Below are 52,594 nucleotides of genomic sequence, written 5' to 3' on the forward strand. Positions count from 1 at the left end.
CGCCATTCACCACAAAGCAACTGAAAAGCAGCGATACAACTGCAGCAACAAAACAACGCCATTCACCACAAAGCAACTGAAAAGCAGCGATACAACTGCAGCAACAAAACAACGCCATTCACCACAAAGCAACTGAAAAGCAGCGATACAACTGCAGCAACAAAACAACGCCATTCACCACAACGCAACTGAAGAGCAGTGGTACAACTGCAGCAACAAAACAACGCCATTCACCACAACGCAACTGAAAAGCAGCGATACAACTGCAGCAACAAGACAACGCCATTCACCACAAAGCAACTGAAAAGCAGCGATACAACTGCAGCAACAAAACGACGCCATTCACAACAAACAACGGCAATACAGCATGGTGAAGGCAGCACACCCTACAAGCGACTTGATGAGCGACTTTTATTGTGCCGCACAATAGCAGGTCAGCTGCAGCAGGCACGCACTTGTTTCTTAAGAACTTGGGGGCTGTAGATGTATCCATAGACTTCGTCCAGAGCAAGCAGCGCTGCTGGAGGTTTGACTCTGACAGGTTCTGGCTGTCTGGATGGCTGCTGCTTCTGGCACTGCTGGAATCGCTGCAGCACATTGCGCGCAGTTGCTGCATCAAGAGAATGCTCTTCGATTTGCAGAGCATCTCGCAGCTGCTGCAGAGACACCAGAGCTGCGATGCCGTGTTCCCCCAGCAGTCGTTCTTCCCCCCCCCCCTCCTGTTGTTGATGTTGCTGCTGAGCACGCAGCTTTTCCTCCTGCTTCTCCCCCTGCTGCTGCTGTTTCTCCTGCTTCTCCTTCATCTCTTGTTCTCCCTGCCTCTGTCGGGAGAGCAGTATCTGGCCTTGCTCCTCTGCAATGCAGCCGAGCAGATCCTTGTAGCGCTGCTGCAGCTGCTGCTGCAGGCGGGGTTGCACCGAGCCGTATGCCCTCAGCGCTGACATGTTGTGCAGTACAAAATCTCTTGCTGCTGCCAAGAGCAGCAGCTGCTGCTCCGGCTGCAGTTTGCCATGCTGCTGCCTCAGGGAAGTAAAGTACCCCGCAATCGAAGGGGGCAGCTGCTGCAGCAAAAACTCAAATCCAAAGGGCGCCCTTGGCGCTTCCAAGGCTTGAGGAACAGGGTGTACAGGCAGCTGCATCACGGAATACCTCCTGCTGCTGCATGTGCCGCTGCTGCATGTGCTGCTGCTTCTCTTGCCGCCGATGCTGGGAAGCCAAGATGAGGAACTGATGAAGGCTCCCCTGCTGAGCATGCGAGGAGCGACTCTGCCGCTGCTGCATGCGCTGCCCGTCGCTGCAGCCTCTACGGCTGCAGCGACAGCCGCCAGAGTGCCGCAGCAGCAGAAGCAGGCATTCCCACCCCCCTCCAGCAGCAGCAGCAACAGCAGCAGCAGCAGCAAGTGCCTACTCCAACGTCGTGTGTCTTCTCGACCCATGGAGGCACATTAAAAGGAGGCCTTTCTGCTGCTGAGCTGCTGCCTTGCTTACTTCATCGCCATTCAACAATGCGCTGGTTCTACTCCCATCATATACACATGTATACATACATATGTGTATTGCCTCGCACCGCGCAGCGTATATGCACGGCCTTGATGAGCTGCAGGCTTGCTGCTGCTTGCACGCACCAAAGGAGCTGCGCTGCTGAGCAGCTGCTCCTGCTGCAGCGGGGGAGGCGGAGCAGCAGAAACACTGGGGCAAAGAGGGAGGGACTGGGAAGGGGAGGGGGGAGAAAGGCGGTGCTGCTCAGGAAGCCACTGCTAGCAGAGCGACTGCTCTAGCGGCAGCACTCATACACACAGAGGCGCCCAGCCTGTGGCTCCCGACGTTTTCTGATTCAAGAGTTGCTGCGGCAGCAGCAGCTCTTGCGGTGCCGTGCCCGTGCAGCGAAGGGAGCGGGGGGAGTGTGCTGCTGCGTTTTTTCTTTGTATTCGCCTTCGTTTTGATGAAGAAGGACGGTCTTTTGTCTCTGCGCACTGTAAATGTCACACTTAGGGGGCAGAGGCAGCCGCCGTCCCCGCGTCGGCTGCAGTCTTGCAGCCGCAGCAGCGGCCAAGACTGCAGCCGCTCGAAGCGCCTGAAGTGTTGCAGTTGCTGTTTTTCTGAATCTGCGTGCACATTCTGCTTCTGAGACTTCTACGTCCAAGGATTTCGTCAAAGGTCTAACTGCCCTTCTGCCGCGTCGCCGCTGCCGCCTGCATGCAGCTGCGGGAGGCCTACACAAACACAGCAGCTGGAAGCAGCTCTTCTTTCCACGCGCTTAAAATCTGGCTGCCCCATCCATCCCCCACCCAGTGAATTCTCCGCGCTTTCCCAAGCATCTCGCCCGTGCATCATGTGCAGGCAGCAGCAGAGGCTGCAGCAGTGACCTGAGGTGTCTGTTGAAGCAGCCGCACGGACGCGCCAAGAGCACCGCCAGCGTAGCAGCGAAGGCTCTTGCTCTCCTTCTAACATGCATAGCTCAGCTAAGTCGCTGCCAGCAGATCTGGGAACATCCGGAGGGAGAAGAGCAGCAGCAGCAACAACATCTGCAGCAGCAGCAGTATCAGCATTAGCAGCAGCAGTAGCAGTATCATCATCAGCAGCAGCAGCAGCAGTATCAGCATTAGCAGCGTCATTAGCAGCAGTATCATCATCATTATCAGCAACTGCAACAACAACAGCATCGGGAGGGGCCGCTTCACCTGAGCGTCGGCTTTAAGCTCCACTGGACGGAGGCAGACGTCTGCAGTTCAGTATACGCAGACTCCCGAGGACGGCGCTTGCCTGCGCGCTGTGGCTGTTCTCCAGTGGCATATTAAAAAGCCACTGCTAGCCTTTGCCTGCCATTTTTAAAAAGCAGCAGCACCAGCCCAGCCGCATGCAGCGTCAGGATGTCTCTACTGCAAGCGTCTTTCGCCTCAGACACGGAATCTGACGACGAAGACTTTGAGTGCTCGGGGATTGCCAACAGCAGCAGCGACTCAGAAGACGAGGGCGAAGATGATATCCAGAGTAGCAGCAATCACGGCTCTAACGCAGCAGAAGCAGCAGAAGTAGCAGAAGCAGCACGCTGCGGCAGGAAGAAGTTCAAGCTCGTCGTCAAGTAGGCCGTGTGGGGGAGCGTTGGGGTGGGGGATTGCGCTGTTGCCACTGCTGTGCAGACGCGTGGTGTTGGCGAGCTTCCTGTTGGTGTCTGTCTCGCGTGGCTTTCGAGCCTTTGAGGCTTCTTTCTGCTTGCTGCACTCGTCGCTGTCACAGGCAGAATAAGCGCACGGAGAAACTCCGACAGCAGCTGCAGCAGCGCGCCGCTGCAGACGCGGTGTACGAGGAGCTGAGGAAGCAGCACCAGCTGGCCGTCAAAGGCTATCCTGCTTCCGTAAGCCAAGCTGCAGCTCTTGTGTTTATTATATCCCTTCGCTTCCTTTCTTTCTTGCTCTCTCTCTCTCCCCGCTGCATCCTCGCCCACCCCTCCGACTGTGCCGCTGCTCGCTTGCTTGCTGCTGCCCTTGCTTGCTGCTGCACTTGCTGCTGCGCTTGCTTGCTGCTGCACTTGCTTGCTGCTGCATTTGCTTGCTGCTGCCCTCAGGTTGCGGCTGACAATTTGCTGCTCCGCTTTCACAAACGGATGCCATCAGTGCGATCTCCCGCCACGAGTGCCTCCGTGTTGGGAGCTCTTGCGCTGCACTGCTCAAAGGTGCAACCGTCAAGTGCTGCTGCCGCTGCTGCTGCTGGAGTCGATGCCGCCAGAGACCCCCCAGGCGCAGCACAAGCAGCAGCAACAGCGTCAGCAAAGGAGGCAGTACAAGCAGCAACAGCATCAGCAGGGGAGGCAGCACAAGCAGCAGCAACAGCAGCAGTAACGCTGCCTCAGCCAGTAGAGAAGTTGGATATTGCTGCCCTCAAAAAGGTGCACAGTTTTGCCGCAAAAAGCGCTGCTAATAATCCCGTGCAGCCGCTGCGTGAGAGGGGGAGTGGAGGGGAATGGAGGGGGTGGTGCGATCAAGGGATGGGGAGGGGGGAAGGGGGGACTGTTGTGGGAGTGCTGCTCTGTTGTTGTTTTATTTTTTTTCCTCCCTCTGCAGCGCTGCCGAGGAGCGTCTTCCGAAGGACTACGTGAACTTATTAGAGGAGCTCTTCAGGAAGGTATGACAAACTGCCCTTGCTACTGTTGTCGCTTTTGTTGCTAGTGGTGATGCTGCTCCTATTCCTGTTGCTGTTGCTGTTATCCCTCCTATTTATGTTGCTGCTGCTGCCTTTATGTTTTCTTGTGCGGCTGCCCATCGACCGCGTGTGGGCAGCCGCTTTAGAGTGTTGGCGCGCGTAGGTAGGGAAAGGGTGCGATTTGTGTGCTGCTGGTGCGGGAGCGCTTCGTGATGCAGGCGCAGCCTTAAGTGAAAAGACTATTACAAAGACAGTCCGTTTTGCCGGTCGAGAATTTCAGTGAGAGGAGCACCACCTCGCAGCGTCCCGTGGCGTTGAGGCCTTTTTCTCGCCGTTGCTTCCGCCCTCTCCCGCCCCCCCTCCTTCCGTCACGTGTTGTGCAGCGGAGGAGCAGAGTGCAGAGAGGCTGGCAAGAGATCTGTCGCTTTCTGCTGTCTGCGTGCTCTTACCAGCCGCCGCGCGTCGTGGTGGACGGGCTTGCATGTGCATATGGCCCTGTGTTCTTAGGATCGAGGAGAAAGTCTCGGCAGAGCGATTTGCAGCCTTCGAGAAGAGGCAGCAGAAGCAACACGTGCAAGTCAAGGGCAAACTGCAAGCTCTGGATGCTCTTGACAAAGGTCTTGTGCCGTGTCTTCCGCTGCTGCTCTTGCCGCTGCTCTCGCTGGTGTCAGATGCCGCATGGCCTCGCTGCCGCGTGTGTGCTGCAAGAAGCCTGCAGGACGGGACTGTTGCATTCTGTATTTTTGGCGGCTGCTGTCGATGTGTGCTGCAGCCCTTGGGAGCGCCGCGACAGTCAATTCCGTGCAGAAATCACGGGCGGATTGGTGAGCCTCAAAGCGACTTCTCAAGACTCCAGTCTTAGGTCTTACAGCGCAGCTTCCACGCCTGCAGGCCTCGGTGGTGGGGGCTTGGTGTGAGGGGCGGAAAATTCTGCGCTTGTGGACGTGCCGCTGCAGGAGTCAATTCAAGGAGAAAGCGGGGATCGAGGACGAGCTCAGAAGAGGCAGAGGGCAAGCTGAAATGCTGCTGTCGTTGTTGCTTCGCCATTCAAAAATGAGTTTCTGCAGGCGCTGGGGTCGAGGGGGGCGGCCTCCCCTAGCTCCTAGCAGCTACACGCTCGGAGCGATTGCCGGCCTTCAAGAGTTGCTGCATCTACGTATGATGTATATATTATATTTCATGATTCATTTTATGAATCGTTCAATGTGGTCTTGAAATATTTTGGTTAGAGCATTATCAATATCATTTTTTTTCGTCCTTTTCATGAGAAACTCATAGAGATAATCTCCAGCTGTACATTCAGGTATATATATCTGGTCTTTTTTGACCTACGGAATAGTTGTTTGATACATTTTATGTATGTAGCTAGGAAAATGTATCCGTTTGCATGCACGTTAAGAGATCTTATCCACACATACGCACCCACACAAGGGTCTCTTTGTCTAGCTCCGTTGCCATGAACACAGGGGCCTCAAAGAGGGAGCGCGTGTTGGAGAGCCGCGATTTGCGCGTGCATAAGTGGCAGTCGCGTAGTGTGTCATGCGAATTTGTGCTTACTGCTCCTTGCGAACTCTTCTTGCTGCCGTTGCCGCAGGTACCTCGAGCGCCAGGCCTTCTTGGCCGACACCACATGGAGCATACACCAGCAAAATGTTGAGTTGCGCAGGCAGCAGGAGCAGCAGGAGCAGCAGAAGCAGCAGAAGCAGATGCAACAACCCAAAGCCACGGGCTTGTGAAGCGCAACCTTCTCGCCTCTTCGAGAAGCAGCAGCAGCGGCTTTAAGGGGCCAGCGCTGCTTCGCATCTGAGGCAGACTGCATTCCCTGCTGCTCCTGCCGTGCAGCACCCATGCGCTGGTCATCAGCGATGGAAGCTCCTAAAAAGTGCTCTAGGGGGCTGCTCTCGCTGCAGTGCCAGCGCTGCCCTTTGAGTGCAACGCAGTGCGCCGGCAGTACGTGCTGCTGCAAGGATAAGTAGTAGCGGGGCAAGAAAGTCGTGCAGCGCGATCCAGCGGGAGAGGCAGAGGTACAAATTCGGCGTCTTTTTCAAACATGCCACGTGCAGATCCTTTGCCAAGAAAAAGAAATAACAGGCCTCAACCGCGCCGCTATGTATGCACGAAGGAACGCGGAAATAGATATATATATATATATCTGGGAAACAGAAGCGCCAGAAAAGTAAATTAGCTGGTAGATAGCCCCGCGTTAATCACTTTCCTGCGAAAAGCGCCTGTTTTCCCTGTTACTTGGCACACGCATGAAGAGGGGGGTTGCCGTGTCGGTGCTGGCACCCTTGTAATTGCGAGGCCAATATTGGGAGCGTGGGCAGCCTCACCCCTGCCGCTGTTGCAGTTACCACGAGTTGCTAGCGTGCATCTAGCAACTGCATCACGCTGCAGGGCAGGCGGCAGGGGCCTCGAGGTAGACATTCGAATGATTCTAAGGCACTGCTGCCCCTGCGCATAAAAGTGCTTGGCTGCCTTCCACCTGTTTTCTTCGCCTTTCTCTCGCAGTACCCATTTCTGTGCGAACCTTTGCATCTATATATCGATACGCCTAAAGTCGCATGTCTATATAGTTGCCTCCCTCTGCCCCTCTAGGGCGTATCTGTGTAGCTGTCTGTTTCTCCCTCTTTCTGGTTCTCGCGCACGCAAGCGAAAGAAGGGAAAGCGAAGATCCTCTGCTTCCTAAAAACAAGGGAGGTGGGGTGTGTGATGTGGCAGGAGGGAATGGCAGCAGACACCCCCTGCTTGACGCATGGGCGCATGTCCACGCAGCAGCACCTCTCCTCCCCCTTCCCCATGCGCCCCTCCCCTCTCCGCCTCCTTCAAGGACTGCCCGGAGTCGCACGGATATAGGGGGAGATCTCGCGGCAAGCGGTGCGGCAACGGAAAGCTTCCTTGGAAAGAACCATCATCGCGAGGGGGCGGGGGACCTACCGGCCCGAAGCCAGCACAGCCTCTTTTGCTGAATTTTCAGCGCCTCAAATCCAGTGACGTGGCGACTTTTTCCGCTTGACCTTATTCGAACTCGGTGTCAGAAGGGGCCAAGCTGCAAATACGGACGGCTCCACTTTCCTCCTGCAGCTCAGCCCTCAGCAGCTCCTGCGAAAACGAACAGATGCGCGCTCCTCGTGGCGTCTCGCGCCGTTTTTCTTTCGCCCTTGCGGGTCGTTCAGCACTTTTGGAGAGTGTGCATGTGGACCAGGCCGGCTCTGCTTGCGTTAGAGCGTGGAAGGGGACGGAGGGAACACAGCCGCACAAGACGGCACAGCCAGCATGCGGCCCCCGCGCGAGGGGTGTGTGGAGTGCCACGGGAGCACGACCTCCTCCCGTGCAGAGGCGCCAAGAGACGCGCAATGGAGGCGCTTAATTTTTACTCAAAGGCACCAGCGATGAGCACCGCAGTCACGCGCGAACGTGGCATCCCTTTTTTCCCCTGCGCATCCGTCAACTGGCTACCCCTCTCTACTTTGCGCAAAGACCTGTTTCTCTGTCAAACGCTCCCTACAAAAAAAAAGGCTCTACAGGTCTCTGGCTTCCTACAGACTAAGGTGCCTCACGCGCTCCAAGATGTACTTCCCCTCTTTGTACTTTTGCGACTCCTGGACGGCAAAGCGGTACCGCCAGCCCACGTTCGTGCCGCAGTCGTTGCAGTAAATATCAACTATCGTGTGCTTGCCTAACCGCAGCGCACATCTAGCAAGCTCTCGAATGGAGAGACGGAGAGGCGGACGAGAGGAGAGCTACACTTGTGGGAGAGGAGGAGCGCAGCAGCAGCAGCCCACGAAAGCAGACTCGCTCTCGAGAAGCCAGCCTCATCACAAAGCCCTCCTTGCACAGCCCTACACTACTGCCGGCAGGCTCACCAGTCGTCATGACGCGGTCTTCACACTGGCCTTCCGAAACATTTGTTGCCCTGCACCGGCGAGCCACACAAACAGTGGCCGTGTAAAGTCTGAACTTGCAAGATATATCTGCGTGTTTGCAAACCCTGTGAGTTGCCATGAACACGCCCTTGACTGAGAGTCTAGAAACCCCTAGAAGCCTGGCAGATCTCCAAAGGCTTAGACCGCAAACCCTTCGCATACTTGTCAAAGAGCCATGCCGGTCCAGTGCGGCCTCTGAATTGTTTCGAGGCGAGATCGCTGCGGGCTGCGAGGTGCGAGTGGCACAGGCGGCAGCTGAAGGAGAGAAACGCAGCAGGTTACTGGCTTGCGCGTATGAGCCCATGCGGAGTGGGCTGAAGTTGCGAGCGCGCCATAGAGGAAGGGAAAGAGACCGCCGCGCGCGGCAAGTTGCCTGTGCAAGCACTAGGCTTCACGCAGGAAAGCGGTGGGAGAAGCACACACCCAACCACAAGCACAAGAGGGGAGAGGCCCGAACACGAACCCCCAAACTCACACATATACCTTGGTGTCGACCAGCCACTCCTTGAAAAGGCGCCCCATAGAAAGAGAGAGCAAATAACACAGAAGGGAGCGCAGGTGTCAATTATTAACGCTATTGGAGCAGACAGGAGGGAAAACGGCTGCAAATGGCTGGTGCAACCATCAACGCCCTGCCGCTCCTCGGGCAATCGGCACTGCGGGTTGTAACACCAATGAAGCACACATGCGAAAGGGGGGTTTCTCAGCCGCGTACAAGGATGGCAATTAAGCTTGGCGCAGTGATTTATGCGAAGATACAAATGAACGCAGATGAACGCACTCGCCCCTTAGCCACCAGGTGGTATTGGGGGATGTTCTGGCTGCCGAAGCCACCACGTGCTAGTCGACCAGCACTCTCAAAAAGTCCTCAAAAACCCAGGGATTGAGCCAGACCTAACATTAAAAAGCACAAACGAGCGCAAAACCGTACGCAAGGGTATCTATGTCTTGAATGTGGGCTTTTGTGGTTCGTTTCTTCCAGTAGACCACTGGTACATTCGAGTGACGGTGGCACTACCCGGTGCAAATTTATGCAAGATTGTTAACTGCATTGCAGTTCTTAGGAATTTCACGTTTTTGTTTTTCTGTTCGTCGCACCTTGCGTATTCCCCTTTTTATTCCAGATTGTAGGCTGGTGAACATGGGACGCAGAAGACATAACGGTGGAGGGTAGAATCAGTGCAATGGATACTTTCTTTTGCTTCCCCCTTTCTTCTTTCGTTTATCGTATTTGCATGCTCACCTGAAAAGGCGGATGATGGATACTGTAACAGAAGATGCATCAACTACTCATAAAAGGAATCCGCTGACTCCACGGTAGAGTGCGTGTACCCTGGAGGTCTAATGGGCTTTCGTCTGAAACCAATGCTACCTTTCTAGCGCCTTCTAGCTCACATTGTAGCTCCTGTTTTATTTTTCTTTTCCTCTTATTACGCTGTGGCGGCTCTGTCTGATGATTTAGTAGTGGTCTGCTTCTACGCGAATTCCACTCGCCATCAAAGAACACTCGTTTCATCTATTTGATTGGGTAGATAATTACTAGACTATTTGCTGCACTTGATTCAAAATCGAGATATACATAATTATTCGCGTCTCGTTGGCTGTCTAATAGAACCACTCGATTGAAACTCATGTCGCCCTACTTTCTGCGGGAGGGCTTCACACTGTGAAACCAATGGTACATGGATTCGTTCCTCAGTAGAGTTACACCACCGTATATAACCAAGCAGACAAGAATCGACGAAGTGGAAGCGAGCGTAAACGAGCAATAGCTAGACGGAGGATTACAATATGACGGAGAAAAGAATCCAGCACTGGTAGCATTCAGCGCAGTCTGTTTGTTGTAGCGTTACCTCACTTCCGAAACAAGCCACGAATAACGATATCAAGAACATTATACGCCCTGGTAGAAGCAAATCCTTCTTCAGCTCTGGTGGGATCACTTCCTTCCTTTCATAAGGAAAATTTCAATCAGCTTCCAAATGCTTCGGTATGCCCTTCCCTTGCCTACAGGATGACAAATTGCCTTCAAATCCTGATGAACAGAGAGCTGAGGTCAGTCATAGCAGCGTATGTGCTGCTACGAAATGTAAAACTTGTTTTAGTTAGCCTGCAGAGGCTTTCCCTTCTCATCGCCTCCTCTCCGCCGGTTGCTTACTACACAAAGCGCCTGGTGGGTGCAAAACGCCAGAGGAAGGAAGGAAAGGGCAATGCCAGTGAAGAAGACAGAATAGCAACGATAGTATAGAAAGTAGACAAAAAGTGATACCTAAAAGCACACAACCACAAACAAACAACAAATAATGGGAACCGCAAGAATGCAGAAGCTAGTGGGTTGGTTCCTTATCTATCTCATCCACCCATGAATGCAATTTGTTGCATTCCTTTATGCGCATACTTCAGCTTTGGTACAATCTCACTATAAAAAGGAGCGCCCCTAAAAACGAGATATCCGTAACCTCTTTTCGCAGCAGCCCGATGTTGGCTCTCAGCGCACGGAACCAAACAAACAAAAGACCTGCACAGGAGCACTCCGCAGCTCTACCCACATCATCAATCTTCTCTGGCGCAGAGAGAGACCAGACGTCACCCCTCTACTTCATCCTCTTTCTCTCATCTGTGTGCCTAAATGCAACTATCCACTTTTCCCTCGCCGTCACGACCACCTAGCAATAAACCCTGCCACTGCTCTCCTTCCTCAGCATCTGTCTCTCGGTATGCTCAACAGGCTGCCGCCAAAACATCTTACCCAATAGAGGGATTCCGCCACCCACTACCGTAAACGAAACTGCGAGCCAAGTGGGAGCCTGGGTTCGATAGCACAAAAAATAAATGCTTGCTGTGCGCTCTGTACAAAGCTGGACTTCTTGGTGCTAGCCGTCAGAAAAGAGCCACTGGAAATTGGGTATTTTGCTGGAATCAACGGTCGAGTGGCTTTGTGATACAGAGCGAACCAAGGGGTTCTTTGCTCTACTGCGAACCGACTTGACTCGCTACTGAGTAGATGCGCAGCCGCTTCTATTTCTTCTCTTACCCTCTTGGGTGGGGCTTCAAATGTGTGCTCTAACGGGGGTAGCGCGTGGAGGGGCATCTCTGCCGGGAGAATCGGATAGCTCCTAGTAGCGCTGCCGCTGCTGCCAGAGGGCACGGTAATTTCCAGTTGTCTCAAAGGTACCGGGAAGGCTAACTCGGCGGCAAAGAGCAGCCTGAAGCACCCGCACGAAAGCGATGCACCGACAGGCTCCATGGGTTCTGGACTGCTCGTCTTCTCGCTTAACACGATTGCGCAAGGCTGCAACAACGACCCCATTAGACGCCTTGTAAAGAGGGTATGCCTCCCCAGACAGCCTCTATAGCGGCCGTGCTGGGGGCCTGCGATAGGCCTCGAAAAGCAGAAAGAAGCCTTACTGCCTATGTGTTAGTATGGGGTCGCTTTGAGCGAGCAGCAGCTCAAAGTTGTAGATGCCAGACACGGGCAGAATCATCGCCTGCCACCACGCAGACAGACAGAGAAAGGCAATCCTACACGGACATGGGCAAACGGGGGATCGAGAGGTGCCTGTTACACACGCACCTTTATGGACATCTACACATCTATTCAGAGGCATTAAAAATACCTGCACGCAGATTATTATGTACGAATAAACACCAAATCACAGCGTTCTCAAGAATAAGACATACGGGACGGGGTCACAGGTCCCCCCCCCACACACAGGGGTTGCATTGATATGTAGGGAGCAACGGGCAGAAGTGCAGTGAGTGTAACAGAAATAAACCACCTTCTCGCGTGCCGCTCACAGCCGCACTTCAAAGAGAACGACACTAAAAAAGCTCTGGCTCGGCGTGCCCTATTTCCCACCCCCGAACCCGCTGCGGGCAGCTGGCTACTCCGCTGCTTGGCAGCTAGCTCCTGGGCAGTTTCAGCTAGCCGCTGACGAGCAGTGTGGCTTACCGAGTCTCCAATCTTAAGGTCCAGCACAAGAGTATTCCTGGTGCCCTTGGTGAGGAGCCACTGAGTGAAGTCAGGCACGGCCGCAGCCAAGGTGCCTGTCGGCTTCCTGAGGGTGGCAAGGACTGCAGCCTGCGAAGACAGCAATATGCAGAGAAAGGATGCACGGACAGAATATAAAAGATAAAGGCTGAACACACGCGGGAAGACTGCGCAAAGCGCGGCAAGAAGACTGTGCGAGCAGCAGGAAGGCAAGTAGGGAAAGGGGGGAAGACGAAGAAGCATAAAAGAGGCGGTGCGTGTCCGACGAGGTAGACGGAAGCAGCGAGCCACAGCACCAGAAGGCAAATAGCAGGCAGCGCCGGGAGCCAGCCGATCTACAGGCGATCGCTAGAAATACATGCAGCCCGCACAGGAGGCACAAGGTGTTCGAAGACTCAAGAGGTATATACGGCAAGACGCTCGGGATGGCAACAGGGGCAGCCACGAAAGAATTGCGAAAGCCGGCCGAGCTAAAGAGCGGCAGAAGTGGCGTGGTCGTACCTGCGAAAGCCGTCCAGCTAGCTCTGGCTTGGTTAGCTGAATTCACACGAACAAGGGAATGGAAGCTGTAGGCGGTAGGCTGTGAAACTGGAAAGGAGAGAGAGGCAGGAGCAGCGAGGCAAGCAGGGGCCTCTAGGGGGCCAGAGCAGGCAAACGTATAGACGCACACACTACGAATGACAGAGGACAAGGAATAAGAGGAGAGACAGGAGAATACAAGAAGAAAGATCTGCCGACGGAGAGCAGCGAGGGGCCACACAAAGGCGACAGATCGGCATTAACCGCAGAGGGGAGCAGAGAAGCCGCAAACACGAAGTGCAAGGAGAGGCACGGAGGATACCAAGCAGAGAGGGGGCCACATAGTTAGCCTAGAGGGAAGATAGGCGACAGCCAGCAGATAGATAGCGTAGAAGGTGTGTGTGGATGTATGTATATATATATATATATATATATATATATACACCACATATATATACACAGACACACATATATACACATACACACACACACACACATACACACACACATACACACAGCTGCTTGCCTTGACTTTTATACGAAGAACCGCCGGTGCCTCGATGGGCCAGCTGTAGAACTGCCCCACAGGAATCTTTTGTTTTTGCTTGTTTCTGGTGCTTAAAGTTTGCAGGGAGATATCGGCGGAAAGAACTGGAGAGGCACCCCAGTACCTTGTGGACGCCGCCGCTGCTGTTTCTGAGGCGTCCCCCTGCAGCAGGGGCAGCAACACGCGCAAACGATTTTTTATCGTTTCCTGGATGCAAGAGATGCACGCAGTGCCAAGACCGTGGAATCGTGTATACACTATGTAGTCACATCCACTTCGCCCTCCCCGCCTTCAAACAAAACCACCAGAAATGCATCAACACCCCCAAGGGTGCAGATATGTATGCGGTTTCACAAGGACAGATCCATGATTAGCTTCGAACCTAGGAGTGCGTCTACTATGACTTTTGAGACTCATGCATATGGTCGCCTGACTCGCCACACAAACGCGCTGTATGGACACACGAGAAGCTACAAGGCGACTGAGCGCGCCGCACGCTGCCCCCCCTGTAGCCGTGTCGATTGGACCCTACCCACGCAGGCATGTGTCTAATGAGAGGTCGCGGGAAAAGAGCCATGGATTCGATACAGACGCGCGCTTCACAGAGCAGACAGGCTGCTGGACTGTGCAGTGGTGGTTGTGAGTGCTTCATGCGTGACCAACCAGGACAGAAGGAAGAGAGACCCCAACAGTATTCGCTTTGAATAAGGGGCGGCCCTCTCCCTGTCCTCTGTTTGGGGAAATTCGACTCCCAAGGTAGATTCAAACGCCTAGACACAAGCGGCTAAATGTAGGCGCAGACTCTGTATCCCTGACGATTTACTGTGGCTTGGTAGGAGACATCTAAACCAGAGCAACGCTGCCCTGGCCAGTAGCGTGAAGGCGTTGCCTCACCGCTTTCGTGGGTTTAAAAAGCAGCAATTGCTGGTCACCGTGGCGCAGTGCAAACTGCACGGATCTGGAGCTTTTAAGCGCTGTTTCTTCTGGTACGAAGAGACAGGGGTTGTCCTTCGAACGGCTGAAACCCACCTGCGGGAGAAAGAGAGAGAGAGAGAGAGAAATCTTTGGCCAGTTCAGCTTAGAAGAGGGAGGCTCTACGGTCTTGCAGTCGGAAGGAGAGAGAACCCCACGGGAAACCAGGTGGCTCGCTGCAAAGCTGCACCAACCGTGCGGGGGGGGAGCACTGCTGCTTTCGCGATAGACTCGCAGGGAAGTCTATGTGCAGGAGGCTGAAACTTGGAGGTGAAAGGCCGCTCCGGACGGCCCCCAAGAGACTCAGCGGGGGAAGCGGGGGAAGCGGGGAGAGAGACAGAGAGAAAGAGAGAGAGAAAGAGAAACAAAGAGAGAAAGAGAGAAAGAGAGAGACACAGAGACAGAGAGAGAGAGAAGAAAAAAACAAGTCTATGACAACAGGCTCTCTGTGCTGCCGAGATCTAGAAAACGCAGATATTCAGTCGGCTTGAGGAGGGGCAAAAAGGGGAGGTGGGGCAGCGGAAGGAGTCTGCTATGAGGCGTTTACGGACCGTTTGATCCTCGCCTTGGTTCGCTTTGACCAGCAGCAGCAGCTGTGCGTCCTCCGGCAAGCTCCACCCCAGCAGGCCGCAAAGCTTCACCGCCTTTTCTCCGGATGTGATTTCAGCGGCAAAGGCTCCAGCCTCCGCAGCTGCTAGAACGGCTTCCAAGTGCGCATGCACACCCGAGGGAAGGGGGCCTGAGAAGGCGGAGAAGCTGTTGAGCTCTGCTGCCAAGACTCCTACTCCAGCGGCTAGAAGCGCGTTTTCTGCTCCCGCCGAGGAGAGAGTCACGGGAGAGACTGATGCGGCCCTGCGCGCAGCAGCGCCAACACATTCAAAAACGTGGACGGTGGAGGCACCAAGAAGGAGCAGTTCCCACCCTCAACAAAGAAACCCAGCAGACGGACAGGCAGGCAGGCAGGCAGACGGACAGGCGGTCTGCCTGCCTGCTGAGTTTCTCTGTTGAATTGCCTGAAGACATACGCAAAGAAGGCTCTTAGCAACAGCGACACCGCTCGCGAGCGTGCAGGGAGTGCCCTTGACGATAAGGCAGCGCGGAGCTGCCTGTACACCTCCTCTAGCGCTGCAAGGGGATCCTCCAGCAGGGGCAGACCCCCGTAAAGCAATAGGGCAGCCGCTTCTGAACCTGCGGCACAAAAGCGATCACAGAGTGCGAGTCCACGCGAGGCGTTGAAAGGGGAAGCGCTCTGCTCGCTGCTCTCCCCCCTCCCTCCTCAGCCTGCCAGCGACTGGCAGCTTTACGGCCAAACGTCGCGTTCAAGACGCGCGGGAGCAACAGCAGCAGCAGCGGCAGACACAACAGGACGGCCTCAGCACCCATGAAAGTCTCTGCAGCGACAACGGCGGCTGCCGCCCTCTCCTGCCCCTCTGCCTCCCCTCGTTCCCCCTTCCTCTTCCCCCTTCCCTCCCCCTGCCTCCCCGCTCACCTGGAGGGAGCTGCCTCGAATTTTCCACGAGCTGCTTGCCCTTCCGCTGCGCCATTTGGCCGTTGACTCCAAACTGCACTTGCGCTGCAGCCACCAGCGTTGCATTCGCTGACTCCCCTGCAGTCACAGCCGCTGCAGTAGCAGCCGCAGCTGCCCACAGCGCCGCCGCCGCTGCCTCCGTCTTCTGGAGGGGACGGCTAACAGCTTCCACGAAGAGAGGTCTTAAGCCCTGCAGTGTAACACGCGGCAGCAGCAGAAGCAAAACGTTCCCAACTGTCCACGCATCTCCTCTCCCCCCACTGCATCCCACCGCCTTCCAACGCTACGTCTGGTGCTGCCTTCGGCGCTCCCTGCACAGTGTGCACCCAATGCATCTAAGCTCCCACGTCCCTTTCCTTATCTTTCCCTTTTCTTTTCTTTCCCTTTTCTTTTCTTTCCCTTTTCTTTTCTTTCCCTTTTCTTTGCCTTCCCTCCCTGTGAAAACTCAGAAAACCGCCAAATTATGGCAGCCAGCCACCTCTGTATCTCCATTCTCGGCACACAGCCCCTTACTGCTGTTACTGCCCAGCTCCCTTTCTCCCTCCCGCCTTCCCTGCTCCCTGCTGCTGATTTTTGCATTGTGCAGCTTGCGCGTCTTTTTCGGTGGTACGGTAGTGGCGGCTAGGAGACTAAGGGGCGTCACAGGAGCAACATCGTCCAGGCAAGAGACAGCGAAAGAGAAGCGGATAAAAGGAACGAAGCGAATATGTCCTAACAGCAGCCACCTGGGGGCTGTTGCAGGGACCCGCGCATGCCCGACGCGCCTCGTGACACGCTAGCGGCCACTTTAGTAGAGCAGCTTTAAACTAGCAGCATCAGCAGCAGCAACAGCAGCATCAGCAGCAGTAGCAGCATCATCAGCAGCAGCATCATCAGCAGCAGTAGCAGCATCATCAGCAGCAGCATCATCAGCAGCAGTAGCTGCAGTGTCGACAGCAGCCCTCTAGACCCTTTTCCGGCATCCTAGAGGCGGATCTCGGAAGGGCAGATAGACGAAGAAGAAGGAGCGTGGCAGGCTGGCGGCACTCTTTGGCAGATTACACGAACCGTTTGAAGCTGCAGATGTAGCGTGCCAGAGCAGCCCGCTGCGGCTGCTGTTTGAAGTAAGTCCCATAAGACGCGTATTTCTTCTAGCGGTAGCTCTTGCGCCTCCTGCTGCCGCTGGTGAGGCGCTTGCTGCAGGAGACTGGAGAGGTGCTGCTGCTCCCACTGCTGCAGCTGCTTTTCCACCGCTGTGCAGATGCGCTCGCGGTAGTCCACAGCCTGTTGCAAGGGGGGCCCTTCTGCAGCCTTCAAGTGGAGGAGAGCAAAGGCGTGCATCTCCGGAGCCGTCTGAGGCGGCTGCACGTGAAGGGGCAGACAGCGCAAGACGCGCAACAGCAGTCCTTGAAAAGTGGCATCGCCACAAAAGGCGCAAGTGCATCGCAATCGCCCCTTTCCCCCATTCCCCCCCACACACATGCATGTGCAGCGCCTTAGCCCAGGGCCCCTGGGGTAGACAGACTCGTTTCTCGCAGCGGCAGCAGCGGCAACAACCTGGCTAGACAGCGTTAGCATCGCCAGCGTGTTACGCTGGGAAGCGTTCTGCCCGCAAACTAAGCATTTGAGGCCTCGCGGTGATGCCTCCTCTGCCACCATGAATAGCGCCACACATCTGGAGCCTGGGAAAGCGACGGCGGCAGGCGCTCAAGGGCTTTCTTTCTGAGCATGCAGCAGCGTTTGCAGAAGATCCTGTGGCTGTAGCGGGGAGAGCGTGCGAGGCCTGTCGGAGGCAGCAGGCTGACGTACCCCCCAGAGAGCCATGCGCGCCTTCAGAGAGGCCACGTCCACGGAGACACGCGTCTGGAAGGGGCTGCGCAGACTCCTGGGAGCTGTGGTGTCTGCTGCTGCTGCGCACTGCAGCAGCAGCGGCGCCAAGAACCACTTCATTTCAGACGCAAGGCACTGCCGCGCTGTAGGGGATCGTTGGCTTGGTCGGCGAAGAGACAAGAAGCCCTAGGCGCCAACGCCGCAAACCATCGGGGGCAGCCTGTGGACAGGCAACAAGAGCCTCGGCTGTACGGACAGGAGACCCCCAGCAGCTCCTCGCCCTTCAGTGTCGCTTGTCTTCCCTTTCAAAACTAAACACGACGATGAAAACAACAGCTGAGACCAAATAAATTCTTCCCAGAAGGAGGGAGAGCTGTGCAACGCGCCTCTCGAGGGGGGACTGGCCCCTTCCTGGGGGCCTCGTTGCGAGGGGCCCCCGCGCGGGAGGGTGGGCCCCCCGCGGGCTGGTGTGGCACTGGCCAGACGATCATGATATTGGCATTCGTCTGACAGCTTTTGGAGCCTTTTTTATTCGACGGAAGGCGACCAGCGGGGCATGCGTCTGCTCGTCGCCAGCGAAGACTTGTGGGCCCAACACAGTTGCAAAGAGATGTGTTTCCGGCATGTCTGTACAGCTGAAGGTCACGAGTTTTCTGCACACACACCTGAGGTCCAGGAACGCGTGGCGGGGCTTTAGGCTAGAGTACTGATAAGTTGCAACGCGCGTAGTTTGATGAGGGCTGCACTGTTGTACGAGCACCCCCTGTAGCGTACACTGCATGCAGCAGCACAGAGACTATGTTATACTTCAAGACTCGCATTCCGGCCACACCTCTCGAGGCGATGCTCCATACCCCTGGAAGTCCATGGAGGCACCCGCGCCTTGAGGCCTTGTTCGGGATGCAGCCCGACGGCTCTGCCTTGAAGGGCAACAAGCTCACGCCCACCATCTGACGTCGCGTACTCGCAATAAATCCATAGGTTGGCTAAGTATCATCAGCGAGCCGGCACAACAAATTAGAACAGCCCTACAAGCGGCACCCTCGACCCCTACTAGCCTTTAGCTTCGTGAATAGGGAATATCTTCCAGCGAGTGCGAGCTCGCAGAACGCCAGTGTCACGCGCTGTCAACCTTCACATATCCTATCTCTCTAGTCTTCGGATGTCTTGACTCACAATATCCACGTAAACGTCTTCACGCAGTAGACTCACGCAGGCTCAAATGAGCACCGCGCGCGCACCCACTCTGGAGGTGCAGCTGGTTGCATCCCTTCTCCCCTTACTGTGCAGCCTAAGACCCTTAAACTTCAGGACGATGGCTGAGACACTGGTTTCATCATAAAGCTAGAGGACTGCTCTACCTTCGGAAACATGTCCCTGCTTTCTTGTAGCCAGTCACCGTGGAGGACCTCCGGGTGAAGCTGCATGTTGAGCATGGTCGGGCGTAGGGCTGCTGCGGTTTTTATAGTTGAAATACTCGGGCCGTGAAAGGGCATCGGACTCAGCATGCTGTTGCGAAAAAGCGCCAAACGGTCACTGTTCAGCACAAGGAATCAAGGATAGAGCCACCAAGCTCTTTTCCCAACGACGAAAGCGTCTATTTCTAGAAGCACGTCAACCCTCTGTTTAGTCCCATCAAAGGTCTCCGTTTGTAGAGGATTAAGTCTTGCTTTAGTACAAACTTAATAGGGTGTTATCGAATACCCTCAAAAGAAAGTTCGCTCGTTCCCCTGCCAGCGCCATCCAAAGCTCCCCACATGAGAGGAGAAGTACAGGTAGGTCACGCGTCCTACATGCACCCTCTTGACACTCCAAACATTCACAGCTAGCTGCACATAGCCTCTAGTGCACATGCACAAAGTATCGCGTCTTCTTTTTCGAGGTAGCAGTACTGCAATAAATAAGGTCAACGCGCACAGAAACCATTCTGTGAAATCTCTACTGAACCTCTGTTGAGGTTCAATCCTGTGGCAGCAAGTCTTGAGTGCAGCTAAGCCTGCTACAGGAACGGGCACAGACCCAGCATGTGGAGAAAGGAGAATGCACAAAGTGCAATTGACTCCTTCTTTTAGGACACCGTAGATCTGAGGAGTACAGAACCAGCCGGGAGAACGCGAACGCCGCTGCCTTCAGCTCTCCTGCCACAAACTGGCAGCCATGATACCGACAGAAACACGTAAGAGACTTCTCATAGGACTCTATAAATGCAGTCTCTGCAGACCCTTCTCACTGTGTACGAAAGAGGAAAAGCACCGCAGGAATGCAGGAAATTGCAGACTAATGTCAGGCACACAGCCATATGCACAGCTAGCTCAGCGCAAAATAAAACGCCAGATTAGTTTGGCTGTATATAGCCAGGCTATATTTTCGCACATTCCACCGCTGTAGTTATGTGCAATCAAGAGCTAGTAGAGCGCTGGCCACTACTTGATAAACTTTCGTATATGCATTTCATTGAAAAGTAGATTTAACGCAGTGCAACAAGGGTCAGCATTGTGTGTATGTATGTTCGCCATAGGCTGCTGCTATATGCACCAGTATGAGCAGGCATGCCGGGGGTGTGCTTGTGGAGGAGGTAGCAAAACGGCTGATCCCCTAGCACTGCCTCTCGCTCCCCTCATGCGGCGACCAGGGTAGGTGAGGGCACGGGGAGAAGAAAGCTCTATTGAAGCGACTAATTGACAGCTTTATTAAGCTCTGTAATGGGTGCTGGCTATAGAAAGCCTTTCTATGGAGGCCCCAGTACCCGCAGAGCGTTGCAAACGCAGAGTGCTCTTCGCGCCACGCAAAGGATGCACCACTGCAATGAAGTTCGCAGCACGCCTTCAGCTCTAGCAGACCGTCACAAACACCAAAAAGTGCACGGGAAGGCATACTCGTGGCTTAGCAACAGCTCAACCCAAAATATATAGAGTCAAGAGAAACGGGGAAGCGGCAGAGCTTGGCTCAGCTCATTAGCACCGGGCTGCACACTTCTGTCGCTAAAGCGAAAGAAAGAACCTCGGCGGTGCGCGCTTTGGTTTGGGGAGCTGAGTCTGCCCTCTTTACCAGGAGCTAAACTCCGTCGGAAAAGTTGCAGCAACAAATAAAGCCCTAGGGCGCCCTTCTCTCCCAGCCTTTAGGCAGTCCACATGTGCTCAATTCCAGCGAAGAGGAAACGCACTTGCGTCTCCCCTGCAACCAGTCAACCTAAAAAACCCTAAACCCCATCTTTCACACATGAACCTGTGCATGTTGAAACGCCCAAGAAGACTGACTTTTAGCGTTCGGGCCATCTGCCTGATTCGAATTTATGTACTCATTACGCATTCTGATCATGTCCTCACGCTGCAACCACGCTCTGCGCTTCGCTCTCTGCACGCAGGCGAGAGGCGCAACTATTTTTTGCATGCAGCAGCCAGCCCCTCTCTCTGGCGAGCAGTGCCGAGCACTGACCCCTGGTCCTGGGCCCCTAGGTCCGGAGTTCAAATCTAAGAAACAGACATTCTTGAGCTAGAAAGGAAACCGTACCCCTTTATCCTGCCGAAGAGGCACCCCTTCCTCTGCAATGGCCCTGGTGAGCTCTGTGTGCTGCCGCTACGAGACACTGGATTTGCTCGGCTCGCGTTCTAGCTGTACGAAAGTGATTCTCATCCCTCGTATATGATTCAAAGAATCAAAAGGACCCACATGACGCTCAAGCAGGGCCCGCATGGGGATAAAGCGCGGCAGCAGCAGTCAGGTTCTTGCAAGCTCTGGACGGAAGCTCCTCTCAGGGAAAACTTTTGGCGCATAAGCGGCAATTGAAAGAGTCTTTGCAAATGGCAGTGCAGAGAGCAGGGGCCGGGAGCTGAGGCACGGAGGGTGTACAGGCGAAGAGGCAAATTTTAGGGCTCTCGTTGCGTGCGCCTTCGCTCGAGTGTTTCCACGTGTTTGCATGCGTCTGCATTTGGTGTCTGTGCCCTTGTTTTGGCGTACTTGCTGTCCCTTCGCGTTGCGTGGCCTTACCTTTAAAATTCTGTGGCTGAACAGCTTTTCCTCATCGGCTGTGTGTGCGCGCTGTCTATCATGCAGCGACTTGCCAGGCCGCTTCTTGCGGCAACAGAGCTTCCCACCCCGGTAAGCCTGCCTTTCCTGCCCTTCCCACTCTATCACCGCAAAAGGTTATGAAAATCAAGCGCATTTTGTTGTGTGGTGGGGGCCTACTGAGCCACTGCCTTTTTAACAGCCTGCGCACCAGGGGAGCGGTTAGCGCATGAGCTGTACAGTCCCCATAGCTGGTTTTTCAGACGCTGGTTGTGAGTACGTCTTTTGTACTTCGTAATGAGTACACGGCTCTCCATTCGTTTTATGCGCAACGCGAGCTGTACGTTGGCGCCGTCATTGCACTGTGCCTGCGCTGTGTTTTAGCCAATGGGCACGGGGGTTGTCTTTGAACACGTTCTGCCAGTGAAGTTCGCCCTCAGCGGGCCGAAGTGGTGCGCAGTGGTTGCTTCCGGCTTAGCGGGTGCCTTCTCCGGCAATTTCTTCTTCAAGAATCTCATCATGTGCAGAAACCCCCCCAACGTACGCACCATCACGTATACACGAAAATATACACGTCGAGCGCTAATTGTTGCGGTCCCCCAGTTTACGTGGGCTGGTAGCTGGGCCCCTAAGGACGCATTGATATATCAGAGGCCTCTTCGTCTGTCCTTTTCCCCCCCCTCCCTCATCTATCTCGGTGGCGTTCTATCCCTTTTCCTCTCCCTCCCACGTCCCTGCTCCCTTACCCTTGGATGGGATTCTGTTGCATTTTTGAGAGGACACACTGCCCTGGCTGCGCCAGCTCATGCCTTCTAGTCGTTAAACGCCCTTTCTGTATGTTTCTTTTGCGGTACAGCCACCCAGAGACCCCAATGAAACTGCACCCGAGCGCCACCCCCATGCGCCTGAGGACGAATGAGGATTTCCTGCAACACTGCCACATCAAGCCGCGCTTTATCCGCGTCGATTGTTGGTTGTTTCGATGTTGCTGCTCTCTTCGCTCTATCCTCTAGAAGGAACTGGCGTGCGCGTACGTTGCATGCAGCCACGCGGCCGTGCGCCTCCATGTAAAGACCGCTCGTAGAACGCGCGCGCTGAGCGTCAGTGCACTAGCTGTCCTCCCAATTCACCTGAGGCCACTGCGTTCGCGGCTTCACGGCGATCACTAGCCTTTTGCGTGATTTCGTCTTCCTGCGCCGGGAAGTTGCAACAGTGGTAGCGGCTATACTCAGCCCGCCCCAGAACCGTCGTGCGTAACCCCGAAAACTTGCAAAATCCGTTCGGGGCGAGCAGTTTTAAAAGATATATACATATATACACGCCAAAGAACGAAGCGGCTGCCGCAAAGTGCCGCGTGCGAATAGACCCCCTTGACGTGGGATCAATGCGGCATGACTGGAGGAAGCTCGAAATCTAGGGCACGTACCGGTTGAGGGAGGGTTCGAACCCCGCAGCTGATGGGCATTTTTCTGTAGATTGGTGCCTTTCAGGCCTTGCACGTGAATGCCAATGGCGTGCTTTCTCATAGGCATTCATTGCACTCCCTCAGGCTGCAAAGCTACACTCCCTACTCCTGGGCTATGCCACTCGTTTCGGTGTCGGCTGCGTCACAAGTGTATTCTGCAAGCCTAACTGTATCTTAGGCAGCAAAAGCGACATCGAGGCTGCTCTCCCTGTGTCCTGGCTTTCCTTATTGCTTTCCGCCAATAAAAAGTATAGCAGAGTCCTACATCACTCTAGGTCCCCTTTGAATTTTTGACATATGGAGAAGGAAGAGGGCTCTCGCTTGCTGCCTCTATCCATTCTGTTCACCTTTCTCCTTCATTTTCGCCGACGGCAGGGGATTCTTTATTTCCCAAAGCTGCGCCAAGTCTCCGGGGCGGCAGGACTCGAACACGATTGTGCGCTGCACGCAAACGCACAGAGAGAGAAGTTGATCAACGCGTATGAGTCGTTGTGTTCTGCCTCTTGCTTGCAAGCGCTTCATCGAAAAACTGAAACCGCGGGCACAGCACTTGCACGCTCAGAGCCCAGCTAGTGCGTAGCAGCGCGCAAGGTGTTGCGGTTCCTCTTGACTGCCTCCGTCGTTGCATCCGTTCCCCTTCAAAAGTTCGAGCTGCATGCACGGGAATCCCGTTTTCGCGAGAATGCAAGAGGCTGACCACTTCAGACTGCCCCTTCTAGCGTCCAAATCTCTCAGCCCAACCCGCACGGCTACCGAGAAAAACACGAACCCCGTCAGAGGAAACGTGTGCAAGCACAGCAAACATGGCGTCCTACTGCTTAGTGGACACCCCAGACAGATTCATCGTTGCACGTTTTCGTATGTGTCTGTCCTTCAGCCAACAGGAGGGCTGCGGTTCACTCGCGCGCGCTTCACTCATGGGAGACAAGCAGCCTTCATTCCCATCCCTAAACCCGAAGGGCGAGCCTGATGCCTCAAAACAGACACCCCTCCTGCTCGCTTCGCCAGTGCACGCATGCTGGACTGCGCTGCGTAACAGCGGCCTCCTACCTTCGAAATCGGCGTGGTGGGGTCTTTAAGGACCGTAAGACAAAGTGTTTCTGCCGCGTCGCTTCCGTTTGCTTGCCTCCACAGGATTCGTCCGTCGGAACTGAAGGAAACTCCCTTCGCGCGTGCAGTGTCAGAGCAAGAATAAAGATTCTTTGGCGGTCCCACGCAGAGCAGGGGTGTCCCGTACGTCCCCCTTGCATGAGCCAGCAGCAAACTTCTTTCCCTGAGGCACAAAGGCAGCGCCGCAGCCGCGTAAGCCAAGCCCTCTTGGAACACGCATGCACACACGCATGCCTGCCCGCCGCGGGTTGGGGAGAAAAAGAGGGCTCTCTCTGCAAGACAAGGGCAACCGTGTCTCGGGAGGCGCAGTTCAGTTTCCTTTGTGCCTGAGTTGCATCGTCTTTAGCCGGGGGGAGGGGGGGAGAGGTTAAGCTGTTTAACTCGGGGGGCGGAAGGGGGGCGAAGGCGTGGGGCTTACGCTATGAAGGTGAAGCCTTGCGTGCCGAGTTCTCCGTGGCACCAGAAGACCGAAAGGGGAGATCCCGCGTACCGCTGCTGGAGTGCATCCAGACAGTAGTTCGTGTCTTTTTTGCTGCGTATTTCCACTGCCTGCTCTCTCCAGGCCTCAAGGGCCTTGTAGGCCTCGTAGCCTTCTGTCAGCTGCTTAGGGAAATACAGGGGAGAAGGAAAGGGCGGCCACGCCCACTGCTGACGCGCGTCTCCCGCTGTGCAGCGGCTCCACGTTAACACCCACTTTCCCTGAGAGCCACCAGGCACACACGTACACACATATCTATATATATACATATCTATATATGTACATATATATATACATACATATATATATATATACATACATATATATATCTACATATACATATACATACACACATACAGACACATACATACACACATACAGACACATACAGACACACATACATACAGACACATACAGACACATACAGACACATACAGACACATACATACAGACACATACATACACACATACAGACACATACATACAGACACATACATACATACATACATACACACAGACACGCGCTGCAGGGAAGCAAGGAATGCAAGGAATGCAAGGAGGGCAGGCATTCGCGCAGTCAGAAATACCGAGACAGGCCAGGTGACGGCATTGGGTGCCATGCACAAAAACGTACCAACGCTTCATCTTCAGCAAGCCCCAAGCAGTGGTCTTCGTAAGGCCCCTGTCCCGTCCATCGAATGCTCCCTTCCGCCGCATCGAAAGCCATGTGCCCTACCAACTGCTGCTTCGTGCACTTTTCGAATACCCCCGGCGGCTTCATGCAGAGACGGCTCCGACTGACCTTGCCTGTACCGATGAACCGCAGCTGCTTGGACTCGCTGCGAGACAACGACGCAACAGCGTGATCCAAGCAGGCCACACACACAGCAAGCGGGTAGGGAGGTGCATGCGACAGCTTCAAATGCCACGCAGAGGGGGTGCCGCGGTGGAACCCCTGGGAAAGTCAGGGATGCGGGCAGCATCGATCTCCTCACTCAGTCCGTGAATGCTGACTGGCGTACTGCGGGATTCTCAGCATTCGCAGCTTCAAGCGAGTTGCGGGGGCATAAGCCCTTCTTCTGTGTCTGTTTTCTATGGGTGCTTTCTAAGAACATGCCCCCTTCGAGCCGTGTCCAAATCTACAGAATGCCACAGGCTACGGACGACTGCCCTGTTTGCGGCTGCGCCCCTCAGCAGAATCCTTACTAGGAGCACTCTCCCGCAGCAGGAATCGTGGTGGCTTACTTGATGAGCATAAATCCTTGGTTGCCTAGTTGTCCGTGGCACTGATAGAGACCCACAGTGTTCCCTACGTCGGTCTCCCCTAAAGCATCCAAACAGATATTTGGACGGTACACACTTCTTACGTCTCCTATCCCGGAAAGAGCTGTGTTTAGGTCCCTGAACTCGTGGTTAGGATCCACCTCCTTGAGAAACCAATGTATGTCTTTGCACTGGAGCTTCTCCTTCAGCTTCAGCATCTGAGGGCCGCCTCGCGGAAAAGCAAACAGAACCGTGCAAGAGAGGTAGAGGCGAACAGAGGTAGAGACACCTGAGGCAAGGCCGGCGATAGGTGGTGACAGGCAGGGCTAGGCTTTCAAATCTAGGCGACCCCGCAAGGGAACGTCAAGAAAGTAAGCAATTCGAAGGCGAAAGCGCATCCCAAGCTTCTACATTCATGGGGTCAGCAGCAGGGTAGCAGGAATTTCGATTCACGGATATCACCTCCGTCCTAATAGCCAGCTGCGGTACAGTGCACTGCAATCACTAGGAATGAAGCGCTATACAAATTGCAGCCCCTCATAAATGGACCTTTGAACAAATACGAAAACTAGAAACGGAAAGGCTCTCCCTCTGCACCTTGGAAGTGTCTGCCAGTAGCGGTTCAGAGTGCGACAAATGAAAAGAATTGAATGCTGCGGCCAAAGGAAGGTAGTCGCCCATCCAAAGCTGAGCCGTTCGCATTCTGTTCCTCCAAACACTCCCAGCTGGCACGTGGTAGCCGGTACCTCCCTGAAAGAGCAAGGCAGAAGCGACAAATGAGGCATTCAAAATGCAAAGCTCCCACCATGTATCGTGACCCCCTACCCTCGCTGGCCCTCAATTTTGAAAGTTAGCACACCCATCGCGAACATGGAGAGTCAAAATCATGAAATAACGTGGAAGCAGAAAAGAGAGAAGTGCGCGGGGCCCCTTGCATCAGGAGAGCAGAATATCTTTTCTAAAAGGTAGGGACTAGCGGAACCAGCGTAGCCACTTTAGTACTATAGTGGGTGCTGATGAAGCATGCAAGCACTTTAGCAATGTGTCCGTTTTCTAAGTGATCCGCTTCTTCCGCTTTGGCTGCTAGATGAAGAAGGATCTATGCTTGCTGTAATGAAGGATGCGTCTCACAGATCTAAATATGTGATATACGTTGGCACAAGGCGCGCATTCAAGTTTTGCGCCGCACATCCAGATTCTAAAACTGAACTCCACGTTTTCGGCCCCCCACATGCTGAAGCCCTCGTCGTACCTGAATCAGTTCAAATAGTTGACACTATAGCCCAATCCTCAACGGCGAACCACCGCTCATCCCTATCCCCAATGAGGTAACGCCCTCAGCTTGACACATATGCAATCCCCGGCACATCATAGCTGCAACAGGCAATCTACAATCTTGACCTCAGAGCAACTCTCCCCCACTAACTAAGACCACATCAGATCGTTTCTCAACTATCGCAACCCCTGACACCCGAATCCTGTATGTGGAGGCCTTCGCGTGTTGCGTGCTTCATAAAGTCACCAAACAGGTCGGTTACGCGGGCGAACTGTATTTCAGTACCTAGTTGTTTCAGAGTCTAGAAATCTAGGAGTCACCATCAGGCGGTGCTTTGCCTAAACTAATAAAAGATTTCATCTATTTTGCTGGTTCACGTTTACTTCTCATTGGCTATAAGTCCGTTCAAGGGCCTAGGAAGAATGCTTAAACTTGTCTGCCTCACCCTCCGATTTCAAAGAACGTGTCTTTTCTGAAAGCCAAAAGGCCTCCTCCGTGCATGGGAGACGGCATTGCACTTGTACTTCCCCAAAACCCTGCAACTTGAGACTTTTCCTGGACGTTCCAATCAAAGGACACGAAGCACCTACAAACCAACAAGGCAGACACCAGGATACAATACGACGGAAAGTGCTACCATGAAGGTTCTTTCTCTAGTTGGGACTTTGCACAATAAACGGCAAAAGCCACAAGAATGAGTGATTCACTTGGACAGGAATCATATGAATGAACAACAAAAGGGTCTATAGGCTATACTAATAAACAGCCCACAAGTCCGGAAGCGCATCTCCACCGTTCGGCTACCTCCAGCCTTGCATGTATTTCGCACTGTCGCCTCACGCAAGTCGTCAACGAAGGAAGCATCAGTGTATCTGCTCTGGCTGGAGCTAGTTTTAGCGAATTTGCAGAGCCAGTATTTCAATCATCTCCCTCAAGTGCTCTCCCCTCCCCCGTAGCAATAAATGCCGACAGCTATCAGAGAACAAGCATCCCACATGCCCTCTCAGGTTCACGTTGAATCCCCCCACCCTGCTCATTTCCCCGCTTCAATTGCTCCTATTTCTTGACCTCTACCTCTCACCCAATGCCCGAGTCTTTGGTATAATCAAAGCTGGTTGCGACGATCGACAGCGTTTGAGGAAATACAAACGACTTTGGCGATTCCTGTATTCTAAGTAGCTGCGGCTCCAGCCATCCTTCATTGACTTCGATATGGCTGTCCAAGATTACAACGACAGGCGCTTTAGCAGATCTTATCCCCCGCATTCTTGCAGGCACTATGCCGCTCCTCTGTTCCATTCGAATCTGCGGCACTCAGACAGCACCGCGAGACCGGCAGCCCAGAAAAGCAGATGTCTGCCTGGAAGCAGAAAACTAGCTTGAGGGGGATACTTTGAGAGTGCATCAAGGCCCGTGCAGGCAGCTGAAAAAAAATCTGCGTCGCAAGCGCAGACTCCTGTCATGGTTGCTTCAGAGAGCAGAAAGAATACGCTGTTTGTTTTCCATGGCCAGACCGGCATATGCCAGCGGCTGGGTTGTACTTAATTGCGCACGTGAGGCCGCGATGCGGCAAGAGGACCTGCAGCGCAGCTCGCTTCTTTACTCCTTACCAGCCTGACTTTCGGAAGATAAGGAAGATATTGTTCCACTTCGTTGCCTGGAAGCAGTGCTGTGGTGTTAGAAAAGTCATCCACCAAGATGATTTCTCGCACGAGAGGAGGAGGTGTGAAGTTAAGGATCGAATGCACAGATCGTAGGAGAGTGGACATGGGCTCGTTGTGGTACGTAATGACAATCGCCACGTCCAAGTTGTCGCTGAGTTCCTGCAAATTGTAATCCACGTTTTTGCACGCAGGAGCTCTGAAACAATTGCAGAGAGCAAAAACACACACACAGCACAGCACAGCACAGTGGTGTGCTTAATGGATCCTGGAGAGCATACAAAGAGGCGAATCCAAGGAAAGCTATTGAGGCTCCAAAAGGCCTTTTTTGTTTTGAGGGGTCGCTGCAGAACCCATTGTGAGAGTCATTAAAAGGTAGGAATGCGCAGCAAACGAGGACACCAAGCAAGAAGGCTGCGGCTGTGTTTTACCGGTTGTCTGGTGGATGCCGATCTAGTGGCAGGGCGTCTGAAAGCTTCAAGTAAAAGCCTCCCCCACTTTTTAGTTCCTCCGTCTTGTTTACCTGATCATAAAGCAAAACTTCCTTCTAGACACCTTCAGAACATATTTCCCCAAAGTGCGTGCGAAAATTGAAATGTGAGAAGCACAATGAAAGGAAGAGAACAGAATAAAAGGTACAAACGCAAAACGAAAGACGGCAAGAGTTCGAAGAGAAGATCCGTACTGAAGGGGCGTCTATGGGGCCGGGCATATCCGCTGGCGTCCAAAGAAACTTTCCTTCGGCTGTTACTCCCAGCTGCCCGTGCAGCGCTTCACTGCTGCATCCAGGAAAGACCGCCAGAGAATTAAACCAGCCACGGCTCTTGGGGCGGAGTCCTTTTAAGAAAGTGCTTGATCCGACATAGGGGGGCTTCTTATCCGTTCCTGCATACTCTTCTGCTAATACTCGGAGGTCGGCTGTTGTAAGGCTTTTTTCTGGTGAAGTAAATACAAGTAGGGAAACAGCGCTACCGTGGACGTGGAGTCACAAAAAGTAAACAAAGAAGGGTAAAAGGGTGAACAGGTACGATGTACAAGATCCCACAGTACGGCTTTACAGGTATTAAATGAACAAGAGGGGCATAGCTGGATAGTATGGATCATCCACTTACCACCTATTTCCTGCCCGAGGGGCCCTGGACCCTTAAGTACCGGCCTGGATACTAGGTACGCGTGTGCATTGCGTGTGACTTGGAAAAAGATGAATATTTGCGTCAAAATGCATATCATTAGGAGGAGGAATAGGGCGCAAGAGCGCCACGAAGATTGCCAATTCGTAATTCTGCTCGGAATCTGGCAGAATCGCCAACGCCATCGTCTGGAAGCTTCTCTTGAATGATGAGAATGGCGCGAAACAACCATAAATTCACTAGACGAACTGGTGGTCGTAGAGCCGCAGCTGCCCAGGCCTGGCGGGCTCAGTCGAGTCCTTCTAACTGAAAAAGATCCGCTATTGCTACCTTCCGTATGAAGCCGCGGGAGGAATCCCGTGTGAGGGGACCCATGCAAAATCATCTGGAATGGAAGGCTTAGTCCGTCAGATGCCCAAGGGGACAGTCAAGGAGGTACGTGGCTATATGTCATGCTTAAATTTAGCTCTTCGGCAGAGCGGCAAATTCCTCATTCCTTAGCATGACGCGGCTGGTTATGCGGTTGATTTGTTCCAGGTTTCTGGTAGAGTTAATTGGTGTCAGGGGGGCAGCAATGATCACACTGGCTGGCAAGTGCGGTAGCAGATGAAAGGGCACTCTGCAGTGTCTCTCGTAATAAAAATATCCCAAAGTATGTAACTTCAGAATGCCAATGCTGATTCGACGAAGAATCGCGAGAATGAGGGATTTTAACACCGCGTTTCAATGCCAGAAACGATTTCCGCAGAACTGGCGCTTAGCGCCCAGCGACCGAGTCCCCCAGACTTGGGCTTTATCCCCCGTAAACATCACCCATCCAGTAAAGTTCAGAGCGTTAGTATCTGATTTAGTAGCTTAAGACAGAGTTATTACCGATTTCATCCGCGCAGCCTCTGGAACTTGGACCTCTACAGAGTGTGTGCCGGTGGACTGCAGAACTGCAGCACCAACTTTTCCTTGAACTCGACTGTTTGCGCGCCTTTCCCCATCTTCCGCTCCGTACATGTATTGTTAGTTGGCTATGTAAGTGTTTGATCGCTCAATGTCTCGCCCGTTCACTAATGTTCCACTGCTATGCATGCTGTCCTTCAGCGCCAGAGGCACGCGCATAACAGTCCTTTTTCCTGCGTGAAGCAGTGCATACAGACTGCATACTGCCCGTAAAGTGAAAGATTTTTAAAACCTGCTGGCGTGGAGCCACTTTCTCCTACTGACTCAGCTCTCAGTAGTAGCCATCCTCACGAAACTCAGATTCATCAATGACCTTCGCATGTTCAAAGTTCAGGCCCTCGTACTCCATCCCATGGACAGTAAGACCCAGTGCTGCCACATCGTAGTCTAAATATTCTATGATGCACACGTCCCTCTGCTCTGGGTGTACCGTGAAGCCACACATGCTAACACATGCCACACGGTTGGTAGGGCAGCCTCAGGTAGCTGGAGCTACTCCTGTCTCTATTCGAACCACAAGCACATGCCGCTACCCACCATATGTGCACTTTAGCAATCTGGCGTTTGAGGTCATCAACAGAAGGAAGTTGCAGATCACACAGTTATGGCATCGAGTGAATAGTACCAATTCCTGGAGCTAACGTAACGGTGCGGGCCAAGCAAGTTGCATTCTTCAAACGCATCTAGCGGCTTCTGCATAAAGCGGAGGCTTTTTGTTACTGAGTAGGTGCAAGTTTTCTCCCAACATCTCACTTGTCCATCCCTATAAGTGAACCACTAAGCTTCAATCCGAAAAGTGCTTGTTTAGAACTAGTTGCATTGTTTGGGTGGCGATGCACGCTAGTAGCACTGTTCTGGAGAGCATGTTGGCATGGACAGGGCTACTTGTACACTTCTGTTCCGATGTGGTATGACGTAGCTTTACAGTGAGGCTCTGGTGGTGACTGCAGTCACACCTGTGGGGCTTTCACAGCCAAATAAGCCCAATCTAGGTATGTTCGTATGGATATCTAGCCAGCTAAATGCGTGCAGAAGCTTCCGTTAAATGTACAAAAAAGTCTAATCTGGGAAACAAACAGAACTATGTACGCAAGAGACGTCGGGAGTATCCACGTCACGAAATTAAATTCCTAGCGCCATTCTACATCTGCCAATTTACGGAAGTGGCATCGCGTGAGTATATCGGAAAACGGACTACTGCAAAGCAGCAATGCCAGGCGGAAGCCCGCATTCGACTTCTCCTCGTGGCTTTATACCAGAAAAGGGCATCTCCTAGTCTGTGGCTTCATGTAGTCCTCAACGCGCGCTATGCGACAGTGCGAGCAACAGTAAAACAGGTATGCAGAAGCAAAGGCATGCATGACTGTGCTGGTTCTGTTCTAGGTGTGACAGGAAATTTGCTTAGGTAATAACAGTGGGGATGTCGGTGCCGACATATTCTTTTATTTTGCAGAACGCAATGGCATATGCAATCAAATCAGCCAGTATATCCTTTGGATTCTTGAGAAGGTAGTCAGGACGATCCTCCACCAGCTCAAAATACATTCGAATAGTCGCGCCGCTACTGCCGGTGCCTGCGAGGCGAGCACAGTTTCAAACACAAGGGCGGAACGAGAGCCCAATGTGTATAGACAACGTTGGAGCGATCGGAGAGCGGAAATCGACACCGATATGAGAATGTGTATTTCTATTTTGCATGAGCTTTCGTCAAGACATAAACGAGTATTCATGGATGATTGACCGTAGACATTTGAACACCTACTGTGGATAAACAACTATGTGAACACAGCTGCGATCTTCTGGTCTTCCTATTTTACCTGAAAGCCTCCAAATCGCTCTGCCTTTGGGGAAATACAATCTAATTCCTTGGTCATCAGCAACGGATCCATCAATAGGATCAGTGTATTTAAACACATCAATCTTTTCGGCTTGGAGCTTTCCCCTCAGCTCCTTGGGGACTGTGGCCTTAATGTGCTTCTTCAAATCTTCTTGAGACGCAGAAGTCAAAGACTTCAGCATCGACATCATTTGACTTGCAGAGCTGCTACTTTTGTTTTCATAATCGTATCTGCGGGGAAGAACGTGCAAGATGCGTTTTGCTTGCTCTTAGTATATTATAGCAGGGGGCATTGGTGTACTGAAACATCTTAGGTAGCTAAATAATTTGATTAGACTAAGCAAGCGATAGATAAAGGTCTTAGGCGTAAATCTGGAAATACGAAGGCATCAACTAGAACCTTAATACAATGCGGTGTACCTCATGTAGTAGTTTCTTCCAAAATCTTTCCAGAACTCCTCCACGATCTGCTGCACTCCGACAAAGTTTTCAATCTTCTCTGGTGAAGGAATCGCAGGTGTCTCGCCCCGTTTCTGCATTTCCAGCTCCTCCTCCACATTATCCATTAGCCCATTGCGGTACGCAAGGATAGAAAGCCAACACAGAACGGCCCATAAACCGTCCTTTTCCCTCACGTGCATAGACCCTGTGCCAAATGACTCCTCTCCACAGATGGACAGACGGCCTGCATCCATTAGATTTGTGAAGTACTTCCACCCGGTGGGAGTTTCGTAGACGTCCTTGCCTGTAAAAGGAAAAAGGACAGAGGGCAACGGTGCAAGCACTTGCGCTGCACTAAACGGCCGTGGAGTGCTGTACAGAAACATCTCTCAGCGACACACGATCTCTGAAAAATAGCCGGAAACGTCAAGAGGACCAGCTTTAATGCAACCTCGAGCTCCAATTTTCGAATAAAACGTTTAACGCTCGTATGTCCTTCTTACTAGCTTACCGAGCTTTTTAGCAACGCTGTCCAAGGCCATAGATGTCGGCATGGACCTCGCCAATCCTTTGAGACCGCCAGTCCCGTCTTTGTTCTTCATGAAAAAAGGAATGACCTTCTCCGCGTATTGAGCAATGATAGCCACGGAGTCACTGGGGGTTACAAAGAAGCCGCGGCCTTCACGCAGAAAAAAGGGGGCGTTTAGGGCAAAGAGCTACAGAGCATGCAACTCCGACGCAGACAACTTAGCTGTATCCGATGATCATTCTTATATCGCAGAGCCAAAGATCTTTTTTGCCTATGTAGCTGTAGACGGCCAGAACGGAAGGCGGAGGAGCCCATAATAACCTTAAGAGCATGATGCCAGCTGCTGCTTAGGGCCCATGCAAGTGCAACGGCTTCAGACGGGCCGAGACTTACCTAGGATCATATTCCTATCACAATCTCCGTCCGCCGCAGCACCAAAGAGTGGCGTGTTGCTATCTACTTGCTCCGGATTAAAAAACTTCATCATGTCCACCAATTCCTTTGCGTATACCAAATTTGGGTCGGGGTGGTGACCCCCAAAGTCGGGCTGCAGCGCGTCCCACGCACCATGAAGGCAGTTACCAGCGCTTGCACGCCTTGGGGGTTTTAGTATGCAGCGGCGTTGGGTGTGCAATTGCACACATGAATTCATTGCATTGAGGTAAGGAGCTTATCTGCAGGGGCGTGAAGCGCGCAACATTGGCGATACACACATCTGCGTGCGCACGCAAAGTGTCGTCAGCGGTTTTTGGCAGCTTACGAGGGGATTACAGGCCCGTAGGCTCATTGAATCTGCTCCCAGTTCCTGCACAAAGAGCCTTTCAGCAGTGGGCCCCGCTACGCCGTGCATCCCATCGAAGACGAAGGAGAAGGAGGGAGACTGGATCAAACGCCGGATTGATGGGAAGTGGAAAACTGCCTTCATGAGATGCAGCCAGTCCTCAGTACCGTCAATGACCTCAGCCTGCGTCCAACAGGTCGCCCCTTGCGCAAGCAGGACTATATATTCAGTAGCGGTACAGATATCTACGGATGCCGTCATAGAAGGCATGCATGGGAATTCAGATCTGTGGGATCCTGGGTGCAGAACACTACTTGGAAGTATGCCAAGGTAACAGCCAAAGCGTGCTACATCAGCATCTCAGAATCCAGCAAATATTCGAGCAGCGCTTGGTAGTTCTGACTTTGGGCTGCTGTGATAACCGCTTACAATAAACTGATCCTTAATGAGCACCTTTATCCCGTAGGTGTCCAGGTCAAAGTCCAGCAGCTTTACGTGCTTTATCTCTTGAACGGTCTTTGTCCTTTCATAAATCATATTGGTCAAGCTCTCCAGCGCGGGGGCTGCACAGACACCAGGCCACACAGATTCCTATCCTGCATCCTAACCCCTTCTTCTCAAAAGCCCTGGTCAAGGAGAGAACTCCGGCGCTGCATCCAGTCTCGGCTGACGGGGTCGTCTCCCCTACATGGCATGGCAGTACATGCCCAGACGGCACCCCACCTCCTTGGCCCTACATCGAGCCATGAAACTTTTAGTATACTTTCGATATTAACTACGGCAGCCTGCGCTGAAGCTCTAGCCCCAGCCAAAGTTCTGACCTCCATTTCCAGTGTTGTACTTCACTCCAAAGTCAGCGTCGATCCCGCCGGGGTTGTGGGAAGCCGTGAGGATGAAGCCACCAAAGGCAACGCTTTTTTCTCGTAGCCGCAAAATGGCACTGCAGGCAGGAGTGGTGGCCAGCCCGTCCTTCGCTGCACACACAATTCCATCCGAATCGTGCATCCATGGATTAAGATGGGAAGTCCAGCATTCTGGATGTGTCATTTCCCCTCCGCCTGAAGTGTCGTGACGAATTTTAGGCTCTACGCGGAAGAGCCTGAAATTCAAGGCGGCAAGCCTGCGCCGAGGCATAAAGCAGCGATCACATAGAGTGTGTGGGGCCCGTGTGGGCCATGGTCAAAAACTTACCAATCCAAACCCTGCCAACTCCGTTTCCTGCTGCAATGGAGACAATCTTTTTGATGGCAGCTTCGCAGAAATAGCGACCGTCCCCTGCCACCAGCATGGTGCCCCCCCTCACCTCAGACTCCGGGAGGCAGTCAAACACAGCCTGAACAAACGCGTCCCACACCTAGCTCCCAGTATGTAGCACAAAGTTGTCCTCGTACGGGGGAGCACCTTACACAGGCGCGCATGGAGGGCCAGCTTCACGGGTGAAAAGGCACGGCGATAGGCAAAGACACACTTGCGAAGGTGGAGAGGCATGCACGAAACATGCACGAAGACGGGCATATCGATACATATATATATGTATTCGTCTGCTTCAAAAAGAAGAGCCATACAGAATTTCAGAAGAACGCGTGTACTCGCATGCTTTACGGGGTGGCCCCAAGCAGGATCCCTAGGAAGATATATTTCACGATGGCGCTACGAATTACAGGTTTGCAGTGTACAGTGGAGTTGTCGATTTTGTTCGTGCACTACAACAGCCTCCTTAGAATCACTTTTCTAAGCCACTAGTTACTCAGAAGGCACTGCAAGAGCTCGACAACAGAGAAGCGCCCATCGCTGAAAGGTTTCAAATTATTGGCAGACAGAGACAACACAGCAGTTGTTGACCCCTTAGGAGAAGCACGCTAACCTGTACGTAGTTGGAGAGGTACCCGGGCTGCATGAACTCGCGAGTCTTCTTACGAAGTCCTGAAGAAACATTAAGAGGCGCACGTAGAGTCCCGTATGGCGATATCCTCAAAAGACACGGAGACTCTCTGTACAGTAACAACGCGACACTCCTATTTATGCACTTGCTCTGAAACTAAGCTGACAAGCCGAGCTGCCGGCTTGCCTCACCAGAAGTCCCCGGCTTTTGTCCTTCGAAGGGAGTCGTCGCCCGCACTGAGGCGGACTCAGGATGCACCCCGCTGTACTTTCCTGCAACGCACCCAGAAAACTGCTGTCTACTTATCTGCACGTAACTCAGCTGATACACGTACTTGTGGAAGCGCACGTATTTCTACGTGTTGATGTCCTTCTGCTACTGTGTGTAGCACCACGCATTGACCTATTTTTGCACACGTTTACAACAGCGATTCAAGTGCAGAGAGCGGCGCGTTTAGAGGTTCCTAGCAAGGAAGACACTGTGCTTGCGACGCAGTACCTGCCATTTCGAGCCGCTAAAGTTACCGCTCGTTCTCAGCCTGCAATAATACAAGGACAGCAATGCAAATAAAGTGAAGGAGTAGCGAAAGATTACACAAGCAGTGGAGGATTTGTTGGTATTGCAATGTACACAGGAATACCTACACGCCAAATAGCGCCCCTCTGCAGCTCATCATGTGATAAGGCGTCATCAGTACATCTCTCAAGGACTAGAAGATTGCCTCAAATACCATATGAACTCCTCCTTTTCTACTCCTCGTTTGCATTTTAAGCCCGTCTAATGCTCCGTAGTGCAGGAACACAAACCCTTCACAAGGAGAACAAGAGTCTCCGCGCATGTACATGGCGCTGCCGGCTTAGACCCAAGGAATGGTGGCCATGATGCATGCATTTGCGTGAAGCGAGGCAACGAATGCGGAAATGGAACTGTCGTCTTGTATGGCAATTTTGCATACAAAAAGTCACGTAGCCCTTCCCCAAAACCGGATCTATGTGTTGACTCTGGAGGACATTGTCTACGCCCTGCGGCGGCTATGTTTGCAAGCCGTGACCTTCTGCTCATTTCTTCTGTCATACACACACAAGCTAGTATAAACAAATGCCTCTGAGGATTGACTGTACAGGGTTGAACTGTTGCGTGTGCAGGCAGCCACACGCTGCCTGTGCCAGAAGTAAGAAGGCAAGAGGGATCATAACACACCTGAACACAAGATAGGTCGAGTCACGGGGGGATGGTAAAAGCAAAAAAAAGCGCGTTGCATATCTCTTTAAGCAGCAAAAAGAGCACCTAATGACTCGACTGGCAGCAGTAAATCCCGCGACCACCAGGAGCTGCCGACTGCCACCACCGCGGGGCTGCCCCTGAGTTATCGTTCTTGACTTTCATCTCTTGCAATAAAGTGGGTATTTTCCTTGTTCGATGACAATAATTTCAGCTGAAACGGTATACTGTGAACCGAAAATGATGCAGAAACTGCACTTAAAGGAAGTAGCCACCCTCCAGCTTGAGAGGTCGTCGGCCACCAAAGTCGCCTTGTTCTCCGAGTTTGCACTCAATCTGTCTTACATTGCTCATCTCACCAAAAAATATACTACTATTTCATGTTTAAAGCGATAGAAGCACAGTAAGGCCAAAGCAGCATGCAAACCCTCACCACTGTCCATTTCGCAGTTGCCTGGACAAGACAGGGATGCGATCACAGGTCTTTCTCAACCCTTCACGAAGTGCGCTGATGATTCCCAAAGAACATCCTTACCCCCGCTTAAATATGCTGCTCTTTGTTTGCATACCTGCCTCTAGAGCTCCCCCATCCTTGGCAACAACCACCAGCCATTGTCGCCTCACCCCCAACCCCCACACCAAGTGAAAGTTCGTACCTCGCTGCAGAGCTTGAAACCTGCTAGTAGCAGCTACAGCCTACAGCTACCCATTCACCCCTAAGTGAATGCGGGCAGCACTACCCCTTACACTGCTCTGTATGCTCCCAAATGCGAAGGCATTAATGAAGACTGATACTCAGAAAGGAGGAATTTTGTTCAGTGTACGCCCTGCCTTGCAGTGCAGACCACCGAATGCGACTATACACACGATGACGCGTAACGCCTCCGTCTTGCCTGTACTCACATATATACATCTATACGGCGCAGACAATGTGTTGAGTATTGGCAGGAGGAAGGCGCGCGGGGGCCTGCCCTCTTGTTCTGTGCCTCCAGGCATTCCAGCTGAATGCTAGTGTTCCTCTACCATTTCACTGCTTGTTCCTCTACGCCGAGTTAAGCGGCTTGAAGGCGCCCCGAGGGAAGAGGAATGCTTACACATATACATACATGTATATACTGCATAGGTATATACATCTATATATACTTCGAGGGCTTCACTAGCGAGACGAGGAGGGGACGAGTGTACAAATAGGGAAAAAAGCGACACGTCATCCCTTCCCTCGAAAGAAAATAAAAAGAATGGAAGAGGTAGTGAGCGACACAGGGAAGCGCCTAGCACGTAGTATTACGGCAGAAACGAAAACCGAGACCGCAACTCGACAGGCAGCAGCAAGCAATTCCATTTCCATCATCAGGACGCTCCAATGAGGCGTGCTGGGGTGGCCCACCTATCAATCGGTTCTGCGAATAAATTGCGCAGCCAAAATCTTTCAAATAATCCTACTCGTGTCATCGCACCAGAACTGAGGGGTCGAACATATCTTTTTAGACACAGTGCTGTTTGGCCGAATTCAAGCATTCCAGATGCACGTATATAGCCAATTGAAACTGCCACTTAGTAACACAGATACAAGCACGTAGTTCCGCCTCGCTTGTATCACGGAGTACACGAAGTGATCGCCTGAATTGAAGTCCAACTACATACATGCAGCTAGTAGGAAGAGTAAACACTCATAAAGAATAGTGATGAGCAAATTAAAAGCCGCATCAAGGGCCCCAAACGAGCAGACGCACTATACGGAAGCTTACGACTTACGATTTGTTAGCCAATGTGGTAGACAACCATTCCAACCCCTCAAAGAGACCATCGCCAGCAGTGGCGCACGCCGACTGGATGTACCAGTGTCTGTGACGGATGGAGTAGAGCATTAGTTTGTCTGTAATCTCTGGCACACTCATTGCATTGGGAAGGTCTTGCTTGTTCGCAAAGACCAACAGCACGGCGTCCCGCAATTCATCCTCGCCCAACATCCTGTGAAGCTCCTCCTTGGCTGGAAAAAGAACATGACACAACAAACTACAAGGAGGGTGAAGACCAAGAACAGTGGCACTCCCCTTGCCCATCAAACTCTTTGGATTTCCTGCTTCCTTCCCTTATACAGTGGCTGCTGCATTTACGCAAAGCTGAGGACGACGCACTCACCATCAACGATACGTTCTCTGTCATTTGAATCGACCACGAAGATTATGCCGTGAGTGTTTGAAAAGTAGTGACGCCACAGGGGGCGGATCTTGTCTTGCCCTCCAACGTCCCAAACAGTGAAGGAGATGTTCTTGAATTCCACAGTTTCAACGTTGAAGCCTGCAAAACACCATGAGCCATATAATAATAGCCGCACCACCATTAAAAAGGTGCATGTTGCCGCAGATGTAGGTCCGTCATACCCGTATTGCCCTCGTTGGCTTTGAACCACGCACTTGAAGGCCCACGACATTGCATTGTCACCCCGCAATCACTGTACAAGTCATCCACGCCGCGCACTCATCACTCATCAACAACCAGATAAGGTCGAACTGCACGAGGTAAGGGGCCACTACAGAAGTGCAGCGTCTTTAGAGGAACATATGAGACGTGACCCTAGGGCAAGGCCGCTAATATTTGCTGCTGCCATAGACACTCCACCCGCACAAGCTTGTATAGATTTCTCAATATCCCCTATATCGTCTATCGAATGAATGCACCACTAAGACCTGCAGCCGAACAGCTCGCAGTCAGTAGACAACGCGTCCGGGGTCGCCCCGTGGTGCCATCCAGCCAGCCAAGCACATGATAGCTATCCATGATAGGGAAAGGCCTTAGACTAGCTTCAGTGCGCGCCCAATGTACTGCAGGATTCCAAAAATATCGCATCCGTGCCAGCGGCCAACCTACTACATGCTGTGGATTCATACACGAACAAAAGACCTGCCAAAGTGCTGCTGTCCTTCCCGTCTCGTGCCCAGTCTAAAAGCAGTGGCTCCAATACAACAATGAACTGCATCTAATGCGAAATAGTACAAAGACGTGTCCTTGCCTCCTCGCCTGTCCTCCCTAGTTCCATGTCTGCGGGAGCCTTAAGTCGGGGAGACGGTTCATGTCGGCCCCTTGCCCGGCCGGCTTTGAAATAATTAGAGCAAATGAAAGTATCCCTGGAGGCACTGCAGCACTGGAGAAGTAGGAAAGAGGAAAAGAGCTGCGTGGATCAAAGACACGGGGATTCTTGAGTGGGTGAAGCAGCACTGCGATTACGCCCTTACCGATTGTAGGAATGGTCGTGACAACCTCCCCAAGCTTCAATTTGTATAGAATGGTGGTTTTGCCGGCGGCGTCCAGTCCAACCATCAAAATACGCATCTCACGTTTTCCAAAGATGCGGCTGAGGAGCCGGCTGATAGAGAGCCCCATGGTTACCACCGCTGAGCAGAACAAAAGATACTGCCGAATAAATAAATTAACACCTGCCGAGTTGTTGATCTCTAGAACACGAAGAGGGAGCACTTGGAGAACTCAGGAGCTCAGACGCTATGGGGCGCCGCCGGCTGTAGCGTTCCTGTTGGTAGCACGGTAGGCGTGGAGGGTAAGAAGGATGCAGTACATACAATCCAACCTCGCAGCAGTTTCCTCGCGTCCTAGCTCTCTAAGTTGCAATTTACTTGCTCAGAGCGAGGTAATACAGGGCTCTTGTAAACAGGAAGGAGTCATGCAGAATGGAGTCGGATGCCCAATCCGGCAAACAGCAAAACCGTCCGGCACGATCACGCCAACACACGCCGCTGCCGCCCCCATGCACCATCACCACAAGCAACTTCACAGATGTCCAAAATATTTGTCTTGTGGTTGCAAAGAGCTGACTTATGTATTTGTTAGCCGGGTGCGATGATGTCTGCCCCTCATGCATTCCGCTCTTTGCGCAGCCATTAAAAGATTCCCGCCCACCAGTTCATTTGAAGCGCACTGTGCACCACCCTTCAAAGCACTTTACAGTGTAGATACTGTTATCCTAAACTCGTATTTGTAAATTCTGGACCTATAGGGTTTGGGGTAGTGTACCATGCGATGTACTCGGTTCGACTATGTGGGGCGTCTATGAAAACCAAGATACGAGGCTGAAGAGCTGTGTAGTGCTTCGGCAATGAGCCAACCCACTTCTGTAAACATAACCTCGAAAGTCGTGAGAACCGATGCTCCATTCATGGGTTCTTTCATGGCTATGTGCTATGTCAATCTATCCTTAGAGCACGAACCGGAACAAACTTGCTGCTTGCGTGCATGATTGTATTTCTTGTAGCCAGCGAAGCTATACTTAGGCATTTTCTATTACAAAAGTTGCATTCACTTTAAATTTGCAGGGGAATGGCTCTCTCACTTAGCTCTTCTATGCGGCTGGTAGTACGGCCAAGTCCAACAAGAATTAATATAGCGCCCCATCTAGTGCTAACGCTTCGCCCAGGGCCTCCACATGGAGAGGTTAACTCCCCACTCAAAAAAAAATTGATTGCACTTCATTGACCGTGTTATGAAAGAACTTGATTCCTTGTGTGTCCCCGTCCCTGGATGTCTTTATGTGAAGGTTGTAAAAATGGCTCGTTTGCGCGTGGGTCCACTCTCTGAAGCAGTCCGAACATTCACAGCTAGTTGCTCATAGCACCTAGCGCAGAAGCATACTACACTGTGCCTTTTTATTCCGCTATAATACTGCTCTGCAATAATCAAGATGTTCCAGCAGACAAGTCCATTAGTCACTGCTTTGCTGATAAGTATAAATTGTGTAGTGGAAATTGTTAAAATGTAGCTTACCCAAAAGGGTGTTAAATGTAGGTGTTCCCGCTGCAAAACATTCCTGCCTCCATTTCACAAGCTTATATCCTTGTGCCCATTGGATGTCCGTCAAGACTAGCTGCAGGCATGGCGGCGCAAGGGGCTCCCGCACTTCCGCCATTCCCCCTGCATGCAGAAACACCAAAACAGAGGGCGCGATCAAAACACAGCAAAAATCAGCCAGTCAAGACAAGCTTTAAAGGAATAAAGATGAAGACACTAGCCAACAGCCAACGAGGGACCTAACCAGCACGACCGCGGTGGCGCGATGCCTAACGTTGTCGGAACGCTGAAAGCTGAGTCTAATGCTACGGCAAAAAACATAAGTCAAAAGCGGTAAGCGAATATCAAATTTCACACTACCCCAGCAGTGCCCTCGCGCCTCGTAGAGCAATTTCTCTTTGCAGTAAAGCCGGTGCTTGCAGCATATTCGATTCCCAAGCCCTAGAGGCAAGAGGACCAGTGTAGAGATCAGGCATCTGAGAGTGCCTATGTGTAGATCTAGGTGTAAAACATCACAGCAGCAGCTATCAGTTCTTCAAGCAATAACCATAATTTTTTTTTTTTTTTTCGGAAAGCCTACGCTGAAAACGGACGATTACCCAGGCATATGAGGAATACTGCCCACGGCGAAAAACTGCTCTTAACGAGCTTCTTTAGAACTCCCATTCGATTCGTAGTCTTTAAATTCTTAAACTATTTTGCAGGTCTCTGTGATATTCGCGGACTTTACCGCGCAGACTGTAGCAGGCCGAGGAGCCCGCATCTGCTCCTCCACCAATCACTTAGGTTGGTGTGACCCACCTCACTTTACTAGAAACTTCCGTGTTGTATGTCATCAGTGCTCTATGTTCCTATACATCAGCACCTTCAAATATCCTTGCGAATCCTCTTTCCTTACACTCGTCATTTTTTTGCGTGGTAAAGTCCTCCAATAATTTAAAGAGCTGTACCCCGAGATTACCAGTTCTGTGGCAAATCCAACTTTTAGGGAAAACGATAGAGTAGGAAAGTGCAATAATTCTGAAGAGAATCTCAAATTGTCATGTCCATCTGGCCCCAAACTTCTTCCTCTGGTCATTCTCTGGTGTGTGCCATACAGTTTGCTGCACCATCAGGACCAAATCGTCAGGCACGAAACACACAGCAGACCGCTGCTTATCGTAAGCCTGTATTTCGTTCTATTGAGCTTTGCACACGCAGATGGACGGGCCCGTCAGCTGTGTCTAAAACAATCCGTTTCTAAAATTGGCCACTGTTGTCCGGATAACCAGGATCTGGCTCGGATCGCAGAAGGGCTCCCACGTGTAGACCAGGTATGCGAGAGAGTAACCGCCTACACAAGTGTACTCTTGCATGTCGAATCCACTCAAACCTTGGATAAAATCAAGGAAAATAATTAATTTATGTGAGCATAGACTCGCAACTACTGCAGAAGAGCGCGGTTGGTTCGCTCTGTCCGCCCGTATGCCTAACGGTGGCTTGCAAAGGTTACAGGATGGTCAATGCGTAGGCCGGTTTGACGGAAAAAAAGACGTGCTGAAAAAATTCGTATCCGTGTCGGTGATGATACTTCTGCGCGATGTGTGAAGCCACCATACACGAGTTTAAAAAGGTAGAGCAACGTCCTGTGCCGTGAAGGAGCTGGAGCAAAGGATGAAAAGTGCTGTGCTGTGTTGGTGGGTCCCGAGGTAGATGCAATCCTGACCCTCGGCTTCAGGCAGTCCAAGAATAAAGTCCAGAGCCACATTAGTCCAATGCCAAAAGGCTTTGCAAAATGTTGGCTTTCGAGAGTTGTGCGGCTTCAGCTGTTGGTATGCTGGGCCTAGCATTTCATTGTCCTGTGCCGCGGGACGCATTCCAGGCCACCAGAAGGACCGTGTACCGAGAGAACAGGATTCCGGGCCACGCATAAACGAGCACAACGCAGTGAGGATTGGATGTACAGGGAACGAAGCTGCCACTTTTCTGTATACCACTGCAGCCCATCCTCAACGTAGAGTGCTTCACACTTTTGTCATTCTGGATTTTTGCCACGACAGAGGACGGATGGGTATCAACAGCATAAGACTCGTGCTATTTTGATAGAGATTGTACAGCATTACAGACAAGAGGGGTTGCGCTACACAGTAGTGAATTGCTGGAGTGTTGTAAGAGGTCGTCGGCGCCATCCTTGATGATGCCGTTTATATTCTTAACTGGTAAGTCGTATTACAGGAGACGCCCAAGCTAGCAAACATCTCTAGGGCTGTCAAAATCCTTGAGAGTCTTTAGTTGTGTGGGCGTCATTCTGCTGCGTATACCAAGAACCAGCCATTGATGTACCTCAGAGAGCTAGCATTTGTCGCATCCCATCTCCACACCACACCCAGTTCCTTTCCCTGTACTGGATACCACTGCCCGATTGAAATGAATCGACGAGAGCAAAGCAACAACTTTGCGTTTTGATTAGCCTGCAGGCTGTAAAAAGAGAATAGAGTCGATTGCCACGCCACTAGCAACGGCTCTTAGAAGAAAATAACGCTTACACTAGGGCAGTGCAAATACAAGGGCGGTTGTAAGGCTACCGACAAGCTTCCTTGCTGTTCCATTAGCCTTCATTGTTCATGACAATAGCTGCCTTTTCTGAAGTAGATCAGTCAACGGAGCATTGAGCGGAGAAAATTCAGGAATGAAGATTCACTGGTAGAATACAAGTCCATGGAACTTCGCAACGTCTTTCGCAGATGCGAAAACGTAAGCAACACACTGTACTACTTTAATTTATGCATTATCTGAGCAATGTCTGCCGCAGGAACACAACAAATAATTGCTGTCATCAGAAATCAAATAGTTGCGTACCTTTACACCCCACTGCTCGTCCCGTGAGAGCTTATGCGCACACTGTAGTGCTGCAGGTGCTCTTTCACACTTTTGTTAAACATTAGAACTGTGTCCATATAGGTCATTCACCCCCCCTTGACAGAATCATAAATGCTCGATTTACTTACCGTTGCAGCTCAGCTGGAACACCAATAGGTCCAACTCGAGCTCGCGAGCGCGGGTCGGGACGGTGTTGTGCTTGTATATTTGGGGTGAATCGGGGTCCTTCAACTCAACTTTCAATGTTCAGCAGTGGTTCGTCAAGTGCCTCGGCAATCTAAGGCATGGGGAGCTTCTGCTTTACAGTAATCTTGTGCAAGGCCCTAGAGTTAATGCACTTGGGCCACTCTTAAGCCTTTTTCGGCACCATCACCGGGTTACGGCCACAAACGTTGGTTGATTTGTACAAATAAACACATGAATTTGACACCCAGCCATCCGTTTTCTCTTCACACTGCGGGGAATTCCGATACCGCAAAACATAATTTGGGGCTGACCAGGATCAGCCCAATACGATACACTAAATCACCAGCAATGGTTAGCGTCCTGCCAGCTTGTCTTTTTTTGTTACACCCACAAACTTCAGTTTATTATTTGCGTATTCCTGCTGCATCGCTGCTGAATTCTCAGTATGGGCTATGCAGACGGGATGGATGCTCACAACTGTCTTCTTATGTTGGTCTGCTGAACCCCCCGCATGGAGAGACTTCTTCACTTTGTTGAGTATACCTGCTCATCATAGATGGTTTTAGCGCTTTCGGGAAGACCAGAAATTAGCTGTTCTCAGATGGTTCGCGGTGCATTAATCTCCACAGCGCGCTGCCGTGGCTGCACAACCACCTTCCATTTGGTCACCCATGGCACGCGTGCGGTTACCCCATGGTGTACAGGCTCAGCAAAGTCATAGGCCATGCTGCTAAAAGCCAATTTCCATGTGAAACGTCTTTTAGCTGCCGCACCCTTGGAGGTTGCTGCGCTCTGCCGTACTTATGTGTAGCGGGTTAAGCTAAACTTGAACAACATCCACTACACTATGCACTACACTGCTTAGAACTGACAAAGGATCAATCGAGAATGGGTCACTTGAGCTTTCTGTTGCTATGTTATGGTAAGTCCAGAGTAGCCCAAGCTCAATACAAGAAGACGAAATGTTGTGCTCATGTGTAGTAGATCCTGTGGGCAACTAGCTACAAATGCGCTGAGTACTTCGAGCGTGCAACTACGTGCATCTCGGCTACATTTCGCCCCTCATATATAGACCTACAGGGTCGGAAGTAGGGGAAGGAGGGAACATTCTTGAGAATCAACGACTTTCAGGATTCAGTGGGACGCCGGTTTCCCTACCAAGAGTTGATTGGCAGGTCATTAGCTTGCTTCTCTTGGACAGGACGCCGGAATAAAAAGCTCTTCGGCGGTGAACTACGTGGAGGCGGCTGACGCTTGCCCTGTTCATTACTTGCTCCAGCACCTTCACGGCACAGGACGTCTCTCAACCGTTCTTAACGCATATGTGGAAGCTTCACGGATTCCGCAGGAGTATCATCACGGATAGCAGTTTTGAATGTGTGCCTGCATTCTGCGACGTGCGCTGCCTAAATTGTCCATGACCTCTATCGTCTTCAACTCGACGCCAGTCAGTGCTTTTACTGTCTCCAAATCCTTCTTCGTTGAGCACGCAAACTCTTCGCGGTTGGGCTGCTCCACGGCACACCCTTCGTGCTCGTCTTAATGCATCACGCTGTCTGCTTTTACAATTTTGCTCCATTCAAGGTTTTTCTTCTGTCTTATTAGTGTACAACGTCTCATGATGCATGAATAGTTTATGCCGTGTGCTCGATTTGAACTCTTTTCACCGCTTATAAACGCGCTTCATTCAGAGTGTCAGGCATAGTCATGAATCTCCCCTCTGCAAGATGACAACTTGGTCAATCATCAGTACCCACCTCTCATACAAGGCCATCTACGTTATACAGTGCTGCAGGGAAGATGCAGTTTCTCCTTAAATAGTAGACAGTGCTCGGCTGTTCGGCATGCTGGTGCACTGATTGAACAGCAGTGCAGGTCTTCGTATGCCACATAAAGCGAATCTTTCGGAGATTGCGCACGGTGACTTATTTCGAAAACAATTCTTATTGCTCTCACCTTGAACAATGGGTTTACCTCAGTGCACCGCTTTCCAGCCTAGTGGTTCATTAGATCTGTTTGCTAAGCTTTGACACAGACCATTCAAGGCTGCATCTCTTTTTCCCATCCACGCTAACTTGCTGTGATCGCGTTTATCTGTTGTTCTTCTTCACCCTGTGTCCTAGCTCATAGTCGTTTCCATCGGCGTTCTCTAGGAAGATTTTGATCGTGGTTCTCCCTGCATGTATTTAGTTGTCCACGAGGCTATTGAAGCCCGTGACTCCTTGTGGCATTTGCCGCTGTTTTCTTTGTTGCATCAACGGCTCCTTCCTTAAAATGCCAATGGAGTGCAACAGGACTAGGGCGCGATACCAGGTGCCCTCAGCGCATTTAACAATCTGTCCATGAAGTATCAACTGAAGAACTAGACGCATGGCATATCTGCAAACCATCGGCGCTCTCATTGCCTTAAAGGCATACTTTTAATGCACAGAAGTGCCACACATCAGCATTTTTCACTTCAGCTTCGGTCGTTACCCTGAAAGTTACTGTGGCTCCCATTCGTTCTTTGCTAATCCTCCCGTGCTATCCCAGAGCTATATGTAATTGCCTTCTGTCTCGCTGTGCTCACGATCTAGCTTAGTTAGTTTGTTAAGCTTGCTAATTAAGTGAAGATTGAGCATCCGACAATTTCTGGCGTTCAGCTAGGTGCTTGTGGGTGCAGCGATATTAACGGCCAAACGGGCACTGGAAACCCTACTCCCCCGAAGTCATGACACGCAATACTCCACGGAGAGAGCACGTTTCAAAGACAAATATCCTTAAGGTATTGATTGCGCATACATCTGGCTGCTTGCTTGAACCATTGTATTGTTTCTACTACGGAGTATCGTTGATATTGCTGCTACGCGTGGCTTACAGGCGTAGAAGAACAGGCAAAGTTAACAAGACTATGTAGGAAGAGAGGCACACTTCAAGGATCTATAGATAAAGCCGCATTATTGATGCCCAATAAAGGGCCCTCGTGTCTCTGGCATTCAATTCCCATGGCTCCCAGGTAGGTTGAGACGAATGGTTGTTCAGCTTGGATGGCCACACGTATGCATTTGGCCCACACTGGGGGCCCTGGTCCCTGCATCAAGTTGACAAAGCGTTAACCAGCTTTCCAGGAACTCGTAAGCGCAGACAGCCTGGAGCAATGAATGTATACAGTAGGACAACAGAGCAGCTTGAGTGAAGCTTCAGCGCTGGTTCGGATTACAACGGAGCCTCGTAGGTCCTTTCAAGAACACCTTTCGGCGCTCTGCCTTACTAGTAGCTACTAGTACACCGATGCCAAAAGATAAGGATAATTTCGCTGTACTCACAGTGACCCTGTGGATGGGGAGGAGACTTAAACCCGTGACTTCTAGTGGAAACCTGAGGCCGTGCTGTTACATGAAATCCAGTGACCCAGTTTGAATTCTTGCACATTTTGAATGAGCAATTATTTGTCTGCAACTACATTTGGGCACATCCCAAAATATAGCATGTACGTAACCATCTATTGAGGATGTTTCCCGCACATAAACGCGTGTTTTAACCAACTTTTGGGTTACTAAGAAGCGCAAAGTCACACAACAGAGACGTACATCTGCAGAGCCAGCAAAACTCTAAATCGCAAAAGGTACCCTAAGTAAATAGGCCAGGTTTCAATTCAATGACCACTCCTGCTACTTCGTACTTGCTGCCGAACGACACTAAAGTATATTACAAATCTAGAAATTGCGACGCAGCCCCTGCTTGGCGTTGGCTCAATCTCGCTTAGCCCCATACCTGGCAAAGACTCACGTTAAAAGCCACTAAAGTGAGATCACATCTTGGCGCATCGTGTAACCGGGTATATGAGCACGCCGACGCGAAACAATGGTGGTTAGAAATGGTGGAAGGCCGGATGCCAAAGATTCAACAGCGGTTCCGTATTCTGATACAGACAATTTTAACACGCGTCTGGTGTTCCTTTGCATCTCTTGCTATACTGAACGGCCGCGGCGAGCGGGCTGCTAGCTTTAACCAACGATATTTCCTGCAGATTGGATGATGCAAATGAATCAGTGCCCCGACGCATTTCACTGAGAACGAGCGGCTCGCTGGCATTCAGGCCTTTCTGAAACAGAAAGCTATGATGCGAATTGCACAACTAAGGAGCAGGGTGGAAATCTGGTGCCAGGGACATGGGAGGAGTTCTACTCCTTCGTCTTCCAGGCCTTCGGGGTCGTGATAGTGCCAATGACTATCAGACATTCGGCAAAAAATGAAGGACGCAGGTGAGCTAGAAGAAGGTGGCCTAGACATGTTGTGGATATCTTGGCAGATGACCAAGATGCTTCGGAGAAATTGGTTAAGCAGCTGTTCCTGCTACAGCTGACTTAGATGGCAAGGGGAATACTATAGCAAGAGCTTAATTCATAGGTAAACAAAAAGCTTTCTTCAAGTTGGATTTTATGGGAATGCCGTCAGAGTAGAGGGATGCTGTGGAAAAAACAGAAATACTCAGCAGACTGATTGAGTAACCCAGAGCTGGCCCAACATTATTAAATAACGCACTCTGTAAAACGAAGATTCTAGTGAAAGAAAATCATGAAGCGCAATTTTGGGGCTGACTGCAAGTGTAACACTCTCCCACGAGTTGACGGAAATTTGCAGGGACCGCTTGTCAAAGAAGAAAGCAGCAAGCGAGCAATTGCGAACGCAAGAGGCAGGACATGTGCTTCATGTGCGATGGCGTTGGACACCGATCCCGGGTGCCACATTACTGATATTTTGACACAGAAAGAAGGCTGTAAGTTATCTACTTGCGGGTGCTTGAACCCTTGGGAAGAAAACCACTCAATGAAGTGATAGTAAAAGCCGGATTTGGATGTGAATATCCAGTGTACAACAAAGAAAGGAAACGCCAAGGCTAGGCAGCTCAATACGGAGCCAGCCTGAGAGACAAAAAGCGTAAAAGCAATGCTCTACTCTCATGGAAACCGGAGCAGCGTCCACAGCTCCAAGTAATCCACCTTACAAACGCAGCACCAGCCAATACTTCAAGGCATGGAGGGTTTGAACAGCCCATTAGCAATTCATATGGCAATAACAAAAGCAAGGTCAACCTGGGGATACAATGCGCCAATCGAAAAAGCCTTCAGACTAAACCACGGGCGTACAATGCAAGCCAGATGATTGACATCAGGTAAGGAAGCCAGCCACCCAATCGCTAAGATTTGGAGCAAGCGAGCAAAACGGATAAAACTCTCAGATTTGGTGTGGAAGTGAGGGGAATCGCTGCTGAATGTGGAAAGGATAAGAGGTGTTCGCCACAAAAGCCATCGTAAGTCAGCTACCGAGCTGCCGCTCTAGGAGGAACTCCAAGACCTTCAAAAAAAGTGTGGGCACAATAACCCAAGAGCAGCACCATGGAAGAAAATGAGCAGGTTTCTCAAACGGTAAAGCAAGACAATGTGTGGTTTGCATGGCCCCGAGCGAAGGGAGGAATACGATCAATCAAAAAGCCGAAATATTTGGAACAGAGGCTACCTCCATAAGCCAGGGCGTCAGTAGCCGGAAAGCACTGAACAACGCGCAAGACTCTGCATGGATTAGAACAGCTTCTGATGAAATGAGGCGAGCAGAAGCACATTAATAAGAGTAAAGAGACTCTTAAGCTTATTTTGACACAGATATTCTGATGTGGAGTGACCCAAGTGAGTGAAGTTTGCCCTGTCAACTGAGAAACTTTTGGAGAGAGCAGAAACACCGACTGATATAGAGCTCAAGATGATGAAGAAGCTACGGGAACGCTTGGACAATGCATATCGTAAGATAATTCACAACTCGACCTTGGACTTCTATGACGGTAAAGGTGTTTCACGCCGTAAGCAAATGCAGGCTATTGTTCGTCGCAACGAGTTGATTCGGGTGATGACGGGCAAGAGTGGATGTCAGGTGGCAGAGTGCAGCAGCAAGATGAAGGGGCTCTTGCTAGTACAACATTAAGCGAGTCACAGTAGGCGCGAAGCCTAGTTACGGAGCTGGCGTCGAATACCACATTACCGACATTCACTTTCCTGCCGTTGCTGGAGATAGCGTTGTTGCCTCCCTTGCTTCTGAGCCTACTATGCTCTCAGTAGTAGAGTGTTGAAGCTCTAACCACTTCCTAGTTGCGGGAGATGCACAAAATGGTTCTCGGTGCTGATTGACCGTGGAGCGAACGAGTCGTCTAAGAGTTTAGGGAGCGTTAGCTGCAACTACAGAGGAGTGACATTATTCACTGGCTGGGCTATGAAGATTTTGACCGCAGCGCAACGCGAAATCCAACATGGATGCCCAACGAGAAGTAAAAATGCATGCCTTAAACTAAATTTGCTGCGAACAGTCAGAGGGTGGAGGCGTGCAACAGATGGGTGCACAGCAAGCAGCGCTCCTCGTATGCCAGGCTTCTACGAGGAAGAAGGCATTTGAGACGTGTAGGAAGGTAATGCCAATGAAAGCGAGGATTAGGGTGTTGCAGTGAAAGAAGTTGTAGCAAGATTTGCAATTCCAGCCAGAGATCTGCCTTTTCGCTTCCATTGAGAGCGGCCGTGCTGAGAAGGCCGATTTTGGTGAATATCCCTTCGAATTCGAGTACCACGTCATCGGCACAGCTGAGCAACCTGGTCTAGAAGACAGCTTGAAAGAGTTTGTAGAGAAGGCAGAAACTGGGGGAGTCTGTGCGGTACTGCGCCTATGTATGGCGAGCTATCGTCTCTTCGAGGAATGGCTACTAAGTGAAGAAAGGAGCTGTCTCAAGGCACTAAGGCAAACCCTGTACCCTCATCGTCTCCTGCTTGTGGAGTCAGTAATGCCTAAATGAGTCGTCAGTTGCACACCAGTGCTGTATTTGCACGAAGTAGCATGTAGGGAAGCACACTATTGCTAAAACAAGGTGTGCCTCAAGGCAGACTGGACAATTTGTCGAGAACTGACTTTTCGGGAATACGCAGAACTAACGTCGTCTTCGTTCTCTGCACCCTGCACGATTGTGGCCAAAAACGAGAGCACGTCGGTGAAGCAGCAACACCACATATTAATTTGCTACAAGGAGCACAACAGAGTGCACCATTATCCTCCGAATACCTGCCCAGAACTCAAGGGGTGCTAGAGATGGTGCATGCTGCGAGCGGGTATAGGATGCCGGACCTGAATAGGGAAATTTGCCACAAGTGCATGGCAGGGAAGGACCTGTGCAGGAAGTCCGTTCTGTAGGTGTATAGCCCATCATGATCTCAAGAGCAAGGCGTTCAGCAAGCGAGTAGGACAGGCATCTTTCGAGTACACGAAAATTGA

General features: G+C 51.7%; 8 protein-coding genes across 8 annotated transcripts; 2 read left to right on the forward strand and 6 right to left on the reverse strand.

Moving 5' to 3' along the window:
* Positions 1 to 455: 455 nt before the first annotated feature.
* LOC34623745 (uncharacterized protein DDB_G0285291) lies at positions 456 to 1,184 on the reverse strand (the record flags this gene model as incomplete). The annotated part of the gene is made up of 1 exon (XM_026338136.1): positions 456 to 1,184. A coding segment is annotated over exon 1 (684 nt), but the record flags the coding sequence as incomplete, so codon positions are not given.
* Positions 1,185 to 2,870: 1,686 nt separating this feature from the next.
* Positions 2,871 to 6,604, forward strand: LOC34617961 (craniofacial development protein 1). The gene is made up of 10 exons (XM_026338138.1): positions 2,871 to 2,929; positions 3,043 to 3,082; positions 3,269 to 3,355; positions 3,756 to 3,835; positions 4,062 to 4,122; positions 4,304 to 4,419; positions 4,648 to 4,757; positions 4,913 to 4,964; positions 5,097 to 5,154; positions 6,326 to 6,604. Exons 1-10 carry the CDS (start codon positions 2,871 to 2,873, stop codon positions 6,602 to 6,604), a joined length of 942 nt encoding a protein of 313 aa, XP_026193923.1.
* A 554-nt stretch (positions 6,605 to 7,158) lies between these two features.
* LOC113147461 (protein yippee-like At3g55890) lies at positions 7,159 to 8,588 on the reverse strand. Its single transcript, XM_026338134.1, has 5 exons — positions 8,542 to 8,588; positions 8,229 to 8,321; positions 8,007 to 8,056; positions 7,701 to 7,819; positions 7,159 to 7,242 (listed from the first exon to the last, which is right to left on the reverse strand). The coding sequence occupies exons 1-5, from the start codon at positions 8,586 to 8,588 to the stop codon at positions 7,159 to 7,161; spliced, it is 393 nt and encodes a 130-aa protein (XP_026193919.1).
* A 5,985-nt stretch (positions 8,589 to 14,573) lies between these two features.
* Positions 14,574 to 17,261, reverse strand: LOC113147463. The gene is made up of 5 exons (XM_026338140.1): positions 17,124 to 17,261; positions 16,632 to 16,913; positions 15,645 to 15,813; positions 14,737 to 15,017; positions 14,574 to 14,624 (listed from the first exon to the last, which is right to left on the reverse strand). The coding sequence occupies exons 1-5, from the start codon at positions 17,259 to 17,261 to the stop codon at positions 14,574 to 14,576; spliced, it is 921 nt and encodes a 306-aa protein (XP_026193925.1).
* Positions 17,262 to 21,482: 4,221 nt separating this feature from the next.
* On the forward strand, positions 21,483 to 22,356 carry LOC34617963. The gene is made up of 3 exons (XM_026338135.1): positions 21,483 to 21,530; positions 21,822 to 21,977; positions 22,294 to 22,356. Exons 2-3 carry the CDS (start codon positions 21,825 to 21,827, stop codon positions 22,354 to 22,356), a joined length of 216 nt encoding a protein of 71 aa, XP_026193920.1. The 5' UTR covers positions 21,483 to 21,530; positions 21,822 to 21,824.
* Positions 22,357 to 23,817: 1,461 nt separating this feature from the next.
* On the reverse strand, positions 23,818 to 30,205 carry LOC34617964 (polypeptide N-acetylgalactosaminyltransferase 13). The gene is made up of 12 exons (XM_026338141.1): positions 29,803 to 30,205; positions 29,376 to 29,596; positions 29,122 to 29,213; positions 28,640 to 28,889; positions 28,111 to 28,334; positions 27,475 to 27,615; positions 26,885 to 27,005; positions 26,351 to 26,503; positions 25,736 to 25,971; positions 25,125 to 25,329; positions 24,431 to 24,711; positions 23,818 to 24,175 (listed from the first exon to the last, which is right to left on the reverse strand). The coding sequence occupies exons 1-12, from the start codon at positions 30,203 to 30,205 to the stop codon at positions 23,818 to 23,820; spliced, it is 2,685 nt and encodes an 894-aa protein (XP_026193926.1).
* Positions 30,206 to 32,172: 1,967 nt separating this feature from the next.
* LOC34617965 (phosphoglucomutase, cytoplasmic) lies at positions 32,173 to 36,746 on the reverse strand. The gene is made up of 12 exons (XM_026338142.1): positions 36,726 to 36,746; positions 36,433 to 36,562; positions 36,224 to 36,282; positions 35,551 to 35,692; positions 35,181 to 35,333; positions 34,789 to 34,922; positions 34,339 to 34,542; positions 33,972 to 34,125; positions 33,561 to 33,728; positions 33,029 to 33,353; positions 32,589 to 32,839; positions 32,173 to 32,345 (listed from the first exon to the last, which is right to left on the reverse strand). The coding sequence occupies exons 1-12, from the start codon at positions 36,744 to 36,746 to the stop codon at positions 32,173 to 32,175; spliced, it is 1,914 nt and encodes a 637-aa protein (XP_026193927.1).
* A 2,467-nt stretch (positions 36,747 to 39,213) lies between these two features.
* On the reverse strand, positions 39,214 to 40,846 carry LOC113147462 (ADP-ribosylation factor 1). Its single transcript, XM_026338137.1, has 3 exons — positions 40,699 to 40,846; positions 39,605 to 39,763; positions 39,214 to 39,452 (listed from the first exon to the last, which is right to left on the reverse strand). The coding sequence occupies exons 1-3, from the start codon at positions 40,844 to 40,846 to the stop codon at positions 39,214 to 39,216; spliced, it is 546 nt and encodes a 181-aa protein (XP_026193922.1).
* Positions 40,847 to 52,594: the final 11,748 nt, after the last annotated feature.

Source organism: Cyclospora cayetanensis, unplaced genomic scaffold (assembly GCF_002999335.1).
Source record: "Cyclospora cayetanensis isolate NF1_C8 unplaced genomic scaffold, CcayRef3 CcayRef3_contig_230, whole genome shotgun sequence".
NCBI lineage: Eukaryota > Apicomplexa > Conoidasida > Eucoccidiorida > Eimeriidae > Cyclospora > Cyclospora cayetanensis.

Coding starts and splice junctions, on each gene's coding strand:
- LOC34617961 (XM_026338138.1), top strand. CDS start 2,871: ATGTCTCTACTGCAAGCGTCTTTCGCCTCAGACACGGAATCTGACGAC. Junction 3,083..3,268: donor AAGTTCAAGCTCGTCGTCAA/GTAGGCCGTGTG, acceptor AAACTCCGACAG/CAGCTGCAGCAGCGCGCCGC. Junction 4,965..5,096: donor CAGAAATCACGGGCGGATTG/GTGAGCCTCAAA, acceptor GTGCCGCTGCAG/GAGTCAATTCAAGGAGAAAG.
- LOC113147461 (XM_026338134.1), bottom strand. CDS start 8,588: ATGGGGCGCCTTTTCAAGGAGTGGCTGGTCGACACCAAGGTATATGT. Junction 8,322..8,541: donor GTCGACACCAAGGTATATGT/GTGAGTTTGGGG, acceptor TCTCTCCTTCAG/CTGCCGCCTGTGCCACTCGC. Junction 7,820..8,006: donor AGACCGCGTCATGACGACTG/GTGAGCCTGCCG, acceptor CGCTGCGGTTAG/GCAAGCACACGATAGTTGAT.
- LOC113147463 (XM_026338140.1), bottom strand. CDS start 17,261: ATGGTGGCAGAGGAGGCATCACCGCGAGGCCTCAAATGCTTAGTTTGC. Junction 16,914..17,123: donor CCGCTGCGAGAAACGAGTCT/GTCTACCCCAGG, acceptor CTCCACTTGAAG/GCTGCAGAAGGGCCCCCCTT. Junction 15,018..15,644: donor AGTGCAGTTTGGAGTCAACG/GCCAAATGGCGC, acceptor TTCTTTGTTGAG/GGTGGGAACTGCTCCTTCTT.
- LOC34617963 (XM_026338135.1), top strand. CDS start 21,825: ATGGGCACGGGGGTTGTCTTTGAACACGTTCTGCCAGTGAAGTTCGCC. Junction 21,978..22,293: donor TGTGCAGAAACCCCCCCAAC/GTACGCACCATC, acceptor TTTGCGGTACAG/CCACCCAGAGACCCCAATGA.
- LOC34617964 (XM_026338141.1), bottom strand. CDS start 30,205: ATGATTTTGCATGGGTCCCCTCACACGGGATTCCTCCCGCGGCTTCAT. Junction 29,214..29,375: donor GCCCCATAGACGCCCCTTCA/GTACGGATCTTC, acceptor CTTTATGATCAG/GTAAACAAGACGGAGGAACT. Junction 24,712..25,124: donor TTGCTGAAGATGAAGCGTTG/GTACGTTTTTGT, acceptor GGTGGCTCTCAG/GGAAAGTGGGTGTTAACGTG.
- LOC34617965 (XM_026338142.1), bottom strand. CDS start 36,746: ATGGCAGGTACTGCGTCGCAA. Junction 36,283..36,432: donor ACAAAAGCCGGGGACTTCTG/GTGAGGCAAGCC, acceptor ATGTTTCTTCAG/GACTTCGTAAGAAGACTCGC. Junction 34,126..34,338: donor TACGGGCCTGTAATCCCCTC/GTAAGCTGCCAA, acceptor GACGCGCTGCAG/CCCGACTTTGGGGGTCACCA.
- LOC113147462 (XM_026338137.1), bottom strand. CDS start 40,846: ATGGGGCTCTCTATCAGCCGGCTCCTCAGCCGCATCTTTGGAAAACGT. Junction 39,764..40,698: donor CACGACCATTCCTACAATCG/GTAAGGGCGTAA, acceptor GGTGTTTTGCAG/GCTTCAACGTTGAAACTGTG. Junction 39,453..39,604: donor CAGAGAACGTATCGTTGATG/GTGAGTGCGTCG, acceptor TTCTTTTTCCAG/CCAAGGAGGAGCTTCACAGG.